Source organism: Nicotiana tabacum, chromosome 22 (genome assembly GCF_000715075.1).
Source record: "Nicotiana tabacum cultivar K326 chromosome 22, ASM71507v2, whole genome shotgun sequence".
Taxonomy (NCBI): Eukaryota; Viridiplantae; Streptophyta; class Magnoliopsida; order Solanales; family Solanaceae; genus Nicotiana; species Nicotiana tabacum.
Genome location: NC_134101.1, coordinates 213,044,741 through 213,112,856, shown reverse-complemented (window position 1 = coordinate 213,112,856; position 68,116 = coordinate 213,044,741). Strand labels below are relative to the sequence as shown.

The 68,116-nt window shown below is 37.4% G+C and overlaps 4 protein-coding genes across 5 annotated transcripts; 2 read left to right on the top strand and 2 right to left on the bottom strand.

Moving 5' to 3' along the window:
- The first annotated feature begins 9,510 nt into the window (after positions 1–9,510).
- On the top strand, positions 9,511–16,669 carry LOC107782217 (mitochondrial dicarboxylate/tricarboxylate transporter DTC-like). The gene is made up of 6 exons (NM_001325334.1): positions 9,511–9,657; positions 10,369–10,452; positions 13,196–13,257; positions 14,470–14,831; positions 16,091–16,305; positions 16,396–16,669. The coding sequence occupies exons 1-6, from the start codon at positions 9,535–9,537 to the stop codon at positions 16,450–16,452; spliced, it is 903 nt and encodes a 300-aa protein (NP_001312263.1). The 5' UTR covers positions 9,511–9,534; the 3' UTR covers positions 16,453–16,669.
- Positions 16,670–18,159: 1,490 nt separating this feature from the next.
- On the top strand, positions 18,160–41,143 carry LOC107802513 (uncharacterized). 2 transcript variants are annotated; one of them, XM_075244537.1, is made up of 8 exons: positions 18,160–18,423; positions 27,055–27,204; positions 28,091–28,267; positions 38,921–39,009; positions 39,102–39,166; positions 39,575–39,677; positions 40,588–40,698; positions 40,776–41,143. In XM_075244537.1, the coding sequence occupies exons 1-8, from the start codon at positions 18,324–18,326 to the stop codon at positions 40,899–40,901; spliced, it is 921 nt and encodes a 306-aa protein (XP_075100638.1). In that variant the 5' UTR covers positions 18,160–18,323; the 3' UTR covers positions 40,902–41,143. The 2 variants fall into 2 exon arrangements, with proteins under 2 accessions (XP_075100638.1, XP_075100639.1); XM_075244538.1 differs by lacking the exon at positions 27,055–27,204 and having other exon boundaries at positions 18,161–18,423; positions 40,776–41,142.
- A 932-nt stretch (positions 41,144–42,075) lies between these two features.
- LOC107802534 (mitochondrial dicarboxylate/tricarboxylate transporter DTC) lies at positions 42,076–46,607 on the bottom strand. Its single transcript, XM_016626053.2, has 5 exons — positions 45,970–46,607; positions 44,983–45,044; positions 42,979–43,337; positions 42,465–42,673; positions 42,076–42,344 (listed from the first exon to the last, which is right to left on the bottom strand). Exons 1-5 carry the CDS (start codon positions 46,225–46,227, stop codon positions 42,288–42,290), a joined length of 945 nt encoding a protein of 314 aa, XP_016481539.1. The 5' UTR covers positions 46,228–46,607; the 3' UTR covers positions 42,076–42,287.
- Positions 46,608–52,041: 5,434 nt separating this feature from the next.
- LOC142176254 (uncharacterized) lies at positions 52,042–52,704 on the bottom strand. Its single transcript, XM_075243383.1, has 3 exons — positions 52,403–52,704; positions 52,187–52,328; positions 52,042–52,101 (listed from the first exon to the last, which is right to left on the bottom strand). The coding sequence occupies exons 1-3, from the start codon at positions 52,702–52,704 to the stop codon at positions 52,042–52,044; spliced, it is 504 nt and encodes a 167-aa protein (XP_075099484.1).
- Between the last annotated feature and the right edge of the window lie 15,412 nt (positions 52,705–68,116).

Below are 68,116 nucleotides of genomic sequence, written 5' to 3'. Positions count from 1 at the left end.
TTATACAAAGTAAATCAAATCTCTATACTAAAGTAGTCTTAATGATATTCTTTCCACTTTTCTGCTGAAGTTACTAAATAATATGGAACCTACAATTGCCTAGCGGACTAAAAAAAAAAATACTGACTCTCTCCTATGCCAACACACAACAAATTATTTAAAACTCCATATGATTAACTACTGCTTTTATCCCAAGAAAATTGACAGAATTCAGATTACATTATATAATCACAGGGCCGGGAGTATTGTTTTCTAAATTATTTCGAGAATAAACTTCCAAAACCAAGCCAAAAGCAAATTTAGAGTACTTACTTAAAACATACAACACACAAAATAAGTATATGCATTCACAACAGTACATTACATCGAACATTAGCATCCAGGCTTTTACTTTCATGTTAATCTTTATTTATTCCCTTATACTTTTTTGGTATTTTTCTTTTCCTCCTCATTATCATAATGTACTGCTATAAAGTCAAAAATACTCTTGGAATATTAGCAAATTGAAAAGTAAAGTACCCAAAAGGAACTTAGACAAAAGAGTACTGTAAGAACATTTCCTAAAAGTCATCTCCACCATAGTCTAAACACTAGTTGAGTACTACTATTTTTTGCATCTAAATGATAATCCAATCTTAGCGCATAAATCTCTACTGTGCGATGTGAATACTGCTCGACTACATGTATTCAAATTAGTAAAATTTTCCAATTCAAACAAAAATATACAATAAGGATCGAGAAGAACTTACAACGATAATTGATTTCCACTGAATTGCTTGAAGAAAAGTGCAGAAAAATTAAAGATGAAGCAGAGTTGAAGATGAAAGGAGACGACGGTCTCCAAAGTGAAGAAAATAGGAGAAATACAATGTTTTAGGATTTCTTTGACTGAGGGTAATTTTGGTATTATAAAAACTTACTGCTCGACGGCAGTCTTATTTAGAGGGTGTTTGGATGGGCTTAAAAGCTGGTCAAACCAGCTTTTAAGCACTTTTTTAATTTTGACCAGCTCTAAAATACTAATTTAGAGGGTGTTTGGATGGGCTTAAAAAAAGCTAAGAGTAACAAGTTGGTTGACCCCAACTTTTTCAATTGGCTTAAAAGCCATTTTGGTTTGACCAAAAAAATTACTCTCTTATCTCTTATAAGTTTTTATAATACCAAAATTACCGTCAGTCAAAGAAACCCTAAAACATTGTATTTCTCCTATTTTCTTCACTTTGAAGACTGTCGTCTCTTTTCATATTCATCTTTGCTTCATCTTTAATTTTTCTGCGCTTTTCTTCAAGCAATTCAGTAGAAATCAATTATCATTGTAAGTTCTTCTCGATCCTTATTGTATATTTTTGTTTGAATTGAAAATTTTCACTGATTTGAATACATGTCGTCGAGCAGTATTCACATTGCACAGTAGAGATTTATGCGCTAAGATTGGATTATCAGTTAGATGCAAAAAATAGTAGTACTCAACTAGTGTTTAGACTATGGTGGAGATGACTTTTATGAAATGTTCTTACATTACTCTTTTGCCTAAGTTCCTTTTGGGTACTTTACTTTTCAATTTTCTAATATTCCAAGAGTATTTTTGACTCTATAGCAGTACATTATGATAATGAGGAGGAAAATAAAAACACCAAAAAAGTATAAGGGCATAAATAAAGATTAACATGAAAGTAAAAGCCTGGATGCTAATGTTCGATGTAATGTACTATTGTGAATGCATATACTTATTTTGTGCTGTATGTTTTAAGTAAATGCTCTAAACTTGCTTTTGGCTTGGTTTTGGAAGTTTATCCTCGAAATAATTTAGAAAACAATACTCCCGGCCCTGTGATTATATAATGTAATCTGAATTCTGTCAATTTTCTTAGGTTAAAAGCAGTAGTTAATCATATGGAGTTTTAAATAATTTGTTATGTGTTGGCATAGGAAAGAGTCTGTATTAAGCATTTCTGATTACCTGTTTTTTATGGGTTCCATATTATTTAGTAACTTCAGCAGAAAAGTGGAAAGAATACCATTAAGACTACTTTAGTACAGAGATTTGATTTACTTTGTATAAACCAATTACAACAAAAACTTAACTTCCAGATGGTACAGAACACATTCTTAGTTACATAAACCAACTTATTCATTGTGCAATATTCCTAATGCTTGATTTGAGTTAACATACAAAATTACTAGTATTACTATTATGCAACTTCAGTCTTAGCTTCTTGGTTACTCTGCTTTCTTCAGATTATTTACATTCATTTATGCCGGACAATGCTAAGTGGGACGATGATATACATATTATATTTATTGAGTTGTGTGAGCAAGAGGTTAGAAAAGGAAATATACCAAATACTTACTTAAATAAAGATGGGTGAAAAAGTCTTGTTGACGAGTTCTGTAAGAAGACGGAAAAAGACTGTGATAAAAAAATCATTGGGATTACATGAAAGGAGAATGGACACTTTTTAAGCAGTTGATGAGAGGGGAGACGGGGTTAGGATGGGATGCCACGAAAAATACGATTATGGCAGATGATGATTGGTGGGAGAAAAAAATTAAGGTACATCTCTCACATTATCATATGTGTAATTTTTATTTTTGTCATTGTTAATTTTATCAGTTTGATTAAAGTAGTTTTTATTTTCTCTTTTTACAGGAGAATGCAAAATATAAGAAATTTAGGAACAAAGATCTTTCGCTCATATAGTTTCGCTACGATGCACTGTTTGCTGATGTTGTTGCCACAGGAGAAAGAGCACATGCAGCAAATCAAGAACAATCATCAGGCATTGGACTTAATCTTAATGAAGAAGGAATAAATGTCATTGATGATTGTGACAAAGAACATTTTACTCATCTTAATGATGAAATGAGCGATGAAAGTGATGATCTACATAATATAAATTCTATTATGTTTCCAAAGCCATCACTAAAAAGGCAAAAATCAACTGATGGTGGTAGCACTAGTAGTCAAGTAAGAAAGAGTAAGAAAAAAACAGTTGCAACATTAATAAAAGAGGATATACACTCTCTCATAGAGTTTATGTCTCGCAACAACACTGCTATATCTCCTGCAGTTGATGAGACATCCATCGAGAAGTGCATTGGCACGTTGGAAAAAATTCCTAATATTCTAGCTAGGAGTGAAGTTTACAATTTTACTATGAATATGTTCCGCAAAAAAAAAATAACCGACAGATATTTTTGAGGATGCCTACTAATGAAGCTCGCAAGAATTGGTTGGAGTTTAACTATAAGTTATACCTCAAGAAAAATGAATAGTGTATCGTTGTGGTTGAGTGTTTTTATTATTCCGTGTTTGAATATTATGATTGTATATGTAGACGTTATTATGATTTTATGTGTAAACTTTATATTGCTTCTTGTTTAGACATTGGGATTTTATCACTAAACTTTTATTAAATTAAAGCTTTTGTTTGTGGTAAACTTTATGTTTGAAAGCCTTGGTTCTATTGTTAAGCTTATATTGTTAAACTTCAATTTGGTTCTGTTTGTGGTAAGCTTATATTGCTTCTATTGTTAAGCTTTGGTAAACTTTATGTTTGAAGGCCTCTTCAGTACATAAAGAAGAACTGAAGAAAGCATATGTTTGAAAGCCTCTTCAGTACTATTTAGAAAGCATATTGCTAAACTTTATGTTTTCATTTTCAGTAAAATGAAGAGTTCGGACTCTAGTGACATAGTAGATCCTTATCCAAGTTATTCATCAGATGATGAAGATGAAGAAGAACTGGATGAGATACAGAGGGAGCAAGATGAGAAGGAATGGACGGCCTTATGTCAAATTGCAGGTAAATTGATTTTGATGTATTACGAAAAATACCTATGCAAGGAACATTATCGTACATCTGGTCGCTCTGGAAATGTATTTATTCAAGAGATATTAAGAGGAAACGAGACTCGTTGTTATGAAAATTTTCGACTGAGAAAGTCGGTATTTGTTGATCTATCGAATGACTTAACTGAAAAGTATGGGCTTAAACCCACACGTGGAATGTCTATACACGAGATGCTAGGCATGTTCTTGATGACTTGTGCACATGGAGCTGGAAATCGATTGATATAGGAAATCTTTCAACATTCAGGAGAAACAATTCATAGACACTTTCATAGTGTCTTAAAGGCCGTTTGTGAGCTTGCAAGAGATATAATTAGACCACATCAAAATTATAATGATGGTATAGGAGCTCACAAGCCATGTAATGGTCGATATCTCCCTTTCTTTAGAGTAAGCAATATTTTTACATAATTATTTTTTTTATTAATCTTATAAGTTAACTTTTATAAGTATTGCTAACTTAAGTTGAATTTATACTTGTAAATGTATGTAGGATTGTATTGGAGCACTTGATGGCACACATATTAAATCAAGATTACCGCAAGGTCAAGAGATACCATATATTGGCCGTAAAGGTTATCCGACTCAAAATATTTTTGCTGTCGTAGATTTTAATATGTGTTTTACATTTGCATTGGCTGGGTGGGAAGGAGCAACGCACGATAGACGTATATTTGGTGAAGCCCTTCGTAGACCGGAACTTAACTTTCCACGTCCAATTGGAAATAAGTATTATCTAGTTGATGCAGGATATCCTCACATTACAGGATATATGCCTCCATACAAAGGAGATAATGTGAGATATCACCTAGCACAATTCCGCCGCGGTGCAATAAGACAATTGCGAGAACCAAGAGGGCAAATTGAAAAATTTAACTATTTACATTCTTCTTGTAGAAATATTGTAGAGCGCACATTTGGGGTTTGGAAAGCAAGATGGTCTATTTTGCGAAACATGCCTTTCTATCACATTGACACTCAAAGAGACATCATACTTGCTACTATGACCATTCATAACTATATTAGAAAGAAATGCAATATGGATGATGCATTCCGAGCAGTTGAGAATGAGAGATATGTTCCATCTGTTGATCCTGATGTTGGTACATCTTTGAGAGCTAATAACAATATAAATGCGAAAAATGTGGAAGAGCAAAATGATCTTGTTTGGTTGGGTCTTCGCGATTTGATTGCTAATGAAATTTGTGAAGCTTGATACTTGTAGTTGTATGAATCTTTTAAAACATTAATATTTATTATTTTACATTCCAATTGAGAAATGTTATTTTGTTTCGTTCTCTTGAAATATGCATATAATGGCCTAACTTTTTATATAATTTGAGAAATCAGTGTATAACTTCAATTTGATTAGCTTGATGTATAAGATGGCTTTTTAAGTTTGTGATTGACTTCTGTCGCAACACTTTCTGAGCCAAGGGAAGAAAAAAAAACAATTGATCAATTAGATTCTCATGCAGATATATACAAAGCAAAACTATTCTTTTTATTTTCTTGGCAAACAAATAAAAAAAATTATCTTAAGTAATTATTTAAATTAAAATATAAATTATTTTTTGTTTGCATTTCTTATGAATCATATATATTGTAGTAATCAGCTTCTATTATAATGTTAACATTTAAAGGATATTTCTGTCTTTTTAACAGAAAAAGTTCTTACCAGCACTTGTTTACCAAACACTTCAACAGCTTTTTTTAAGCTTCAACACTTTTATCCAAATAGGTAACTGCTTATTTATAAAATAAGTTTCAGCACTTAAAAGCTGCTTTTAAGCACATGTGCTTAAAAACTACTTTTTTCCAGCTAATCCAAACGGGAGTTAAGTTGAAGTGCTTAAAACGAAAAATGTGTGAGTTTATTTACGGGGATTGTAAACTAGTGCAAGTTTAACAGCTTGTTTGGATGGTTGTTACTCATTGTATCGTATCGTATTGTTACTTTAAATACAATATTTATTTTGATTGTTACTTGAATTTTATTGTATCGTATCGTTGAATTCGCCGTTACATAACGACTAAATGTGCCACTTTATGTAACGACCGATTTGGTGTGGTCGCGTCGTTACCTTATCTTTTTCTCTCAATCTCACCCTTTATTATTATTAAATTATTTTATTTTATCATTTACCCTTCTTTTTATATAGTAATTTTACCTTGTATCATAATTTTTCTTTATAATATTGCAAATTTGTTCTTCGTATTGCTGGTGCATGATATCATGAAACGATGACAAACGACACAATCTATCCAAATATTGTATTTATCAAACGATACAGTACAATACAATACAATACAATACAATACAGTACGATATGGTACATTATAAAACGATGCGTAGCAACCATCCAAAGAAGTTGTAAGTGGCTCAAAGACCATTTTATCATATTTTTATGTATCAAATATTCTCAAACTTGTGTATATATAGTGTCGGGTTGGGTTTGATTTTAGTTTGATTTATTTTAGTTAAAATCAAATTACACCAGTTACTATCGATTTTTTTTTTATATTTTAATAAATTAAATGTAACAATCCAACCGGTCATTTTGAGTTAACACCTTATTTTCTTATTTAATTTTTTTTTGGTGTGATTTATTATTTTTCTTCGAGCACCCTATAAATGATGATTAATTAATAGCCGCCCTATTTAACTTCATGCGGCAAAGTTTGAGGTACAAAGATCAAAGTATTTTTTTCCAGTATAAATATAATATTTTCAATTTTTAAAAATAATATCTATATATTTAAACGATACATGAAAGTATTATAAGTCATAATAATTAATATTTAAAAATATTTAAAAAAACTATCTTAAACGTTTCAAGACCGAGAGGTTGCTCTGATGGTAAGCAACCTCCACTTCCAACCGAGAGGTTGTGAGTTCGAGTCTCCCCAAGAGCAAGGTGGGAAGTTCTTGGAGGGAAGGATGCCGTGGGTCTATTTGGAAACAGCCTCTCTACCCCAGGGTAGGGGTAAGGTCTGCGTACACACTACCCTCCCCAGACCCCACTAAGTGGGATTATACTGGATTGTTGTTGTTGTTGTTGTTGTTGTTGTTGTTGTTGTTGTTGTTGTTGTTGTTGTTGTTGTTGTTGTTGTTGTTATCTTAAACGTTTCAAGACTGAATTCTCATTAGCACCCTTCGAATTTACCTCCACTACAATATACATAAAAAATAGTTGCTAATCAGTTGGAAGCGGTATCTTACCATGCGCTTTCGGCGGCTCTCGGGCGATGCGTACCAAAAATGCTCCGAAGTGATGGTGGGGTGAAAATCTTAAGAGGCATACACCTAGCAATTCAGGGCGTAAGCCTCGGGCGTTGATGCACGTTTTTGCATTGAGGCATAAGCCCAAGAGACATTTTCAAATTAAAACAAATTTTGCTGAACAAGTCCTTCATATAATACCCAAATTCTCAAAAGTTAACTTATAATTATTCAAAAAATTTAAAAATGAATTGAAATATTAAATTTAAAAGTCAAGACATTTTTGTTGTTGCTAGAAGTCCTAATTTATGGTCTTTCCCAATTCCTTATCTTGTCCGCTAGTTTGTTGCTATCTCCCAAAAGCAACGAATAGCCTTTTTTTATGCAAATAAAGAAAATTCCATTTTTCTCCATAGCTGCAAGTTCGAAGTTCAAATTGCAGGTTAATCATCGTTTTTGTTCTTCCGTACAAAAAACTTTATTCGTTTTTAACTCAAGTTACTTGTACCTATTTTGTGTAAATTTTTTTATTCTTTTAGCTTAATTAACATATATCAAGCCAGTTTTTTTTTGGGTGTGTGTGTAAATTTGGGCCCAAAAAAGATTTTTCAAAAATCTAATGAATTTAAAATTGCAAAATATATATTTTATTTTTAAAAAGACCATATGGACCACGTTGCTCTCACTTCTATTAGCTGAGATTGCTCAGAAATCGAGATTGTCAAATAACCGAGTATAAGAAATAATTTTTTTGGTCTGCACTGAATTAATAAGATATTCTACCAAGAATAAAGCGAAAGATTTCTATTTTATATTCACAAAAGTATACAAGAATAACAGGCGAAATAGCACGGTATAACCAGTTTTCAGACTGGTCATTCAAAAATAGCCAGCGTTTACGAAGTCAATAAAAAATAGCCACTATTTTGCGGCAACAAAGACTGGTCCAACATAATATACTGGAGTTCGGTGCACCTGTGTATGAACTCCAGCATATTATGCTGGATCGATATACTTTGCTGACTCCAGTATAATATACTAGAGACTGAAGCACCGATGCTCCAAACTCCAGTATATTATACTTGACAATTATACTTGCTGGAACTCCAGTCTATTATGCTGGAGTTCTAGTGTACTTATGCCGGAACTCCATCATATTATTCTGGAGTTTCAGCATACTTATCCTGGAACTCCAGTATAATATGCTGGAGTTCAAGCATACTTATGCTGGAACTCCAGTACAATATACTGGCGTATTTTTCGAGTTTTGAACAGTGTTTTCGCTCAAATTTATCTTTACATGAAAAATGGCTAAATTTCGATTACTTTTGAAACTGGGATATTTTTGAACGACCAGTTGTAAATCTGGCTATTTTTAAATTTCTCCATAATAACATAGGTAAAGAGTACCAGTCTGATTTTTAACTTATGCAGGTGAAAAGGCTGTTTCTAAGAGTGCTTATCGGGCGGATAATTATGCTTAACGATTCACCTTATCGGTTATCGAATTATAAATATAGTAATCTGCTAGCCATCCAATAAAACAACAAGCGGATTGATGTCGAATTAACAATTATCGAGCAGTTTATGGGTTAAATCAGATAAAAAAAGATTGAACAATCAATACTAAATGACGAAATGCATAGTTCAAACTGTCTCTGTTAGTTTTTGAACAATCAATATCATTAGTATTTTTATCCACAAAATAATTAGAAAATCCTACTTACAGACAAACTTCAAACTCTAATTGTAAGTGAAGTAATGAAACAAACACCACTTAAGTAAAATGGCGAGAGAGAAATTCAATTCATGCCCGCTCATAATTCATGAGAAGCAAGAGACGACTGCCATTAGTTACATACAGTTCTATCATTCTATACACAACTGCTTATGCAACAATGTAGTAACAAATTTATATACATAGGGGTAAAAGCATAAATATAGAAATTCTTAACGGGTTAACGGTTTATTTGAAAAAAATTGAGTAATCCGCCCCCAAACCATTAGCACGTTAATTATAAAATCTTAATCTGTTCATCATTCATTACCCTGATAATCCGATATCAATAAGCCATTAGTTCGATTTGGTTAACGGTTTCGGTTCGATGTTAAAACATTCCCTAGCGATTTCCGATAGACCCTACTCGAAAGGGAGCTTGCATGTATTAAAAAAAAAAAAGGTGTAATTTTCTAAAAATCAAGGGCCAACTTGGAAGCGACAAATTAAGGTAGTCACACACACACCACCACCTCGTGAGAGGCCAGGAGGAATTTGATTTTTCTTCTCCTTTTGTTTTAAATTTGTGTCAAAAGAGAATTTGGTGGCTGTGTGGACTCTGTCACACAAAGTAACACTCTGCTATTGGCTACTTATAAATACTTCTCACCTACGTTTTGGAAAGCTTCATTCTGTAAAAACCCTCGAGAGCTTCACCACTCAAACAAGATTCGTAGAAAAATGGGAGACAAGGCGAAATCGACGAGCAGCGCAGGTGCTTGGCCCACTGTAAAGCCATTCGCTAATGGAGGTGCTTCTGGTATGCTTGCCACCTGCGTTATTCAGCCCATTGATATGATCAAGGTACTCTTTTAAATTTAACCCCACATTTTTTCTACAATTATACTCCACTTGTTTGTAAAGATTGTTCTTTTGTAACTCCTTGGTTTTGTTTTGAGTAGTTTTGGGGTCGAATTTTTTGGATCAAAATGAATATTGTGGAATTCTCCTTTTATTTTCTTCTCATTTTGATTGTTGTCTACACTTTTGAGTTTGCTATCTTTGGGTCTTTTTGGAGCCTAAGGATGTGTTTGGTACGAAGGAAAATGTTTTTTGCATTTTCTTGTATTTGGTAACTAACCAAAAATATTGTCGCAAGAGCATTTATATATAATTCATGCAAACACTATGGGGAGGGCTTGAGAGGGTTTGGGGACGAGGTGGGTCGGAGGCAGGTTCGGATTTGGGAGTTTGGGGTAGAGTGTTTTTGGAGTGGGGAGGAGACAATTAGCGTGGAGTGCCACTTATGGAACTTGTTTTCCCTACTTCCACAGCCGATGTCATTTTCCTGACATTTACGGATTTTGTTTTCCTATTGAAAGTATTTTCGGAAACATTTTGGATTGAACGGGGTGACTACAAATTTCAAATTTGAGGTGCTTTTGTAGTAAATGCACAAGCTTTAGCCTTGAAAAGATTAAAATTTGACGCTTATTTCCATTGTGAAGTTACTGTTTCAATTCCAGTATGATGGGTTTCATTTATATTTATGGAATTTGTTTCTTATGATGGCAGGTACGAATCCAATTAGGGCAGGGATCAGCTGGAGAAGTCACGAGGACTATGCTTAAGAATGAGGGATTTGGTGCATTTTACAAGGTTTGTTCACTTGGAGTTTTACGTATAGACGATTAACTTTGTCCTTGATGAATAATAGCTGTACTTTGTTAAAGTTGAATCCACTTATCAAAACAAAATAATTCGTAAGATTGAAAAACATACAGATAGGGAGTATTTTATTCATCCATCTTAGGTATAAGTTGGATTTTCCCTCTTTCAGGTAACAAAGACGTGGCTGTGGTATGGATAAAAACATTTTGTTATCCTCAAGAAGTCATTTTATGAGTTTTGAAAATAATTGGATACGGTACAAGCTTACCTATTTTCACCACCAAAAACAAATTTATCTATTTGACTTTATGCTCTTTTGTATTGCTACCACTTCGTATGCTACTGAAAATTCAAACATTCAAAGCAAAGGAAATTTGAAAATATGCATGCAAAAGCTTTTTGCTTTTACTTGTTTTGTGTCCTCTAGTGCGCTATTTATTGCTTTTAGCGCGTAACAGAGATAATCTGATTGCACTCCACATTAACAGGTAATGCAGTGTATTAAATGGATCAGGGGTTAAACATGTGCAGAGTACCACAATTTACTATGTCAGTTGACTCCCATATTTTATTAATCTGTTTAATCTATGTCAAATTTCTTGCTAGATTGATATGAATATATTGTATCAGTTTCTAGTTCAGCAGCCACGATTTTTAGTGATATCTTTTGGAGAAGTTTGTGTAGTGTTGTTGTTAGATAGTTATGTGCAAATAGTTCTAGTCCCATATGTAGTAGGAGTAGAATATGTCCTAGTTCCATATGTAGTATGAGTAGAATATGTCCTAATCCCATATGTAGTAGGAGTAGAATATGTATTATATACAGGGCTCACTATATCATTGTTAATAAAATAGATTTTTCTCTCGTGTATTCTCACATAGTATCGGAGCTTCAGTGAAAAAATTATCGTCGTGCGTCATTCCAGCGACATCCGGGAAGAAAGATCTCATCGTCGTGCAATTTTCCGACAACTTCGTCTTGTTCCCAGGGTTCATCACTGCTGCAGTGTTACCGTGCATATGCCAGTACCACCATCACATCTGAAACCCTTGTGCGACCAAACCTCAAAAATTCCAGTCCCATCGGGATAGAAAAGTCCGTCACCATGCGTTTTTCCGGTTGACGACTCAAGATGCGTTATCTCCTCATCGGTAAGTATTGTGCGAAAACCAACACTACCATCTTGTTCGGAAAAGTCAGGCGACAAAACCCCAATCAATTGCTCCGACAGAAAGTCCCTCACATGCCTCCAGAACTAGGGTTACAACGAGCTACAATAACTTTTCCGGTGTCTGTGAACCATTCTGGCCATTTTTTGACAAAATTTCTTCAGGACAACTTACTCTCCAATGATTAGGAGCCTACCCATATAAATTACATCAAATTCTGACAACTTTTATTTCTTCCGGCATTAACAATGATTTCCCGGCGTGAATAGTGATTTCTAGAAAAAGTTTGTATTCTGGTGGTGTTTTATAACCTATTTTGTAGTGTGGAATTCGGCTTAGTCTCACTATTTTCAAATTTTTCTGACAACTTTTCGGCCAACTTCTGTTTATTAGCAACCACCTGGTTTTGTTGCTCAGGGGGAATCTAGTGGCCTTATATATCGAATGATCAGATTGTAGATATTTTACCAAGTCCCTCACTAGTCCTCGTATTAGTTGCATATGTAACTTGCTCGGTACATATGATTTGTATGCACCGGCTTGAGGAGGCGTGTTAGATAGTTATGGGTAAATAACCCTAGTCCCATATGTAGTAGGAGTAGAATATGTCCTAGTCCCATATGTAGTAGGAGTAGAATATGTCCTAATCCCATATGTAGTAGGAGTAAAATATGTATTATATATAGGGCTCATTATATCATTGTTAATAAAATAGACTTTTCTCCCGTGTATTCTCACAGTTGTATGACATATTCCTCTACAAAAGTCCCATGGGATTGTCTTTACTAATTGACCAATTGATATTTATAACATTAATGCTTGAAAATATATGACTTATCTCAATTGTCATTCTTTTAGTACAGTTGCAACTAGGATGTCAGTATATTGAGAAGTATCATCTGTGCATGACTCCGTTCTGTATTGCGGTGTTCGAAACATGTCGGCTTTGATTTTTCATATATCCATAGATATGCAAGTATGAATGCAAGGATATATACTAGCAAGGTATAAGTAGATTATTTTCACAAAACACTTGGTTGATAGTGTACTTTTGGTCGTATGTTCTAGGAGCTTTCAGAGATTTATATTCTCTAATAAAATATAGAGAACTTCTAGTACATTTTATTTTGTATAACATTGGTACGAGATGAGCTTAAATGGAACAACGTGGTCAATAGGATTCATATATAGTCGACTCCAACTTACTTGGGATTGAGGCTAGTTGTTGTATGGGGATGTAGTTTCAGTTGGAAGTCTTTTGGGAGAGCTTGTGATAATGTTAAACATGGAGAAGCAAAGCTTCAAGATAAATTGAATTTTCAAATGGTAAATTATCTTGTCTCAAGATGGGTGTCAGTACTGTTAATGTGCCTGTAACTGAAGACAGGTGTAAGGTGTTGGTATGAGGGTTATCTAACACGACATCATCATTTTTGGGCCAGGACATCGAAATTTTACCTGCTTATATTCTTTTAATAAGTCATGTTGTTACCTTTATGTGTTGTATACCTCTTTATTTGTCACAGACCTTAATTATGGATTTTTTCATTATTTTGAGCAGGGTTTGTCAGCTGGTCTTCTTAGGCAAGCAACATACACAACAGCACGACTTGGATCGTTCAGGTGAATGCTTGTCCTACATTCCTTTTGCCCCCCTCGTTAGATATATCAAGATCCTTAAAATATTGATTGTGATATGTCAAGGTTATTTAAAACTCTTTGCTGCATTATTATTGCCTCACCAATATGCCCATGGAAGCCTATAGAATGCAGTTGCATAAGCCCAACATATGCTCCGTTCCTCATATGTCTTATATAAGTATATGTAGTGCTAGTAAAAGTCATCGCTTCGCCACTTCTTAGAGAAGTTTGCACTTTAAACTAATGGTGCACATAATGATTCCATTGTGTCTCAACTTTGAGCTGGATTAATATTGGCAGTACTGCATATTGAATGCTGAAATTAGTTATTCTAATTGCAATCTAATTTTTGTTGTACTAAATTCGTTGATGCTTGATATTTTTTAACTTTTCGTAAATCATACTCTTCACTCCAAAGAAACACATGCTTTACTTCTCACTTTTCGCTTCAATCCCCATGGAACTTGTTGCTTTTATGAGTTCTTTGCTTCTAAAGTAACTGTGTATACGGGTGGAGTGTATATTGGAGGTTCCCTTGAATTTTCTAAGTTTGAGGAGCCTTCCTGTCCTGCCTAATAGGTCACCTCCCTCCTTTTGGTGTCTACTCTTTCCATTTGAGATGGTTGAGCTAAAGATACATTCTGAATGAGTCAAATCAAGATGGGTTGAAGTAACCTATATCTACTCTTTTACTTTTTCCTTATCCAAAAAAAGGTTGAAGGTTCTATAGCTACTATTAAATGTTTGAAATGAGATATTTATACTGTCACTAACCTTTAAACCACTCCCTCCTATTTAAAAGGAAAAACACACACAATTGTGCTACTTGATTATTTAGGCCAGTTAATCGTGAGCTTTTATAATGTAGTCTCATCATTCGTCCTGCATATGGATCAAAAATGATCAATGAAATCACGAAATCTGCACTCTTGTTAAAGTTAACTACTAAACATTGTTATTTATAGTACTATGTACTTTCATTTAGTTTCTAAATGTGCAAATTTTTTGTGTCAAAAGAAATAGAAAATCGATGACCGAATTTACCTTGAACCTCGCCATACATTGTTGGACAGAGTGCTTTAATCATTTGGATAGACTGGTGACATATTGGTGTCATATTTTTTGCTTATTTAGTAGTTCTTTTCTATTGAAAAGAAAAAAATGGGACTAACCTTCAAGCTTTTTTGGTGCTAGAGTTTTGACGAACAAGGCTATTGAGGCGAATGATGGAAAGCCCTTACCTCTATACCAAAAGGCTTTGTGTGGTCTGACTGCCGGAGCAATTGGGGCATGTTTTGGTAGTCCAGCAGATTTAGCTCTAATCCGTATGCAAGCTGATGCTACTTTACCTGTAGCCCAAAGACGTAACTACACAAATGCGTTTCATGCACTCTACCGCATTGTGGCTGATGAAGGAGTTTTATCCCTTTGGAAAGGTGCTGGTCCTACAGTAGTGAGGGCAATGGCATTGAACATGGGAATGCTCGCCTCTTATGACCAGAGTGTTGAGTTCTTTAAGGACAATCTCGGCATGGGGGAGGCTGCTACAGTTGTAGGTATGATAACTTTATTAATAGATGCTTCTCAGCATCTTGATGTCAGCCTTTTTTTCTTCAAGCCTGCGCCGTAATTTGGTCGACTGTTGCTTGTTGAGAAGTAACAAATTTTGTAGATTGACTGCAATTAAATATGCGAACTCAATCCAGGGAAAATTATTATATTCATTGGGAAACCGTCCCTTTTTTTTACATGGCCTTGGACATAAAGTGTTCTTGGATCTTAATTTTGTTTTATTGCAATTAGTAGTATGAGGATAAAGATTGCGGTCTTAGCAGAACCTTTAATATCTATTATTCTCTTTGTCCCAATTTATGTGGCACTGTTTGGATTTCGAGAATCAAACTTTTTAATTTTTATCGTGAATTCGGACCTCGAATCTTTAAGTTTTTTGAAATAAAATTTACATATTTGGAAACTAAGTAAAAAGTATTATAAATCACAATAATTAACAATTCAAAATATTTAAAAGGCATATGTAAAAAGCACGATCAAAGAAATACTTGTTTGACTCTCGGAATCCGAACGGTGCCATGTAAATTGGGACGGAGGAAGTACTATTTTGCTAAAGTTTTTTATATGTAAAAATAAGTCAAGGTGCTGACTCAGTATATTGATAGGAATTAGAGGGTCTGGAATGCTGGTTAGCTATGTAGAATGTTAAATGCCGAGCTATGCCTGTGAGTGTTTAAAGTTGCGTGTCTGACAGTAAAGGCGGCTGTATTCATCTGCTTTTGGATGCTGTATTTCTTCTTTAGGAACTTGCGCTTGTGTAGGATTCTGCAAAATAGGAAGAAATTAGGCTTGGGAATAGGAAAAGTGTCTCGGGGAATTTTCTAAGGGGTCATTTGGTTTCGAAGCAAGTTATGCAAGGATTAGTAATGATCAGCTCGTGATGCAGAGATTATAGTAATGTAGGGATTGTGTTACAGGGATTGTAATGTAAGAATTTTCTCTGCTTGTTGCATTTGTTTCTCTTTGTATTCTCCTTTTTGCATTTGACCTTCACTGCTTTAGATGTCAGAATTCTCGGACCTTGACTGCCTTAAATGTCAGAAATTTGACAGGTTCACGTTTAATATTGCATGTTTTAGCATGCCTTATTGATCTCGTGGTGGTTAATAGTATATAGGTATATGGCCTGTAATAAAATAATATAGAGTTAGATGGTGAATAATAATAATATATGCATAGTCGTGCAGTAATTTCAGAGTTAAAGAATTAGAGTTCAATAGTACTTTCCTCTTTCCTAATACAGGAGCCAGCAGTGTTTCGGGATTCTTTGCTGCTGCTTGCAGTTTACCATTTGATTATGTCAAAACCCAGATTCAGAAAATGCAGCCAGATGCTCAAGGGAAATATCCCTACACCGGTTCATTCGATTGTGCCATGAAAACTTTGAAATCAGGAGGCCCCTTCAAATTCTACACTGGATTTCCAGTATATTGTGTTAGGATTGCGCCTCATGTCATGGTATGTTTTCTCTGTGTCCAACTGAGCATTCAACTTTTGATTATGCCTCGAATAAATTTGGGACATTTTCTCTTCGAATTCTCTGTGCAGATGACGTGGATATTCCTTAACCAAATCCAGAAGGTGGAGAAGAAAATAGGATTGTAACTTGCTGAAGACTACACATTCATGCGTCAAGTTGAGATCTATTAGAATAACACGGCCTTGTATTTAGTTCTGCCTTTTCTTTTCTTGTCTAAATTTAGAATTCTTTGCTTTTGTAATTTCTCACCTTAACTGAAAAGGGGTGCCTCAAGATTTTTTCATTGACATGAATTTTACAACAGGGATTTGGAGTTGACAGTACTCCTTCCAATTTCTCTTTAAGAGGATTGCTCATAATTCCCAAAAGTTAGATGATTAACGTGAAGAGGAAATTCTGCTCTTCGATTATGAGTTCATATGCTTCTTGAAAGCATTCTTATTAGAATAATCACTTAATGATTCGAAAAAGGACCTAAATGTTGTGGTCATATCAATAGGTTCCTTCCGTTCTTAATCTCAAGCGTTGCATTCGAGCCCTTGAAATGGATTTTTTTTTGAAAACGAGTGTTTCCTCATTTATGCCACACGAGTATGAATTAGTCCAAGTCAAGTATCAAACACCAGACAATTGGTGGAATCTAGAATTGTACTCACGAATCTAGAATAATATGTCAGAATTGTACGATATGCTAGTTTAGTAAGATTTTACATACTGTAAGTCCAAATCTAAAAAATAGAGTTTTTGGCCAATATTGTCCCTTATCTTTGAGGTAGGTCTATTTTGGTCTTTAAAATATGATCCTGAGCATATTTATAGCCTGTTTGACCAAGCTTATTTTTGGCCAAAAATGTTTTTTTTTTGGCCAAAAGCACTTTTGGCCAAGCTTATTTTTGGCCAAGTGTTTTTTTGGCCAAAAGCACTTTTGACCAAAAATTGAGGTGTTTGATCAAAGCTTTTGTAAGGAAAAAAATGCTTTTGAGGAGAAGCAGAAAAAAGTAGTTTCTCTCCAAAAGCACTTTTTTGAGAAGCACTTTTGAGAAAAATACACTTAGAAGCAGTTTTTTAAAGCTTGGCCAAATACTAATTGCTGCTCAAAATTGCTTTTCAAACTAATTAGCCAAACACAAGCTGCTTCTCATTAAAAGTACTTTTGAGAAAAACACTTTTGAAAAAAAGCACTTATTAAAATAAACTGATTTTTGCAGCTTGGCCAAATGGGCTATTAGTCCCTTAAGTATGCTAAAGTGGAGCACCTTTAATATATATATAGATTTTATCATTTTTTCGGCTATTATTTTTACAACGGTTATACAATATCATTTTCTCATTGAAACTGGCACAAAAGAGGATATTTTCAATGTCAAAATTTTAGAAAACATTATCTTAAAATGAGGAATTAAAGTGATAATTTGGGTAACACCGTTAGTTTTTGAACACATCATGTTAGTGAGACTAAAGATCATCATCCACTTTAGGATACTTAAGGGACTAAATATGCTCGGACTTACATTTGAGGCACCAAAATAGACCTACCCTCAAAGATAAGAAATAACATTGGTCAAACACTCCTAAAAAACAACACCACGGTGTCACAACTTAGTCAATGATTACCAATCTATACAAATAATGGTTTGTAAGTGTTACTTATGAACCTTTAATTCTTATAAAGGTATGTTGAAATACAATTTTAACTTTAACAAACATTATGATATTAACATGAAAATTCTTTTTTCATTTCAACTCTAATATTGTCCAAACCATACTAGTATAGTAATAAAAGAGGTCCATTTCACTTGATTTAGAAGACCCAAAAAAAGATTAAAAAATCTCAAAGGAATGAAGCCAAAGGAGCTGAGAAGGAGCCATATCAGCTGAAAATGGTTTGGCCCACAATAGTGATAGGATAAATGGACCAGAACACGTTGCTAAGGGAGAAAATTCATTTATTAAGTGAAGAGTGAAGAAAGAGAGAGTAGTTGTTTTCTTTGTTGATATGGCAGAAGTAAGAAGTGCACAAGTTAAATCAATATTCATATACCCAGTGAAATCATGCCGTGGTATTTCTGTTTCTGAAGCTGCCCTTTCTTCTACTGGTATGAAATTACTTAGCTCTTGTTTAATTTTGCATCCTTATAGATGTAAAGATTTAGGTTTTAGTAACTTTTTTTTTTTTTTTTTTTTGCAAGTTGGAATTCTTAGATAATTGGGGATACGATCATATGAAGTTGGTAAGAGTGATTGGCCAACTGAAATTGAGAACTGATTCCTAACCAATGTGCAATAGACGACTGCTTTCTGTTACAATAAGCCCTCTCATTTCACCATTTTACAGTTACAACACTAGATTTGCTGATATAGAGCGTAAACACTCATCCAACTTGAACCCTCGATCGGGAAAAGATGACGGCTTAGTAAACTTTAAATATCTCTCGTTCTGTCAATATTAGCCCAAATTTGTATAACCCCTCTAATCGAAGTATGACAGGTTAGTTGTTCGTATTGAAAGTATGACAGATTAGGCGATTGATATTATTATGGAAGTGTCATAACGGAGTAACTGGGCTAAAAGAGTGTAGCTCGACAAGTTAATTGTCAACGGAAGTGGCAGAGTCCTTAAGAATAGCTGATGTTGTGATACAGTTTGCAACAGACTTCCAAGTTGCAACAGTAAGGATTGACAATAGCAAATGATTTACTTCCTAAAGTTGCATACTTAGTGTGGATTTTGGTACAGGAAGCCTGCCTTACACTAGATAAATTTGATGAGAATGGGGTTCACATATGTAGTGGATGCTTTATGTGTGAAAAGAAATTGGAAGATGCAGAACATTTGTTTCTGCATTGTCCTTTAGCAACAGAATTTTGGAGTATATTTTTGGACGTATGTGAAGTCAAATCAGTGATGCCTAAGACCTTGAAGCAATCTTTTTGCAATTGGTAGAGAAGGAGAATCTAGAGAGAGGGATCAATCTATGTTTTGAAGGGTGTAGGAGATCTTTGTAAATAATTTAGACATTTTGCTATTTTTGTTAGTTCCCTACATACATAGCTAATAGAGAATATTTTTGTACCTTCTTTATATTTAACCGGCACTTTCTTGATGCTAAATATGAAGAAGAGGAACCTTACTTTAATAAAGATACAAAAGGTTAAATGGGGCATCTCTCTCTCTTGGCTTTCTTTCTTTTTTGGCTGCAAAATAGCCGTTTCGCTCTTTGGAGATTCAGTTTGCAGAAGCTTCTATGTTTGGCTATTGTCGGTAGAACTAATGGGCTAAGCCTTTGCAGCATGCTGAAAATAGCATATGTCTATGCATTTCAGCCTTTTCTGATCCCATGTGAAATTGCTGAAATTTTAGCTGTCCTACTGTTGCTTGATACTCAGGATATCGATCCCTGCCTAGGTTAATTTGAAGCCCATCAGGAACTGCGCTTTTCAACCTAAATGTATGAACAATATATCTGGCTCCATAGTAGATCTTCTCGTATTGTAGTTCAGTTGTCACCAACTAGACATGGGGTACGTAAATTGTGAAGAGAAAGCCATACTATGATAACCCCTGTCATCTACTAATGTTAAAACGTTCAAAAAAAAAAATTGAAAAAAAAAGAAACAAAGTTATTTAAAAGTCAAATCCATCAACAAATATTTTGATAAATAACGAGCAACTCTAAACTTTGGACAAAAAGGAGCGACTGTGAACTACTTGGGAGGTCTTTAACTGAGGCTTCCTCTATTTTCTATAAACTAGTTTCTGGACGCGTGCGTTGCACGTGTATCCCATGTTGATGAGTATACTTTAAAAAAAAATGTAAATAATATTAAATATGTGTGTGATAAGTTGCACTAAATTGAAAAGGGAAAAAGATAAGATCAACCTTGATTGTTGGATACAAAAATGATTAGATATTGTTCAAACTACGAATTTGAACAGATAAATTTAGTTAGTTGGATATGATATATACATATACACACAAACCAACAGAATTGTTATGTGACACTTAGACTAATCCATCAATATAGGGCATAAGTAGTATAAAAGAAAAAAGAGCCTTGAGAGAGATGTAAACGCAAAGCTTTTGGAGGTATTTCGTCTTTGTATATTTAAGACGTCAATATACAATATCAAAGGAACGTGGAACACCTAATCTAATTTCTCGTGGGGTTCAAATCCAAATAAAATCAATGTTTAAAAAAAATGGATTTTGAAAAAAAAAAATAACACCATTTGTCTCCATTTTAAGTCTGCACCTTCAACAATCATTTTGAAGGCCAGAAAACAAAGAAAAAATAAGGAGTGAATTCTAATAAGAGGAAACTGAAGATCTATTACAGCAGGAAAAACCGATAGGAGAAAATCAAAGATAACATATATTTGACAAAAATATATGTGTTGCTACCTGTAGTTTAGCTAGTTTTATCATCGTTAGTGTTGAAGCTTCTCCTTTTCCAAGAGTAAACACGTAATGTTCAATAAAATAGACAAAAATACTCAGCATCTAGAAAAGAGAAAAAAGTGAACATAGAAAAAGAAAATAACTCACTAAATGAAAGACTCATTGAAAATTAAAAAGGAAAGTTACAGATTGTTTGAGTAAATTACATATAACATAATCAATTAAGAATACACTTACCAACAGCTGTATAAAAAAATGGCTGGAAAGAACGAATAAATGAAAGAAAAAAGGTATGGCATTAGCAAAACACTCCTAAAAGTAACAGAAAAGAAATAGTACCTGATTTTAGAGAGATTGCATGGAAAAAAGTCTAAGGAAATGAAAGACTGTAATAGTACAACTTTATCAAGAAATTAGAAGGGTGCAGCAGTTACAACTTTATGATGATTTACTCAGTTCATTGTACCTATCTTTACGGAATTGTCTTTTCATTTACTTGGTTTATTGTAGACTGTAGTACACATTTATGATTCGTTGAAGGTAATTTACTTTTTGGCACAAAACTATAATAGGAAATTAGGAATAGTGTTTTAGAAAAGGGCAAAACTTGTCACTCAAGTTTTAATGGGTAATTTGGTAATTCAAGTTTGACATTTAAAGTGTTCCTACTTTTAGTATAATATATATATATATATATATATATATATATATATATATATATATATGATATGAGTAGGTCTGTTCATTTTCCACTTAAGTTTGTATCAAGGTTTGAGTTCTCAATTTGCCTAAACTGTCTTAGATTTTGGTGTGCATCAGCAATGCTTAATAATCTTCGAATTGATTGACTATTTAGTTAACCTATTGTCTCAACCTGTACTTACCAATAGAAGAAAAATAAAAGATATTATCATGTAGTGACTGCATTGTTCTGTATCTTTTTTTTTTTTTTTTTTTTTTTTTTGAGAAGGTAACATATTTTGTAAATAAAATAAAGTAACCCTTATCACAAAAATTGTGATTGTGCTAAGAGAGTACAAAAAGTTTCAAGACCCCCCTAAAGAGCAAAAACATAGTCTTGTGGTAGTTACAAGGCAACTGCATTGTTGTGTAGTATAACATTTACCAATATAGAGGCGTATGTGCAAGATCATAGAATCTGTACGCTGGTATGTAATGAGTTACTGCATATGTTTGGTGGCATGTCTTTATAACAGTCATTTAGCACATTTTGCAGAAATTGAATTTTAGAAGAAAATGTTAGTGAGATATTATAACCCAATGCTTTTGTTAGCGGAAACGTAAAAGAAAGAACACAAGATTTAACGTGGTTCGGATCAAAATAATCCTACGTCCACCAGAGAACAATTGCCCTTTTAATATTAACAAAGGAAGGGGAGATTTCCCAATTACACTTAAGAGAATTTCTCTCTTAACTCTCTACTCACTACAATGTATTGTATTATTTTGGGATGATTTCTACAAGTGAAGGAGTGCATCTATTTATAGAGGTAAAGACCTCCTCTTGATGTCATGGGTGACATCAAAGGAGGAAGCTTCCTCCTAGCATCCACACCAACTCTTTCCACCAACTCTTCCAATTGGCATGCCATTGTTGACTAAACATAAACCAACATTTTCAGCATGCCATTGTTAACTAAACATAAACCAACATTTTCAATCTCCACCTTGGTTTGCGTTTCGAGCGTGTGAACAACTCTGGCCAAAACTTCTAAGCTTACTGGGCAACCCCGTTGTAAGAAACAAGAAGAATCAAACCATTGTTGAACATACCATCTCCACCTAGCAACTGTTCTCTTCGGAGTTGCATCAGTTGATGCACACCCCCGCCAAGTTCTTGCAGTGTGCAAACTTAGCGAGCGGGACTATCTTGGTCAACATGTCTGCAGCATTATCGTCTGTGATAACCTTCACGACCTTGATAGTTCCCTCATCAATAACATCTCGAATAAAATGAAATCTGACATCAATGTGTTTAGTGCGCTCATGAAATCTCTGATTTTTCATTAGATGAATAACACTCTGACTATCACATCTAAGAGTTGATTCCAGCTGAACCAAACTCAATTCCGCTACTAAACTTTTCAACCAGATAGCTTCCTTTACCGCCTCCGCTGCTGCCATGTATTCTGCTTCTGTCGTAGACAAAGCGACAATCGACTTCAAAGTCGACTTCCAACTGACGGCACTGCCAACGAGGGTAAAGATGTATCCAGTTGTGGACCTTCTTCTGTCAAGATCTCCTGCATAGTCAGAATCCACATAACCGAGAATTGAAATACCTGTACCACTTTTTCGAAAGGTAAGACCAACACCAGAAGCTCCTTTGAGATATCTCAATATCCACTTGACAGCTTCCCAATGCCTCTTTCCTGGGTTGGACATGTATCTACTTACCACACTTACAGATTGAGCAATATCTGGACGTGTGCATACCATAGCATACATAATACTACCAACTGCACTGGCATAAGGAATCTTTGACATATGCTCCACCTCATCCTCGGACTGAGGCATTTGTGACTCTGAAAGTTTAAAATGAGGAGCTAATGGTGTACTTACAGGGCTTGCACGTTTGCATATTGAATCTCTCGAGAACCCTTTCAATATACCTCTTCTGAGAAAGATGTACAACATCGTCTTCTCTTGAAATCTTCATACCAAGGATTTTCTTTGCAGCTCCTAAATCCTTCATGTCAAATTCCTTACTCAATAGTTTCTTCAAAGCATTTATCTCTGTAATGTTGTTAGCAGCAATAAGCATATCATCAACATACAACAGTAAATAAATCATTGAGTTACCAGACATCTTCTTGTGATACACACAACTATCAAATGCACTCCTTGAGAATTCATGTGTAGTCATGAATGCATCAAACCTCTTGTACCACTGTCTAGGGGATTGCTTCAAACCATACAAAGACTTCTTTAGTTGGCATACGTGATCTTCTTTTCCCTCAGCTAGGAAACCTTCAGGTTGATCCATATAGATTGTCTCTTCTAGATCACCGTGTAAGAAAGCAGTTTTGACATCAAGCTGTTGAAGCTCCAAGTCAAATTGTGCAACCAATGCTAGTAGCACGCGAATTGAGCTATGCTTCACGACCGGAGAGAAAATCTCATTGTAGTCAATTCCCTCCTTTTGGCTGAAACCTTTTGCAACCAATCTCGCCTTGAACCTAGCATCTTCCACTTCAGGAATTCCCTCTTTCTTTCGGTAGACCCACTTGCATCCAACTGTCCTCTTCCCTTTTGTCTTTTCACTAAGACCCATGTCTGATTCTTGTGAAGAGACTCCATCTCTTCAGTCATGGCTAACCGCCATTGTGCGGCATCCTTGCAAGAAGTTGCTTCAATATACGAGGAGGGCTCCAGATCTTTAATCTCTTCTTGTGCAGCTACGAACGCATATGCAATCAAGTTTGCTTGATTTATAAGGCGTTCCGGTTCTCGTGTCTGCCTCTTCTCCCTCCCCTTCGCAATTGTGTATGGTTCATTGACAGCAAGTTCTTCAACGCCTACATCTTCTGACTCATCTTTAACCTGAGTCTCTTGATCCTTTTCCTTGGCAAGCTCCACCGGAAGCTCCACCTGCTCGTTGTTCTTGTTTCCTGAAAACTCCACGGAAACTTTACGGGGATCAAGTATAGAGGATTCATCGAAGGTGACATCTCTACTAACTATAAATTTGAGTAAAGACAAACACCAAAGTTTGTACCCTTTTACTCCATCCACATACCCTACGAATATGGCCTTCTTAGCCCTTGGTTCAAGCTTTCCTTCATTAACGTGATAATAAGCTGGACACCCAAATACTCGTAAGTATGAATAGTTAGAGGGTTCACCTGACCATACCTCATTCGGAGTCTTAAAGTCAGTTGCCGATGCTGGAGATCAATTGACAATATGAGCAGCAGTGTGAACTGCTTCAGCCCAAAATACTTTGGACATTTTGGCTTGTAGGAGCATACAACGAGCCTTTTCAAGAAGAGTTCTGTTCATTCTCTCGGCAACTCCATTCTGCTGTGGGGTATGCCTGACAGTCCTATGTCTTGAGATCCCATGAACCTTGCAGAATTCATTAAACTCTTCATTGCAAAACTCCAAGCCATTTTCTGTGCGAAGATACTTGATTTTCCGCTCCATTTGATTTTCAACCAAAATCTTCCACTCTTTAAATGCTTCAAAAACATCACTTTTTGCCTTCAAAAAATACACCCAAACCTTTTGTGAGAAATCATCAATAAAAATGAGAAGATACCTCTTTCCGCCCTTCGATGGAAGTTTAGAAGGACCCCATAAATCTGAATGGATGTAGTCTAGCACTCCTCTTGTCTTGTGTTTGCCAGTGCTGAAGCTGACCTTCTTCTGCTTCCCTAGAACGCAGTGCTCACAGAAGTCAAGCGTGCTGATCTTCTCACCTTCCAAAAGTTTACGATTGCTCAACATCTCCAGTCCACGTGCGCTCATATGACCCAGTCTCATGTGCCATAGTCTTGCCTTGTCATCATTAGATAACTGCACTGTAGATGCATTTGCAGAGCCAACAATGGTGCTTCCGGCCAATGTGTAAAGGCCGTTCTCCAGCTTGCCTTTCAGCATGACTAAAGAACCTTTAGTCACCTTCATAGTTCCTGCTTCGCTCATGTACCTGTAGCCTTGTTCATCCAGAGTACCCAAGGAGATCAAATTCTTCTTCAGATCAGGAACATGACGGACTTGTGTAATAGTCCTCACGATTCCATCATGGCAGCGAACCCGAACTGAGCCAATGCCAACTATTGCACAAGTTGCATTATTGCCCATTACTACGGTTCCTCCACTTTTCTCGTAGCTGCTAAACCAGTCTTTTCGGAACGTCATATGCAGAGTACAAGCAGAGTCTAACACCCATTTGTTTTCATAACTACTATTATTATTACACGATGTTGTTAGTACATAATCATTATCAAAATTATGTACCTGTTCAACTGTAGATGCACTCGCCTTTTCCTTGGACTTTGACATTGGACAATCTCGTTCAAAGTGCCCCTTCTTGCCACAACCCCAACACTCTGTATTCTTCTTGTTCACACGAGACTTTGATCTGTGCTTTGATTTGGTCTTTCCCTGTTGGCTAGTCCGGCCTCTTACAAAGAGGCCACTTGCCTGGTCATCTCTATCTCCTTCAATGTGCCTCCGCACATCACTAGAGTTAAGTGCCTGCCGCACTTGCTCAAGCTTGATAGGCTCCTTGCTATACATCATTGAATTCTCAATATCACGATATCCTGAAGTCAATGAAAATAGCAAAGCACATGCAAGCGTCTCCTCCTCCCTTTTAATTCCTGCAATCTGTAAGTCCATGACAAGTTTATTAAACGCATCTAAATGATCTTGTAACGAAGTACCTGACCCCATCTTAAATGTGTGAAGACGCCGTTGTAACAACATTCTTGTTGTCACTGATCGGTCTTGGTATAGCCCTTCTAGCTTTTCCCACAACTGTTTGGCCGTCTCTTCGGTACCCGTACTCACTTCACAAAGCACGTTAGGTGCAAGGGATAGTTGGATTGCACTCAATGCATCCCCTTCAATCTTCTCCTTGTCGGGAGCTGATATATCCGTAGGATACTTTCCGTCAATAGCATGGATTGAACCTTCCCTCCGCAGTAACGCCATCATCTGGATCTTCCAGATATTGAAGTTGCGTCCATTGAATCTATCAATTTCAAACTTCATGGAACTCATATTTGCTTGTTCTTTCTCCTTGGATCGTTAAAGAATCCTGTCGCTCTGATACCAATTGTTAGCGGAAACGTAAAAGAAAGAACACAAGATTTAACGTGGTTCGGATCAAAATAATCCTACGTCCACCAGAGAACAATTGCCCTTTTAATATTAACAAAGGAATGGGAGATTTCCCAATTACACTTAAGAGAATTTCTCTCTTAACTCTCTACTCACTACAATGTATTGTATTATTTTCGGATGATTTCTACAAGTGAAGGAGTGCATCTATTTATAGAGGTAAAGACCTCCTCTTGATGTCATGGGTGACATCAAAAGAGGAAGTTTCCTCCTAGCATCCACACCAACTCTTTCCACCAACTCTTTCCACCAACTCTTCCAATTGGCATGCCATTGTTGACTAAACATAAACCAACATTTTCAGCATGCCATTGTTAACTAAACATAAACCAACATTTTCAGCTTTAAATATATAGTACGCAAATAATTCTTATTAATTTCTTAGTTAATTTGATCACTTTCAAATTCAATGGCGCTTGAACTCAACAATCACTTCTTGTGCTTTGTTGTACTCAGGATTTCGATGGGATCGGCAGTGGATAGTTGTAAACTCCAAAGGCAGAGCATGTACTCAAAGAGTAGAGCCATCGCTTGCTCTAGTTGAGGTTGAACTTCCGAAGGAGGCATTATTAGAGGGCTGGGAACCCAATCCAAGCTCATTTTTAGGTTAGCGAGAGAATTAATTTTATGATCCTTGTTTTCTCTTGCCTTTGCTCCATTATCTCTGTGTGTGATTATGAGGAAATTTACTCCCAAATTGGAAAAATTATCAGTAGTTCGTGATAATAGGAAAAAATCCTTTCTTCCTTTCAAATCTCAATGCCGTTAAAAGGAGCAAGCCAAAATGTTGTGAATATGGGGAGAGCAGCGAAAAAGTATGAAAGAAGAATGCAGAAGCAGAAGCAGAGGAGCTCCTGAATTTGTTGTGTTCAGTCAATTATATAGTACCGTTTTTGATCTGGTCATTGAACAGGGAAGAATATTAGTTGAGTATGAGATACATCACATTGTCAACTCTAAGTCTATAACAGTTAGTTCATACTTTCTTGTTCTTTCTCTAGTGTTGATGAAATCGGTTCTAATTGATAATTTTCTTCTTTTCTTTTGAATTTGGAAATTCAGCCATGGAAGACCACTTCTTTACTCGGTCTTTAATGAGGCCAAAAGTTATTTATTTGTACTAAAAGTTGTGGACGCAGGCAACGGAAAGTTATCATGTTATATCCCCTCTAATGAAAATAATATATTCTGAATGCAGAACTGAGAAGACAAGTGAAGTTTCTTATTTTGTTTGCATCTTTTGCATTGTACCCTTTAACTGGTTATTTCAATCGCTTTTCATTTCCTGATACAACAACTACTATGCGTCAATCCCATGCAAGTTGCTTTGCTTTTGGTGATACTTAAATAAAAACAATAATAGAAAGAAGCTTTGCAGTTCTCAATCTTCATCATTTCTTTTGAGGCATTGTCCAAACTCCAAAAGTGAGGCAATTTTACCTGCAAAAATGTGAAACTTCACTAGTATCAGTAGTTCACCTTTTCCTGACAGTGATAAAGGCCCCTGGTATGGATGTGCTTAAAGTCCCACTGGTTGAGCCATCTGAAGTAGCAAATGGTGTCTCAGTGTGGGAATGGTCTGGCTCTGCTTTGGATGAAGGAGATGAAGCATCAAAATGGTTCTCCAACTATCTAGGGAAACCTAGTCGTCTCGTACGTTTCAATGAAGGTATACTTCTGTCTGGCCATATTGATGGTTTTGTTACTTCTGCTTATAAATTTCCCTTAGTAATCCACCAAAATTAGTGTGTAGTTTGTAACTTCATTGTATCACGTTTACCCTTGAACTGCTTTTGAACATTTAACATTAGAAGCTTCAACCCAGACAAATAAAAGATCAATGTAATATTACCAACAGTGTCCATTTCTTTAAACACTGGACGGCAGTATTTGCTTTCTATTTATATATCTTTTATATATCTCTTCTAATGCTTGTATTCAACGCGGCTTCAACTACCTCTAATTCCTTCCTCCCGGGTATAGAAGGGGAAGGGGGTTTAACAGAGGAATCCCAAAAAGAGAATCATACGGTTTAGAGATTGATGTATTGGGAAGCCTGGATGTAATCTAGAATATAACAATCTCGCAAAATACGTATGGTCTCTGAAACTACTTTATTGTCGCTGACTCCATAGTCCAATTATATCTTTTTAAAAGCTTGTTCTTGAATAATCAGTTATATTCTTCCATCTCATTTGACAGTATTTCCTTATTAGTCCGTTCAAAAAAGAATGAGATTTTTGTATATTTGGAAACAATTTAACTTTAAACTTCCTATTTTACCTTCAGTGACATGCTTTTATGGCCATAGAAATCGCATGACATGTTTAAGATCACAAATTACGAAAACCTTTTTTTTTGTAACATATTTGTATATTAGGATAGACTTAACTAAAATTGTGAATTCACCTATAATTACAAAAGGGAGTGCATAAAAAGAAAACACTTATAATCCTTGGTCTTCTCACAAGGATTCTAGAACATCAAAAATGGATTCATGATCCTCTAAAAACTTTTCTTTACACCAAAAATAGAAAAGAGCCAGACATTTCATCTTCCTCTTCTGGATATTTCTTAACTTGTCTTCAAAGCATCTCTAATTTCTCTCTTCCCCGATTGTCCACCATATGCAGGCTGGGACAATTCTCCATCTCTCTTTATGCCTAGAAAGATTACCCTCTTTATTCTAGAAAGCTAGAACTTCAAGTATTCTTCTGGGCATTGCCCATACAATTCTCCTTAAGTTGATGAAAATTCTCCATAATTCTACAGTCAACTTGCAATGCAAAAAGAGATGACTAATTGTCTCTGCCTCCTCTCCACATAAGTAACATCTAGAGCACAAGTGGTAACCTCTCTTGATTAAATTATCTTGTGTTAGAACCGCGTCTTTTGCTAATAACCATGTAAAGCACGCAACTTTGTAGGGAATTTTTACTTTCCATATCATCTTTCATGACCAACATCCAACCTGATTATTAGAAAGGTTGAATTCCTGATAAGCACACTTAATAGAAAACTCCCCATGCCTATTCCCTTGCCATATCATGTGATCTTGAGTAATATTGATTCTACTGAATATCTCCAAAGTATTGTAGAAATCTATTACTCTGCCAATCTCCTAGTCATTTAGTAGTCTTCTGAAGGTTAGATTCCAACCTTGACTTGTCCATGCCTCATCTAATGTTGCTTGTTGTTGTTGATTCAAAATATATATGTCAAGAAAAAGTAGCTTCAAGGGTCCTTGGCCTAGCCAATTCTCTTCCCAGAAGGAAATCTTCATACCATTTCCTACTTTGAATTTTGACTCTATAACGATTTTTGGCCACAAATTCCTTATTGACTTCCACAAACTGTCACCATATGGACTTCTCACAAGTTTGGTTGTCCATTTTCCTTCCATACCATACTTCTCCCTAACTACCTCTCTCCACGGTGATTGTTCATCTGCAGCAAATTTTCATAACCACCTCATCATCAAACTATGATTCTGAACTCTCAGGTTTTTTATTCCCATTCCCCCTGCTTTCTTGCTAGTTGTAAGAGAAGTCCATTTAACCAAATGGATTTTCTTCTTCTCACTATTGCCTTCCCATAAGAAATTCCTTCTTAATGCATCAATTCTCTTCACTACATCTGCGGGAATCGGGAATAGAGACATCATATAAGTAGGCATGGCATCAAGTACAAAGTTGATCAGAATTAGTATACCTCCCATAGATAGATATTGATTCTTCTAATTTGCTAACTTCTTTTCACATTTCTCCAGTACACCATTCCAAATTCCTTTTGACTTACTCTTGGCTCCCAATGGCATCCCCAAATATACAGTAGACAATTCACCTACTTTTCCATCAAGGATATCAACAAGATTTTGTATCTCCATTACCTCATTGACAGGATAGATGAAACTTTTATGCCAGTTTATGTGTAGTCCAGATGTGGCTTCAAAAAAAATGAAAATCACCCTTAATACTTTCAGTTGTTCTCTATCAGCTTCACAAAACACAAGGGTGTCAGCAACCTGAAGGTGGGAAATCATCATATTGCTATTAGCCCTGCAATTCACCTTGAAGCCCCTTATCCACTTGTTTGTATGAGCTCTTTTCAACATATCATTCAATCCCTCCATAGCAATAATAAATAGGAAAGAAGATAGGGGATCCCCCTATTTCAAACCCCCCGAGAAGGAAAACAATAGTTGGTGCCCATTTATGAGGACTGAAAATCTCACAGTAGTGATGCAGAATTTTATCCAGTTAATCCAACTTCCACCAAAGCCCATTTTCCTAAGAGTTTCTAATAGAAAATTTCAGTTCAGATGGTCATATGCTTTCTCTATGTCCAGCTTACATAGTATCCCAGGTTTCTTGCTTATTTTCCTTGTATCACTGCATTTATTGGCAATTAAGATGGCATCCATTATCTGCCTGTCTCTTATGAATACCATCTGTTAAGTATCCACCAATTTGTTCACCACCTTCTTGAGCCTCTCAGTTAATAATTTGGATATAATTTTGTATATGCTGCCTATCAAACTGATAGGCCTGAAATTTCTCAATTCTTTGGGCCCCACCTTCTTAGGAATCAATGCCACAAAAGTTGCATTAAAGCTCTTTTCAAATATTCCCTGGTCATAAAAGTTTTGGATAACAGCTACCACTTCTCGGTAATTAATGAAAAAGGCCATTGAAAATCCATCTGGGTCAGGTGTTTTGTCTTCAGCATATGCTTTTACACTATCCCATATCTCATGTACTCCAAAAGGACTCTGAAGCATTAAGTTGTCTTCTGGTGTAATCATGTGACTGTTTCTGATAGCACCTAGTGACCTCCACCCATCTTCTTCTGTGCAGAGGTTTTGGTAATATTTGATAACCTCTCTCTTGATATCTTCAAGATTCTGCGAAGATTACCCTTCTACTATCAACTGATCAATATTGTTGTATCTCTGTGAGCATTAGCTCTTCTGTGGAAGAATTTAATGTTCCTATCTCCCTCTTTCAACCAAAGGGCCCTAGATCTCTGCCTCTACGCCACCTCTTCTTGTTTTGCAATCTCCTTAAATTCCATAAACAAGGCAGTTTTTGTATATATTTCCTTCTCAGTCAGACTCCTTTGATCATGTATCTCTTCCAGTTCTGCAAGTATGAGAATACTTGCTTTCTGCAATGCTAAATTACCTTGGAGAGTTTTGCTCCATTCTTTAAGCTTTACCTTAAATGCTTTAAGTTTAAAAGCTAGAATGAAATCAGGCCTTCCTTCACAAGCAAAAGAGTTCCACCATTCTTTTATTCCACCTTTGAAGCCTTCAGTCTGTAGCCACCAATTTTCAAACTTAAAGAAGGATTTGACTGGATCCCAATTACCACATTGAAGCATCAGTGGGGAATGATCAGAAGTATCTCTATGAAGCACTGATTGTTTTATATTTCTAAAATCTTCATTCTAGTAAGCAAAAATCAAGAACCTATCCAATCTAGTTGCTATTTCATGCCTGTCACCTTTTCTCCATGTACACCTCCTGATAGTTGGATGTCTACCCGTTCCATGTCTTCAATAAATTTAGAGAACTCATTCATAGCTCTTGTGATTCTGATGCAATTCTTCTTCTCTGATAGGAACCTCACAGTATTGAGGTCCCCACATACCACCCAAGGCCCACTAAAGAGACCTTTAGCGCCTGCCAACTCCCACCAAACTTCTTCCCTTTCTCTCCTGTCATTAGGAGCATACACAACTGAAAGATGCCATGTGTATTCCTGTGTCTTACCAGGAAATTTACAAGTAATTGAATGTGCTCCCAAGCAACAAACTTCCCCCTTCCAGATTCTACCATCCCACATAACTATAATACTCCCTCTAGTCCCACTAGCTTCTAGTTGTGCAAATTTCACCCATCTATTATCCCATAATTCTTTTAGTATCTCCCTGATATCCCCCTTCTATTTTAGATTCTTGGAAACAAAAAATTCCAACTGAATATCATACTTTTAATCAGCCTCCTTTTTCTAACTCTATTGAGTCCCCTAACATGCCATGATACAGTGTTCGCTATCATTGGTCATGACTAATAATGCATCCCCCCTGCTTCTGGTTCCATTACTCTTGAAATTACTCCCAATATCTAAACCTTTCGGCTCTTTGAAACCCCTTTTTTTGGAGTCTATGTCACATGTGTAACTTCTTTCCCTTTATTTACTTGCCTTTTGTTGTCAATTTTCATGAAAGCTCCAATGCTTCTCTCTCACACCCATTAAAATCCACCCCAAACTCTTTGCTCAATCTGAGGATATTCTGATATACCCAAATCGATGCCTCAAATTCTAGATCCTCTTCTACATCTAGGCTTTGGAGATTTAGAGGAATTGCTTCTTCAATTGCCTAGTCCACGAACTGATACGCAACAGATTTTATAAAAATCGAAAAAGAAGGAACACCTAAAGAGCAACGAGAAGAACTACTCTTGAACAGTGATTCCATGAGCTAGATGAAGCCCAAAGAGTTGAGAGAATAGAGAAAAGGAAAGGTTATTGATCTTCACAACAATCGTTGAAAATACAGAGAAGGGATTTGTGAGCTATATAGGAACCCACGTGAAGCAGAGTTAGTTACAACTAACTTCTGGAAATCACATGACTTGCACGTGTTCTCTAACAACCTTCACTAACGATTTTTAACTGCTAACAGCTACTAACTCAACTACTAACTTGATTACTAACTATGATTATCCACTAACTATGGTTGTTACATTCACATACGTATCAATACCCCTCCCTTCAGATGATCCTTGTCCTCAAGGATTAAAAGGTGGAAACTTGAGCTTGAAATCCTGCAGATCCTCCCAAGTACTGTCCTCTGGAGCAGCATTCAGCCATTTGATAAGGACTTGTGCTATTGCCTTGCCGTGCTTCTTGGCCAGCCTCCTATCCAATATTGCCTCAGGTTCCAGTAGTACATGGCCTGAGTCAGAATGTACCACAGGTAGTGTCACAAAAGCAGTGTGAGCTCCTAATTTCTTCTTGAGCAGGGAAACATGGAATGTAGGGTGGATCTTGGAGTGTGGAGGTAGAGCTAAAGTATAGGCCACCTGGCCTACCCTGGCAATGATTTGGAAAGGTTCAAAGAATTTGGCAGATAATTTCTGGTAGGAATGGCTCTTTAGAGAGAGTTGCCTGTACGGCTGTAACTTGATAAAGACCCAATCTCCTACTGCATAGCTCCTATCAGTTCTGTCTTTGTCTGCTTGCATTTTCATTCTATGTAGAGCTTTCTCCAAGTGAGCCTTCAAGGCCCTTAGTGTTGCCTCCCTTGCCTGTAAGCTCTTATCTATCATATCCAACTGGGAATCAAAGGGTTGATAGGGAAGTAGAGGAGGTGGTTTCTGACCATAAACAACTTTATATGGTGTCAGATTGGTGGCTGAGTGAAAGGTGGTGTTGTACCACCATTCTGCAAGAGGTAACCAACGGGGCCATTCCTTTGGTTTGTCAAATGTCATGCACCTCAAGTAGCATTCCAAACATCGATTAACAACTTCAGTTTGACCATCTGTTTGAGGATGGTAGGCAGAAGAAGTCAAGAGTGAGACTTTTTGCAGCGTGAATAATTCTTTCCAAAATCTGCTTGTAAATACCTTGTCCCTATCAGACACAATAGTTCTTGGCATTCCATGATGTTTGAACACTCCCTCCATGAAAGTCTGAGCCGCCTCTAAAGCTGTGTAAGGGTGTTTGAGGGCCATAAAATGAGCAGCCTTACTGAGCCTGTCGACTACTACAAAAATGACCTCTTTACCTGCAGCTTTAGGCAACCCTTCTATGAAATCCATAGAGCTATCTTGCCAAACTCCGGCAGGAATAGGTAAAGGTTGTAATAACCCTGGGTAAGCCACATTCTCTCCCTTGCATCTTTGACAAACATCACATTCCCTTACATATTGATACACATCCTGTTTCATCTTTTTCCAATAGAAGTCCTGCTTTAACCTATTGAGGGTAGCAGTGATACCAGAGTGTCCTCCCAAGGCACTGTCATGATAAAATGACAGTAGTCTTTTCCTCAGCTCATGATCAACACCTACCAGCATTCTCCCTTTTCTGCTAAGTATGCCACCTTGAAACAAGTAGTGAGGTTTAGAACAAGTACCAGATTGCAGTCTTTGGAGCAATTGTTGGAGTGCTGGATCTTGGGTCCAGCTGTGCTTAACTGCTTCCAGAAGTTCAGAAGAGACCCCAGAAAAGCTAAATTGTTCAATTGAATCCTCCTTCCTAGAAAGAGCATCAGCTCCAATATTGTCCTTAGCTTAACTGCTTTCAGAAGTTCAGAAGAGACCCCGGAAAAGCTAAATAGTTCAATTGAATCCTCCTTCCTAGAAAGAGCATCAGCTGCAATATTGTCCTTGCGCTTTTTGTAGGATATGGTGTAATCATAACCCAATAGTTTGACCAACCATTTTTGTTGGCTAGGAGTGGTGATCTTCTGTTCAAGTAGATACTTGAGGCTGTGATGGTCAGTCTTGATTACAAAGGGCCTTCCCAGTAAATAAGGTCTCCATTTTTGGACTGCAGTGACCAATGCTAGCAACTCCCTCTCATAGGCTGATAGTGCTTTGTTTTTCTCTGATAAACCCTTGCTGAAAAAGGCTATAGGACTGTTCTCTTGAGCTAACACAGCTCCAATTTTAGAACCAGAAGCATCAGTTTCCACTACAAACTCCTTGTTGAAATCAGGTAATGCCAAAACAGGGGCTGTAGTAAGTGCCCTTTTCAGCTCTTCAACTGCCTTAGTGGCAACAGAGTTCCAGATAAAATTCCCTTGTTTCAGCAGGTCATGTAATGGCCTTGCAACAGTACCATACCCCCTTATAAACCTTCTGTAATATCCAGTGAGGCCTAAAAACCCTCTCAAACTCTTTAGAGTAGTTGGTTGGGGCCAGTTCACTACTGCTTCTACCTTCTGATGGTCCATGGCAACTCCTTCTTCAGAGATTATATGGCCTAAGTAGTCTATTTGTTTTACTCCAAAGGCACACTTGCTCTTTTTGACATAGAGCACATGGGATCTCAAAACTTGGAAAGCTTCCTCAAGATGAATCAGATGATCTGCCCAGCTAGCACTGTATATAAGGATATCATCAAAGAAAACCAAGATTGATTTTCTAAGGAAGTCATGAAATATCTGATTCATTAGGCTTTGAAATGTTGATGGAGCATTGGTTAGGCCAAATGGCATGACCATGAACTCATAATGGCCATGGTGAGTTCTAAAAGCAGTTTTTGGAATGTCAGGCTCATACATCCTGATCTGAGGTCTAGCTTAGAGAAATACTTAGCTCCATGTAGTTCATCTAATAGTTCTTCAATGATAGGAATGGGGAACCTGTCCTTCACTCTGCAATCATTCAATTCCCTGTAATCCACACACATCCTCCAAGTGCCATCTTTCTTTTTCACCATTACAATTGGTGAAGAATAAGGACTGGTGCTATGTCTGATTACACCAGAAGTTAACATCTCATCCACCATCTTCTCTATTTCTTTCTTCTGAATAGTAGGATACCTATAAGGCCTCTTGTTGATTGGAGAGGTACCTTCCTTCAGAGTGATTCTGTGATCATGCATCCTAGAAGGAGGAAGTGTGCTGGGCTCTTCAAATAGATCACCATATTTCTGTAGTATTAGCTGCAATTCTACAGGTTCACTTTGAGTTTCCATTTGAGATTCCAAGGAGCACAGGCTGACATCTCCTTCTGCTGTTTCTTCTGTTAGGATGCCCAATGATATCATGCATAGCTCTGCAGGTTTAGCTAGCAACTTATCCATCTTACCAGATTGGATTAGTTTAACAGCAGGAGGCTGGATACCCCTCAAGGATATCTTTTGGCCCATGATAGTGAACTCCATCTTGAGCTTCCTGAAGTTCCACAGGATATCTCCAAGAGTGATTAACTACTGAATTCCTAGCACCATGTTACACCCTCCAATAGGCAGCACTAACATGTCTGAATCAAAGGAAACGCCCTGCATTTTCCATATCAATTTCTTGCACACATAGTGACTGTGTACCTTATTGCCATCAGCTACTGAAACTGCAAATGGGTGAGATGGCAGTCAGAGCACACCTCAATCTCTTGGCAGTGTTGAGATCCAAGAAGTTGTGGGTGCTACCAGTATCAATAAGCACATGTACTGCCTTTCCTTTAATAGAGACTGTCACTCTCATGGTCCTAAAGTCATGAATACCATTCATATCATGAACAGATACATGAGGTAGAATGGACCCTTCCTGATCAGTTTCTAAACCCTGTGCTATCATGGTTAGCAATTCTGCAGGATCCAGCATCTCTTCTTCCTCTAACTCTACTGGTTCAATACTCTCATCCACTTCCATCGAAAAGAACTGCCTCCTTTTTTTTACAAATGTGGCCTGGAGTGTACTTCTCATCACAGTTAAAACATAACCCCTTTCTCCTCTCCTCCATTTCAGCATGAGTCAAAAGTTTGGCATTTTTGTAGGGTGGTTTAGGGTTAACAGGGTAAGGATGTTGGTGTTTTGGGAAATTCTGGGCGGTGGTTTTTGTGAGTGATTGGCTTGGTCCAAAGTGAGAAGAAGGTGATTTTAGAGGGAAATTTCTAGGATTTGGCAAAATAGGTGTTGAAAGGAAAATTTGTTTTTGGACTTCTAAGGTTTGTTCTTGTATTCTAGCTAGGCTTATGGCTTTGGCTAAAGATCTAGGGTTCAACATTTTAACGGGCAATCCAATTTCAGGTTTCAATCCTCTTATGAAACAACTAACAACATATTCATCTTGCAATTCTACTCTATTAAGCAATTCATCGAATAGGTCAATGTATTCTTGAACAGTTGTTACCTGTCTTAAGTCCTTGAAATCTCCCATTGGATCATCAAACAATTCTGCCCCAAATCTGGCATAAAAACATCCTACATACTCCCCCATCGAGGCCACTCCCTTGTAACCCTCGACTTCATGAACCCTTGATGCCATTGCAAAGCTCGACCTTCAAGTTTACCGGAAGCCAATTTCACCTTTGAATCTTCAGGAGTCCCATCCACATCAAAGAACTGCTCACACTTATAGAGCCAATCTTTCAATCCAATTCCATCGAACTTAGAGATGGCCACATCCACCTGGTAATTTCTAGGTTGATGTTTAACAGCTCTAGCTTCTCGATCCTCCGAGCTTCTTCACCCCTATCTGCTACTGGTCCATTCTGTGCATCATTATTCCCATTGCCTAACATCATCTTCTTAATTTCTTCTAAAGCCTGGGCAAATTTTGCTTCCACAGAAGTAGTCAACTCTGCCACAGTATGAACTACAGAATCCACAGAACCCTTGAGATTATCAACGTCCTTGCGTAACTCTGCCATTCTTGTATTATGATCGCCCATTGTCGTAGCCAAGGAATCAGAGCTCTGATACCAATGATATGCAACAGATTTTATAAAAATTGAAAAAGAAGGAACACCTAAAGAGCAATGAGAAGAACTACTCTTGAACAGTGATTCCACGAGCTAGATGAAGCCCAAAGAGTTAAGAGAATAGAGAAAAGGAAAGGTTATTGTTCTTCACAACAATCGTTGAAAATACAAAGAAGGGATTTGTGAGCTATATAGGAACCCACGTGAAGCGGAGTTAGTTACAACTAACTTCTGGAAATCACATGACTTGCACGTGTTCTCTAACAACCTTCACTAACGATTTTTAACTGCTAACTCAGCTACTAACTCAACTACTAACTTGATTACTAACTATGGTTATTACATTCAGATACGTATCACGAACATATCAGATTCTTTCGATTGCATGTGCATGTTGTTGTAATCCTCTGATTCATCTCCCTTCCCTTCGTTTCAGCAATAATTGACATAGAATTATCCCCATGAATAGACTCTTGTTGATTTTCCTTCTCTCCATCGTCTTCTTTCTTCTCTTCTTCTTCTTCTGGTTCACTGTTATTTTCGTCTTCAATGGTCTCCTCTGCGTAAGTAGTAATCTGATTTCCCATAAAAGACTCAAAGTTTAGTGCTGTTATCTCTTCTTTAAAAGGATCTGGTCTGGGCTCTGTATTGGGCCCACTTAAATCCTTAGTTTCAGAAATATATTGGGCCAAGAAGTCTGGGCCCAATTCCTTTAAATTATACATCTTGTCTGCATTCTTATTTTTCTTTCTTAAACCCCATATCCACTCAAACTATGCCACATTTTTTTTTAAACGGAGGATGTATATTTAAAGATGTGTGCATCTGAAAGCATGCTCAACCATAGTCATTTCACTCATTTCTTTTTGCTCATGCAGTATCAGAGTCTAGACCTACCGATCCTAATTATGCCCCTGGGTACAAAATTAAATTTAATGATGTGTACCCCTTCCTCCTTATCTCCCAGGTTAGACAAGTTATCATTAACTTATTATTTCTTTCTAAAGATGCTCTCAATTTGTTTTTATTTTCTAATCCTGTTTCCTTTATCTTCGGCAGAAATCACTGGATACATTAAATGAACAACTCAAGGAGCCTGTGTCAATTAACCGCTTTAGACCAAAGTACAGATCTTCTTGCTCTTATTCAACCTTTTAATGGAAGTAATTAAATTCTTTCTTCCGATAAAGTGATTTTATATCAAAGGAGCTTCTATTTGGAAGTACTAAAGAGGTCAATCCAGTAGCTTAATTCTTTCATCTTTATTTGACATTGAAGCCCTAACATATGAGCCTATTTCCTTAGAGTTGTTGAGCCAGCATCATCAAGAACTTAATTAATGCCTCAACATGACTCCTCTACATGGTCTACTTGTTAAGCTAATGATACTGGTTTCTTTGGAATAAAAGCTCCGTAAATGAATCTTTATGTAAATCCCCTAAACAATCATTCATTTCTTTTGTTGTCAACATAAATGGTACTCTGTTTTCCCATCAATTTGTAACCTCTAACTGTTGGAAACATGCATACAGCATCCTCGTTGATGGATCTGAGCCATTTTGTGAAGATTTATGGAAGGATATCAAGATAGGCGAAAATACATTCCGTAGCACGGAGTTATGTTATCGCTGCAAGGTAAATGGTATCCTTTCTCTAAGTCTTGATATATAATTGCCATTACCAGTGGCGGATCTAGGACTTTTAAATCATGGGTGTTCGGCTATTTTTAGTCTAGAATGGTGCTCAGTTAATATATTTGCATGAATTACTAGTTCTTCTATACAAGTAATGATGTTTGGATCCAAAAGTAATGGGTTCTTGAACACCCATACCTCATAACTTAGGTCCACCACTGGTGATTACTTTGGGGAGATTTTCAATTCTAAAAGATTTAATGAATGTCACCTAGCATGTTTGTGTCTGAGTGTTTGAATACGAACACACACTTAATATATGCATGCGAATATGCAAAAACATGCAGAACATTTTCCGGATGATATATCCCTCAGGGGTTGGCCTGGTGGTAATTGACTTGAGCCTTGAGGTTTGCTCCCTTTCAAGGTCTCAAGTTCGAAACCCACTGGGTGCAAACAATTTCTGGGGGCCATCGGACTGGGTAAAACTTGAATTAACTGTGGTGCACTTGCGGGAAACTCCTTGCCGAGGGCCTGTGCACCCCCGGGGTTAGTCGGGGCTCTAAGAGACTCGGACACCCGGCGAGAATCAAAACATTTTCTGGATGATATCCCAATTACAACAAAGAAACACAGTGGAGAAAAAGGGGCTGCAAACTTATAACTGTGTCAAAAGTAATGCTTTGTTGTCTCAAACTTCGAGGTTGAAATTCTCAGTGATGAACTCTAGGCTCTCTGTGTAGGAAGCATGAAATTCCACTTTGTTCGCCCCTTTTGTAGTTTTTTGTGTATGAAACTCTTGGTTCTTATGAAGATCCAATGGTATTAAAATTGCCTTTGGAAAAAATTATCCTAAATCATGTATATAAACGCTCAATCTTCTTTGTTAACTATTCACATGTGGTCTTCAGGTTCCCACAATCAATCAAGAAACTGCAGAAGCAGGTTCCGAGCCAAGTGAAACACTCATGAAATTTCGTTCAGATAAAATCTTAAAAACAAATAAGAAACCGCAAGGACGAGTAAGCAAATTATATAAGTTCTTGTGTTCACCATTCACTTGACGACAATTTAATTGCTAAAATTTCATTGAATGCAGATTTACTTTGGTCAGAATTTAGTGTGCGTAGATTCCCTTTCTCAAGAGAAGAGAAAGACCATTAAAGTGGGAGATCCTGTTTACGTCATCAAGATGGTCTCATCCTATGTTGATGCGTCTGTTTGAGACTACTATATCATTCACGTCATAATTGTAGTTATTGGCTTTGTGGACACTTTGAGAATAGACTAAGCATGATATAATAACAAGCACTTGAACAAGAGAGTAGAAGAGGAGTTGGAACTATACAAGAGGAAGATTTGTGAATTATTTATCTGGATGATTGTTACAAATGTGAGATAAAGAAATGTATGTGAATGTTATAATTACAACAAATAATTGTGTGCTTGCATTTATTGTGATAGATCTTTCCTTTTACTTCTATGTGGTGCATTTTTTGAGTGAGATGTGGAGTCTTGGACTTCTTGTTCACGGTGATGTATTGGGGTGAACTTGAGTCCTTAACTTCTTCGTATCATTAATTTCCCGGCTTCCAACATAATTTTCTAATCTTCCAACTTTCTCTCTCAAGTTGGTGCATATAAATTGTATGTACCAAGCTTGTCACAAATGCATGGACTTTGAGGTCCTCTATGAGCTTGGTAAAATTGGCTGCTAGTTTACTTAGATTATGTTATAATTTCCTCGAAAAGAGCTTCCTTTCCAACAAAATGTCAGTTTATTTCTACGTGCTTAGTGATTTCATGAAAGATCATATTAGAAGATAAGTGCATTGCTCCTTGGTTATCACAATATTACTTCATTTTTTTAATGTCTGTAAACTTGAATTATCAAAGTAATTAATTTGTTTTACATGTGCGAGCTCAGAAGCAACTATTGCCCTTACTCTATGTTCGACTTTTGAACTAGACCGAACAGCAATGTTTTGCTTCTTAGTTTTTCATGATACAAGATTATGACCAACAAAGATGCAATTCCCAGAATTAGATCGTTGATCAATTGGAGAACTAGCTCCATTTGCATTAGAGTATTCTATAATTCGGGTGTTCCTTTGTTTTCATCTAACAATCTCTGATCAGGTGCTTTCTTAGGACTCGCATTTATTTTTGACTCTCCGATATTGACCGAGTAAACTTCATAAGAAAAGCTTTTGAAAATGTCTTTTAGCAGGAGTGAGCGACCTCGATGAATGCGGATGTTTCTTCATTTACGTGATTTTTCATTATGAATAATATAAACACATTGACCAAGTGAGGTGGCCCTTGGGTCAAATCTCGTTCAAGGTTGGTTAAACCAATGGACCAATCAAAATTCTACTTTACCCAATTAGTTATGGATAGAAGGAAACAACGGGGTAATTATAAATCAGGCACAACGCTTAAATTAGCACGAGATAAGTAACTGAACTCCTAATCATCTACACCGTCACCCAATTAGTTAAGTTTCAAATAAATATAAAGCAGTAGATGCCTGAGTTTCCTTTGATTAAAGCAACTTCCTAGGCTAGTTTTTGACCTCTACATTTCACTATTTTAATCTCCAGTTGGTGTGCTACAATCCAATGGACTCCTCCGCGTCACGGATGGCTTCCAACAACACCCACACCATCTGCAGAATAATCATTGCATTAAAAGAAAAATAATGCGCAAACAGGTCACACAAACAGGAGTTCTGTAAGGAAAAAAGAAAAAAAGAATTTCATTTCTTAAGCGATGAAAGAGTATTTACCATAACACCAGGAGCATTACGAACAGATTGCTTTCCGAGGCGCGAATAGAAATTAGAGCCTCCACCTGGCTCAAGAACTTTTAAGGCATAGAATAGAAAACTATGTGGGGATTTAACTCTTTTCGATCGAATAAAGCCAATAATTTCAGCTGCATAACAAACTGATATAGTGCAGGCTCCAGAACACATCCCTGAGAAAATTCCTGCACCTGAAGCACAACAGAAGATACATTTAAGTTTTTTTCACTTAAAAAAAAGGATCAAAGAAAAACATTTGAAAGCACACTTTTGCTGTGACAAATAATATGTAACCACATAACTGACAGATCAATAATAATAAGGACAATAATAACAGAAACCAGACAACAACAACAACAAACCCACTGAAATCCGTGGGGTCTGGGGAAGGTAGTGTGTACGCAGACCTTTACCTCTACTGTATGAAGGTAGAGACACTGTTTCCGAAAGGCCCTCGAAAATAACAGAAACCAGACGGATGCTAAAAAGTAATTACCTAAACGTGCAGCATTTTCCCTTAGGCCATATCTTTCTTTCAAATAAATCCGAGTCCGATCATATGATACTAGCATTCCTGTGCATGATGCTAGTGATACCGGATTAACACGCGAGGCTCCTTTCCATAATGCTAAAGGCCCTTCATTTCTTACCACCTGTGTGATTGTACTGAAAATATGTCCGAAGCGATTATGTTTAAGGGTTACTGCTTGAGCAATGCCAGCAGCAACATGTCCTTCTATCAGAGGATAACAAATATAAGCACGAAATGTTGCAGAGATAAGCCCACAAGCAGCCTCCTGATAGATGGTCAAAGGGCTCCCTTTATTCAAGGCTTCCACTTTTCTTGTAAAAATCCTAGAAGAAAGGGGCAAAATCATTCATCTAAGTACTTTCTAATCATCATCAAATTAGCTTGTCAACAAAAAATATTATATTATGCAAATGACTTTATAAGCTCAACCAGGTTAAATATCAAAAGTATGTCCCAAATCACCTATGTCGTCTCACCCTCCTCCTCGTATAACCAAAATGATAATGAAACAACTTCCTTTCGGGTAATGAGTCAAAAAGTGGAGTAAACATCAATTCTGACGGCCTGAGTAAAGATGCTATGTCTTTGACAAACACAAATATGAATCCTTAAAAGTAAACTCTGTAAAAAAAAATTCTTCTTGATTTAGTAAATCCCCCCCCCCCCAAAAGAGTCTCCTCTGTGATCAGTAGTGTATTTTTCCCACATTTCTCCTTAGTAACTCAAAGTTCTAACCTGTTAGCTGGAAATAGAGTACTCTACTACTTCAAACAGTTTTCTTGCAGAAATTAAGTATAAGATCTCAGAACCTAATAAGGGTTGCATGAGCAGAATTATATGATGTTAGAACAGGTTTTACTTCATACTACTGTGTCTATGGTGATCAATAGGTGACCTGAGACTCACTTCTTCTACTTTTGATTTGACTTCAGTATTAAAGAAAAAAAGAAGAAGAAATATACCAATATAACTTCCCGGGATTGAAGGTTCTGAAAGCATAGGGCAGCCCATAGAACTATGAATTCTCGACTAACTAGATGCGGTTTCACTTTCTTCCCCTTATATTCAATCATCCACCATTAGTGAGAAAGAAATGTTGGTGGTTATTGAACTTTTTCGAGAAACTTTAAGGTGGATGTTGAAATGCCTGTGGGTATTTTTGGTTGCAAATATTTGGAATTTTACCTATTCTTTTAAAGTCAAAAGTTTCCTTGTTCAGTTACCCCATATTATTACCATTTTATCTCAAAATTGCTCGTGTCAGAGATCCAATACGTGCCACATCATTTCACAGGTAATCAAATAGCTCTAAATTGTGGAGAGAAGCATCGTTGATCAATTCAACCATCTGATGATCTTAAGTTACTAACAGAAAATGGTTCACATCTCAACCGGTTTTAGAAACTAGTTGCTTGAATTGGCAGGTTCACACTGACTTGACTGATGGAAAATAAACGGAGAAAGGATAATCTTGAATTTTATGATAGACATTGAACCAGTTGCAGTTTGAATCCTTGCATATGGGAAGATTTTCGAGAAGTTGCAAGAAATGTTTGCTACTTTTGTTAGAAAAGAGAAGAACCCTTGTAGGAAATTTAAGGCGAGTTATGTATTCCTCGATGCTAAATTTGCTCCTGAAGAGAGTGAGCGAATTTGTCTCGAGCATATAATAAAACCAAAAAGCCTGGTTCTGTTATGCATAAACAGAGTCACATTCCTGCGCATTCACTTAGAGAACAAAGTATCTAACTGAGGATCAGAGGTTGGCCAAACTGTTGAACTTAGCCCATTAAGGACATTTTTGAAAATCTCCAACAGCTTTTTGCTGGATTTTCTTATAAGCACAAGCCATATGTGCCCCCTTTCGTTATTTCTTTTTTACTTCTTTATGATAGGAAGCACTTTTTTAATTACCTTCAACAAAATTAAAGTAGCATTCTTCTATTTCAAGTAAATAAGTATACTTACTCATAGGAGCCAAGTAGCGCAGCCATGTTTATCCCTCGTCGAGACAACACAAATGGCATTCTCTGTAAGATAAACAAGTCAATCACATTGCCAGAAGATTCCATTACAGATAGAAATTGTTGAAAGCTTTGTGAAATTAATCACATTAATATTGTTGAAATCGGAAAAAATATAAATGAAATGACTTGTAAACTTGAATAATACCAATTCTCCAGTAAAAAAGATACAACACAAACAAGGGTAGAAGTATGGTCTTTTAAAATCCAATATGTGCTAGCACTAAAGCAAGACCATAACCAACAAAGAAGATGCTGTTTCCTAAGCCCTTAGGTGCTACAGTCAAGTCTCACATGCAAACTACAAACACAATAAACAAATTGAAGTAAGCATCACATAAGGGGCTTTAATCTTTGTCCAAAATTGCATCCAAGAGTGTGGCCTAGCTGTCAAAGTAGGTGAACATAATGTGAAATCAGGGCTCAAATTCCAGGAGAGGCAAAAATCTCTAATAATTAGGTAGCTCCAACCTATACAAGGGGGTCGTTAGACCGACGCTTGCTAAGCACTGGTTCTATCCCGGCAAAGCAACCAAACCCGGGTAAACACATTATGTGATTTTTTTCTATCTGTCATAAGATATTGTTGACATAGTTACCCAATATCTATGCTGGTGAGAACTAGCAGGTACAAATGGAATAACCGAGCAGACACAAACTGGCCCGAAAACCAAAGTTGTAAAAATAAATCTCTCTAAAAAATTGACTTCATAATATAGAAAAGGTAAAACAAAAACAGGAAGCACATAATAAAATTAAATAAAACATAGAACAATGCGAATTCAGCCCAAAAGAGTAATAACCAAAACAAAACAAAGAACAACATATATATGAAGAGGAAAACAGCCGTTTTTGCGCAAAACTAGAAGAAATTAGACATATAATTAAGTAGAGTAAAGTAGAAAGCATTTTTTTTAGGAAGAGAGATAACCTGAGACACATTAAAATGCGTTTGATGGAGCCATTTAGGGTTGATTAATTCTTGACCGGACGACTTGATCTTGGCGTTTAAGATGTGGTAAACGCATGATTGCAAAAAATACACACTACTCAATGGAAGCACTGCAGCAAGCCCTCCATTCACAAATGGCTTCAGTGATGGCCACACACTGTTTCTCAAACTACTCTCAGAAACTTTCACCATTGGCTTTTCTTTTTCGTACATCATATTCAATTCTGAATCTTCCATTTTCTTGAATCCACAAAATATAGGAAGAAAAGGGGCTTTCAGTTTTGTGGCCTACTTCTTGAATTTCTCTTCTCAATATGTTTGGCGTTTCAGTGTGGGTACTGTTGCAGTGTGCAGTGTGTACTGCTACTTTCTTTCCTTTTGCTTGAAAATCACCTTTAGGGTGCGAGAAAGGCAGAAACAGAAGTATACGTTTTGGGGAGAAAGTTTTATTTTGTGTGTTATGCAATTCCATGAATTTTTTTTTTTTATAAATTTGTGCACCTTCATCTTACACTTTTGAGTATACAAAAATATAATATAAAAAAATTGACTCGTACCACTAGTGTCACTTGCATGACACACAAAATATATTTGCCGATTTTGGGAAGTTTGCCATTATTCCGCTGACCAAAAGGAAGCAGCTTCTTACTCACAGGACAATTGCATGATGTAGTGGGTTAATTGGTGCCTCCATGTATGCATGTTCTTCGGTCTACATGTGACAAAATGGTTAAAACAAAGGCCAAATACATAAAAATGCATGTTTTTTTATATATTTTTATTTTGGCACTTTAACTCAGCCTTGTTCCATTTGGCCCTCTAACCCCATTTCTTTTATTTTACTTTGACACAAAACTGATTAGATTCCACATGTGATTTGACTCACCCTTGTAGGCGTGTGAGAGCCATTTCTAAGCCAAATTTCAACGTAGAGGCGAATCTAGAATTTAAATCTTATGGATTCAATTTTAATGTTTTTAACATTGAACCCATTATATTTTTAAAGTTATGGGTTTATATCTATTTTTTACAATTTTAATGAATTTTTACATATAAATATTTACTCCGCATCGAAAGTTATGGGTTTAGTTTAACTCGTAGTTATTACTGAAAATATATATATATAAAAATATTTTTTCCATGGGAGGGGGCAGAAAAAACAAAAAAAAACATAATTTGAAATTAAAAAAAAATTGCGGGGGGGGGGGGGGGGGGGGGGGTAGCAGTTGGGTATTTGTCCGCGCTGCATTTTATCTGGGATAAAAGTTTTTGTGTCAAAGTGGAACAAAAGAACCCATTATATTTTTAAATGTTACGAGTTTATATCTATTTTTTTTATAATTTTAATGAATTTTTACTTACAAATTTTTACTCTGCGTCGAAAGTTATGGGTTCAGTTGAACCCGTAGTTATTACTGAAAATATATATAAAAAAATATTTTTCCCCGGGATGTGGCCAGAAAAAATGAAAAAAAACAATAATTTGAAATTACAAAAAAGAAAAAGAAAAAAAAATTTGCGGGGGTGGGGGGGTGGCAGCTGGGTATTTGCACGCGCTGCATTTTTACCTGGGAGAAAATATTTTGTGTCAAAATGGAACAAAAGAAATGGGGTTGGAGGGCCAAAATGGAACAAGGCTAAGTTAAAGTGCCAAAATGAAAAATTGGGCCAAGTTTAATGGTCTGTATATGTATTTGGCCTAAAACAAAATAGTTATCCACCCATATTATCCACTAAAAATAGATACTTTTTAAAAACGGGTCGAATATGGATAAGAAATGTGTTTAACTAATGTTAACCAATGAATAACTAATGTGTTTAATTTTTACATTTGTAAAGGCTCAAATTGGGGGTTCCTCAAGTTTGGCAGACTAAGAATTCTCCCAAAGGTGATCATATTCAAGAAGCAATGGATGATATGGATATCCATATTATCTGCCGAATAACCCATTTTTATCCGTCTCAAATACGGGTCGGGTTGGATAATTAATCTATTTTCGAATTACCCGTTTTGACCCGCTCATATCCGAATCGATCTGCCCATTTGCCATCCCTATTCTTCACCAATCGAATGGATGAATGGAGCATTTTCCATACTTCTATAAATAATGAGAAAAAGATGATATGACCAAAATGTCTTTTTTTCAAGATTTTATTGCACGTTTTAGGCAAATATACCACTAGGTTGATTGCCTAGTCAGCCTAGTGGTCTTTTTTATTAAGATAATCCAAAATAAATCAACATGTGTCTGGAGGTCTTACAAAATGTAAGTGCGTAAATAATGAAAGTACATGGAACCTAATATCAAAGTCTTGTGGGACACAATTCTTTGATAGTACAAAAAGATCTAATAACCATAAATCTTGAATCAATCTAACTGACTTTAACTTGAAACACCTCTTTGAAAGGACTGTATTCTCTTCGTTTGAATTTGGGTAGTTGCACTTGGTGTCTTTGTCAACTGGGGACTTCATGTGATGTCTATAACTGGTATCTAAACTTGAACATGCCTGCTTGTTCCCCAATTTGCGCGAAATGCATTCTAAGATACCTGTCCAGTTCAAGGCAGTAGGGACTTTGTTGCGACTTTGTTGCCTAGTTGTGTGATCATACCTGGACAATCTAGTACCAAACCTGTTATATGTAGGTTCCTTATGTGTAGTAGATGCACAATGTGCATGAGAGCTCCTCCAATACTCACTGAAATTGCCAGCCAAAAGTGGTACAACCCCATGGCGAAGCTTACCTAATGTGGGCAGTAGTGATGTACTTTCAAGATTTTGCACTTCTCAAGTACAAAGAAGAGAGAAAAACAAAAGCAACCCGCTAGAGTTTTTCACAAAACTAGCGAAAACGTTCTTCAACTCACGTTAGAAGAATGTAAGATGGAAAGAAACCTCACCCCACACGGTCATCAATCCCTCAAGATTGCAAGAACCATTGGAAAAAGAAGAAGAATGAAATAAAAGATCAATCACGTTTTTGAAGCAAAAGCTTAAAAAAACTAATCACCACTCTTTATTTTCAGTATATTAAGCCCTTTAAATAGGTCTTACAATGCATAAAATTGATAAGGTTAAGGAAAACTAATCCTAATTAAACTAAAATAAGAATAAAGCTAAGAAAACCTATCCTAACTAAAATTGGAAAAAGAATTCTAATAAGAATGGGATACCAACTAACAAGCCTAGTTTGACTAGAACTACAAATATAATCCTACTAAAACAAAAATTAAATTACTAGGAAATAAGAAATAACAAATCATAATCTTTAAGGAAAAGAAATCCTAATTTTGAATGGATTCTTCACTTCTTGAATTTCTTGGATTTTTAGCAATCTTGATCTTGCATCAACTAGACAATCCTTGCGCGTAACACTGGCTCTTGAGACTTGATGGACTGTGTGTTTCTTGCCTTTTGTGATTCTCAGGAAGTGGTAGATCCAAAAGGATATGCATTTCATAGTGTAACTCTTCCTGGTTCCTCCATACTAGACTTGGTAATGAATCGTATAGCATAGGCTTGTGCGCAGCCTTCTGTTTGCATTTTTGATAGAATAATCGGGCTGACCTATCTAGTGATTACACCTATAGGGGTTGAGTATCAAAGATACTAATACCACCCTAATAGGTTTGGCCAAAATATAGAGCCAAACCCCCTCCAAGGTACCTGCAAAATTAACAAACATGTTAGAGAAAAAATCCTTCCTTCTTTCCTCCCTAAGGATTTGAGTTGGAAGGGTCATGTTTTCTCTTTCCCCTATAATTTGCCTCATTCCTCCATAATAATTTCTCCTCATCCTCTTCATTATTATGATCTCCCCTTCACTCTCCATATCAATTAGTTCCTCCATCAATTAGCATTTGGCTTGGCAACTCTTACCCTCAAGTAGGGTATTTGAAGTTTGTCATTGTTCAGTATCTTCCTCCATTGTATGTCTAGTTACCAAAATGAGCGTACATGTTGTATATGTTGCTGGTCCAATGTCAAGTTAGCTAGATGATCAACTAACTTGTTGCCTTCCCTCAGTACATGAGCTAGCTGGAATACACCCCTAGACAATAATGATTTGGTTTCATCTACCTGGTTGGCTATGCTCCGAGGTGGTTCCCGAATATCATCCAACACATTCTTAATAAGCAAAGAATCAGTTTCAATTATGCATGGAGAGAATGGAATTTGAATAATGTACCTTAGAGCCTCCAGAATTGCTTGTGCCTCGGTTATATTGTTTGTTGCTTCCTCTACTCATTCTGCCTGGGCATAGATGAGGTCTCCTATTCCATCCCTTATACAAAAATCATATGGAGCTCCTCCATTGTCTCCTCTACAAGCCCCATCCGTATTGCATTTTATCCAACCCACAAGAGGTAGTTGCCACATAACCTTTGTATATATTAGCTTTGGAACATGATGGGCTAACTTCTCATGTAGGTCTGGCCAATTTGCCGTGACATCCTTGATGCCTAGTCTCCTCACTTTCAATAGCATTTGGATGAAGTTTGAAATCTGATAAATCAGCCTATTAATAAATACAGTTTTCTCATACTATGCAGAGTTCATCCTCTTCCACATGTGCCGGACAATCAAGTTTGGCATTGCTTGATATACTGCCTTCAAACTTGTATTTCTTGCTTAGTTCTACCATTCATTTATCAATTGTACCAGCTGCTTTTGTTTTGATCCCAGTAGGTGCACCAAAATAATTCCACATAAACCTAGCAGCTGGAGATTTCAAGAAGACATGAGGTAATGTTTCTTATTTAGGGTGCCTACAACACCAACATCTTGAAGTTCTAATATACCCCAGCCTTTGGAACCAATCATCCAAAGGCAGTTTTGCTTTCCATAACCTCCACATGAAGAAGCTAACTTTGAAAGGCAGTCCCTTCACCCAGAAGAACTTGTATAGCTTGCTCTCATCTCTTATCTTCCTTATGTATTGCCAAGCAGAATTCACTGTAAATTGGCCATTCGTTTCTAGGCTTATCCTTCATTGGGGGATGTGTAGGAGGTGTGATATTCTCTAAGATATGGTCAGCTAACTCCTAGCTCCCTCAACAACACTTCATTCCATGTCCCATTCTCCACCACCTCATCCACGTGTTTTATGGATTCATCACACCAATAATCTGGACATGAATCATGGTAAAGAGCTCCAAGTCCAGTTCAACTATCATACCAGAAGTAAGAGATTCCATTTTTCAGTTGCCACCACACTTGATGTTCCACCTCCTCTCTCATTTGTAGCATTTTCTTCCAAACCCGGGATCCATTTCTCCAAGGAACTAGCACCTCAATAATCTTCTTGCATTATTTGTTCCTCATAAATATAGACCATAGTGTATCTTTTGTTCTGTAGTTCTAACACAGCTTAGCAAACAATGCCTTAGCCACATCATGTAAGGATCTGAAACGAAGACCTCCTTCACTTTTAGGCAGACACAAATTGCCCCATGAAGCCCAATGTCTAGCCTTTCCATTGCCTGAATTGCTCTAGTAGAACCTAGCAAACATCTTGTGTAACTGATTGATCACATATACTGGTAGGTTCACAGTTGACAAGAGATGAATTGGCATGCTCTCAAGCACATGTGCAACCAAAACAGCCCTGCCACCAATTGAGAATAGCTTACCTTTCCATGATGATAGCCTCTCCTGAAATTTGAAGAGGATGCCCTTGTAGAAATCTTTCTTCCTCCTGCTGTAGGATATAGGGCATCCCAAATATGTGAATGGGAAGGGATTTCTTTGAAATTCTGTAATCAAATAGACAGTGTTAGCTTCATTTGCAGGCACTCCTTCATGCATATAAAAAGAGGACTTTTCCTTGTTGATATTCTGACCTGAAGCTGCCTCATATTCCTTTAATACATTCATGGTAAGCTGCACTGCCCCATAGTGAGAAAAACAAAAAATAATTGTGTCATCTGCATAGGATAAATAGTTGATGTTTTGACTCCACTTTGGCATATCAAATCCTATGAAATCAGGATTGTCAAACAAGGCATCCAAGGCTCTTCCAAGTACTTCAACTGCTAGAATGAAGAATTAGGGAGAAAGAGGATCTCCTTGCTTAACTTCCCTTGATGATTTGAAGAAACCATTGGCCTGCCCATTCAAGAGAACAGAGTACCAATTGTTGGACACTAACTTAAAGATCATATCACTGAACACCTCTCCAAACCCCGTTTGCCTTAGCACCTTTGTCAAAAACAACCATGAGACTATCATACGCCTTTGCCATGTCCAATTTGATAACAACATTAGATAACTTCCCTCTCAATCTAATGTCAGTTATGATCTCTTGAGTTAATAAGATATTCTCTACAATGCTCCTTCATTTGACAAAACCAGCCTGATTGGGAGATATTAAGGAAGACAGTAGATCTACTAACCTCTCATGAACTACTCTGGATATGATTTTGTTAGATTGATTGGCCTCATGTCTGAAAATGTAGCTACAGTCTTCTTTTTGGGAAGCAATACAAGGTTTGTGTGAATGATGAATTTTGGAAGCTCAGCACCACAAAAGAAACCCTTGACTATATTGAGCACATCTTCACATATTATTTCCCAGCTAGCCTGATAAAAATGGCCAGTGAATCCTTCTGGACCACTGGTACTATCTCCATTTAAGCCAAATACTACTGCCTTGACTTCTTCCATTGTAGGTTCAGCATACAACCTTTCATTTTGCTCTTCAGTAATCATCTTTGGAACATACTTTATGATGTCAAAGTTTGTTGGATCTTTTTCTTCAGTAAACTATGCTTGAAAGAAATCAACTGCCTCCTTAGCTATTTCTTCCTTTGAATCTATCGAATTACCATTATCATCCAATATCCTATTGACTTGCAACCTTTTCCTTTTACCTCTAACATGATCATAGAAGATTTATGTTTCTATCCCCATCTTTAAATCACTGCATTCCTACTTTTTGCCACTAAAATTCCTCCTCAAACTGATAGTATCTTGTAAGATCAGCTTTAACCTTGTATAATTTAGCTTTATTTTGTGTTGTTGGATTCAACTCAAACTCCACCTCATGAACCTTAATGATATCCTCCAGTGATGCAATTTGCTTAAATATGTCTCCAAAGGTCTCCTTACTCCACACTACCGATGCTGCCTTCACCTTCTTCAACTTATTGTGAAATTGAATAAATGAATTTCCCATGCCACCAGTCACCCAATTCTCCTTTACCACCTTCAGAAACGTTTCATGTGTAGCCTAAAAATTAAGAAATTTGAAAGGTTTCTTAATATGGACTGTGTCAATGTTAAAAGAAAGTAGGAGGGGAGCATGATCAGAACCATACTTAATCAGATACTATACTTAAAGTGTTGGGAAATGGCCAAGGAACTGTTCATTTGTAAAGTATCTATCAAGCCTCTTAAATATGCAGTCTATATCAGATCTCTTATTCCACCAAGTGTACAAACTCCCCTTGAAGCCTAGGTCATATAATGCACATGTATCCACACAATGTGCAAAGTCCTCTATTTCACTTAAATAAACATGCAGTCCTCCATATTTCTCCTCCTCAGATAGAATCACATTGAAATCTCCTCCAACAAGCCAAGGAGATTCCATATCATAGGCTAAATGATACATTGAATCCCATAGTTCAGTCCTTTCTATAGTATCACATTTGGCATAGACTAATGTCACATATAGTTCCTTGTTTAAATTTTTGTTAACAACTTAAGTGTCATTTGCTGTTCCATGTTCATCACAATGTCAACATCTATATCTTACTCAACAAAAGCCCATATCTTACCATTCATATTAGCATAAGCAGAATGAATCACCAGCTTCCTTCTATACTCTCTAGCTTATTGATATCTTGCCACGGTTCCATCTGTCACACCTCCTGTTTCTACCCAAAAGGGTATATAAGGGAGTTTTTCCAATTAAAAAGTGACATTAATTAAAATGGGATTATTTATATTCAAATTCATAGTCGCCACTTGAAATAATTTATGGTGTCCCAAGTCACCGGTTTATTTTAAATCCCAAATTGAGGAGAATTTTGACTTTATTTAAAAGTCTGCGAAACCAGAAATTCTAGGTAAGGAATTCTGTTAACCCGGGAGAAGGTGTTATGCATTCTCGGGTTTCGTGGTTCGAGCACGGTCGTGTAAACTATTAAAAATTGGCCTAATTATTTGATTAATTACATGTTTTAGACCTATTGTGCATTTTTAACTTTATATCCACTTTTAATTATTTTAATGACTTTTTAGGATTTATGGAATTACTTCTTGAACAAGTTACGATTGTCGTACACTTGCCATTTTGGAACACACCGCAAACCACGCTACATGAAATGCACCCGCGATTCGCGATACATTTATTTTATTATTGTTCGAAGTTGTTATGATCGGGTCACATGAAATGCATACCCGAATTTGGAAATTAGGTATCACGATTATGCCACGGGAACCGTACCCATAGTCATGATGATTTATTATAAAACGCGCCTAAAGCAAACTACGAATGTTCAAAGTATTTTTTACGCTAGTTATGAATGTCCAAAGTGTCTTTCACACTAGTTGGTATTAATGCGAGGGCCATGGGTTATAGATTTTATTTGTGTATGACACGCCTCAATTTATTTTTAAAGGAAAGTATCCAACTATTAGTAATTCATTAGTTAAAAAAAACCGACATTTGCCAAGTTCGCGCCTAAAGCAGACTACGAATGTTCACATTTATTCTAAAAGAAACTAAATTGAAATTCAAAGTAAAGCTACTAATTAAAGATATGCATTGGGTATACATGCTGAATTTTAATTGTTTTGGAAAAGGTTGGGCCAAAGGTAGGACCATTACACTATCTAAGGAAAGTTTTGTAAAAAAAAAATATAGTTGGTGCTGGCTGGGCTCGAAACTGGGCCCAAGAAGGAAGATAAGGGAACAAGTAAGTCCCGTTTTATCCTGGCAGTTTTTACTTGGGCTAGTACATGCCCAACTTCTCAAATACAAACCTTCAAAAATTAAAGCCTATCCTTAACAGAAATAACTTAATCAAACAAATGCTGACCTGGGCTCAAAATTAAGCCCATCAGTGAAAGAAATCGAGAGCATGGTCATATTGGGCTTGGCTTTAGCCAGGTTGTCTCATATGGGCCAACACCAGGCCCAATCATTTTTACCCAAGTAGCCTTTAACGTTAAGGCTCTATGAGGCCTGATTCCTTTTTGTACAGATACACCAAAAAACACTACTGGACTACTGAAGGTTCAGAACACTAATCAACCAAATTTAAGTATTAAATCATTAGCAAGCCATTGATGATATTTTTACTATAAGCTTGAACCTTAAACTCCTCAAATACATTAATCTCAAACATGTAATTCACACTATCAATTGCTAGATTCCTAGATAATTAAACTAAATGTACTCAATGTCCCAAATGATGCAGCAACCTCTAACAGTATACTCTAATCAGAAAGGTACTGTGATAATTAAACATCTTAACCTTTGAACAAAACATGGCACATACGAACTAATTTAGACATTCATTTATGAAAACCTTTAACTAAACAGGTCTAAAATACTCAAAAACCAAAGATGGGAACAACATTACAAAGAAGAAAGCTAAATGACTTGAAAGCAACATATGTAAAGAAAAGACTGAAATTCAAAGATTAAACAGTAATTTTCAGGTCACAGAACACAACTTTGAAAGGAAGAATATACTTGCACTCCACTTGCTATTTAAGATTCGAAGAATACCTAGTTACAAGGAACAACAGTGAATATAAAAAATCTTTGAGAACAAAGGAAGCAGTAGAAAAATCAGTCAAAATCAACAACTAACAACAGCAAATCCCAGTTTCAAATTCAATCCATTTTCTTGACTTTTTTAAAACCAGAAATTCCGAGAACTTTTCTAACTATTTTTCTTCTTAAATCAGAAACTGGATTAGCCACCAATGTAACAGTACAGCCGAACTTTTTAGGGTACTTTTGGATCTGAAAAATCTATCTAATGAGTGAAGGAAAGGTACTCTATATAGGCATATAAAATGCTATGTGCTGAAAGAATAAAGGAATTATTCCCTTCAGCCACAAAAGGCATATTTTAACAGAATTGGACAGCTGGCTGTCCCTAATTGGTTTCAGTATCTTTTGTATTGGCCAAATAGGGCCAACTCCCCATATTCTAGAACCTTCTAATCATGGTCTTATCCTATTTCATGTTTGTCCACCCCACACATGACCCCTTAATTTTTCTTTTGTTCATTTGACCCCTAGAAATGTCTATTGATTTACAAATTATGGCAAACACAAATGGAACCGTCAACTAACCTAAATAAGATCAAAGGGATTGCCAATATTCAAAGATAAACATGTTGCTTTATATCAACATAGGCAAGAAGATTAAATAAAATACTAAAAATCCTAAGACATGCAAACTGAATAAAAAGAATCGTGAAGAAGAGACAAAGAGGACTAACAGAAGGAATGACAGAAAAATTCCACAAATAATTCAAAACAATCAAAATAGCTAGCATCTGTGACTATGAACTAAGCTAATCAATAGTTAAACCAAATTAAAAAAAATCTAACAACAACACATGATTGAACATGACTAACTAAAACCTAAAAAAAGGCACTGACTCAAAAAGAAAAAGAAGGGAGAGGACAGTGGTAAGGCTTTACCAAAACAAAGTTGAAAAGAAACTTGGACCAAAGGGCTCGTACAAGACTGGCTAAACTCTTGGTCATGCTTTGAAGTGGGTCCAAAAAATACAGTAAGCAATCATTCTTGCTGAGAACGATTAGTTAATATAAATTTTAGACTCAAGTCGTGTCTTGAAGCTTCGAAGGATTAGAAGAAAAAATCAACTAGGGCTCCGGTTTTCCAGATCTGAAATTGGTGGGATTTGGGTGGGATTTAGTGAAAACTAATGATGGATTTGGAAAGAAGGGGGGGATGAGGATTGCATGGTGTAATTTTGGGGTGGTTTGGAGACCGGCCACTGTCATGAAATGATTTCCGGCAGGCGGCGACTAGGGTTTAAGCAGTGTGGAATTGGGAGTGTTTGAGGGCGGCTAGGTTTAGGTTAGAGATAGGGGGGGGGGTCTTTAGGACATTTTTATAAGGGAGGGGGTAATTAGTTCCGAGCCATTGGATCAAATGAATCCAATGGTTGTGATAAAAGGGCGTGAAACGGGGTCGTTTTGTAGGGTAGGGATTGGACCGTGTATTTGAAAGGAATTGGGCTGGATTTTCGACGGATTTGGGCATAAAAATTGGCCCAATTTCAAATTAATCCCTTTTTTCAATTTCTTTTCTTATTCTCTTTTTGTTTGTTTTTCTTTTTTCCCTTAATTAAAATCCTAAATTAATCTAATTTGCAAAAATTAAGCTAATTATCTAATTATAACACTTACAAAAATTAGTTGATCCTAAATTAAAAAGTAAAAATTACTAATCTAAAATTAAAAGCTAAAATATAAAAAGGAGCAATATTTTTTGATTTTTTATTTCGATAAAGCAGTTATCTAACTAATCAATTCTAAAATATGAACACAAAGTCTACTATGCAATGGATGATGTTTTTTTGATTTTTGGGGCATTTTCATGATTTTTATAAAAATTAAACGTACACAAAAATACAAACAATTAATAAAATCCTACAAAAAATCCTATAAAATGGCAAATAATTGGGAAAAATCTATTTCTTTAATTTTATAGGAGTATTTTGAATAGGACAAAAATCACGTGCTCACAGCTACTCTCTTTGCTCGGAAACACGGAGAATTTTCGGGCAAAGATAGAATGAGCAACTACGAGCGATATTTGCCCGTTTGAAACTCTATAAGAAGCACTTTTTGGAAAAAGTCCGACCGAACCTTGCTTCGGAGGTTGCGTACATATCCTCGGCTATAAGGAATCAGGTCAATGTAGTTCTGGAAGTTTTGGTAGCTGGGACTACCGAGAAACTATGATTTCACTGTTGTTACTGTTGTTTCTGCTTACTGAGCTCCTTATTACACCGAGATAAAAGTTAAAAAGCTAAACTAGCTAAACCTATCAACTATGAGTTACAAGATTCTATCTATAAACCTTCTAAATCTTGATCTTGAGTTTTGGCTGGTTCTTCCTGCTAACTCTGATTTGAATCTTGATGCTCGTTAGCTGCAACCACTAGTTCATTCTTCTTCAACTTTTTGGATCAAGGCGGGACATGTAAATCTTGTAACTTCAATCATATCTTGAGCAGTCCGCATCTTTTCTCCGCTTCTGCACTTAGAGTTCACTTCTTTCCTTGTTTTTCTTTTCTTTTATTTGGATTGAGACTTCTTCTTCTGGTCATTTACTTATGGTAAAAACCAGTTCAGGCACCAAAATAAACAAACGAACAAAATTTTTCTGCCCCCAGTTTTCACTAGGAATATTTCGTGAGTTATTGCAACAAAATTTAAACTTTTTTTTATTGAAAGCAATAAAATCAGGATTTTGTATCCTTGAGAAAAAGAGATTAGGGAGTGGAGACCCTATATCTAAAATGGAATCAAATGGGGATCGAAGGCCCTAAGTTGGGAAGATTACCACGTTATGCTGGAAAAATCACCGGGTTATGCCGGAAAAGTCCTCTGGTTATGTCGGGGAAGGTCATTGAGTTATACCGAAAAGGGCCTCGAGCTATGCCGAGGAAGTCATCGGGTTATGCCGGAAAAGTCCTTGGGTTATGCCGGGGAAGTCATCGGGATATACCGGAAATGTCCTCGGGTTATGCCGGAAAAGGTCCACGGGTTATGCCGGAAAATTCATCGGGTTATGCCGAAAAGGTCCATCGGTTATGCCGCGAAAGTCATTGGGTTATGTTGGAAAGGTCCACGGGTTACGCCGGGAAAGTCATCGGGTTATGCCGGAAAGGTCCTCAGGTTATGCAGGGAAAGTCATCGGGTTATGCCGGAAAGGTCCTCAGGTTATGCCGGGGAAGTCATCGGGTTATGCTAGAAAGGTCCTCAAGTTATGCTGGGGAAGTCATCGGGTTATGCCAGAAAAGGTCCACAGGTTATGCCGGGAAAGTCATCGTGTTATGCCGGAAATATCCTTGGGTTATGCCGGGATCAACTAGGGAGTGAGACCTTATGTTGGAAAAACGTAGCTAGAGATTGGAGACCCTATGCTACCATGGTTTTGAATTTTTCTTCTTCTTTTTTATTTTTTATTTTATTTCCCTTTTCATTTTATTTAGGAGAATGAATGAAGAGTTTAAAAAGGGACTTCCCTTTTTGGGTTAACTTTTGCTGTAGAACCGTTTTGGTCTCTGTGCACCTTGATTTTATTGCACCTGCTTCTTGCGAGGTTGTTTTGGATTGTACCTATTTTCTTGTTTTCAAATCAAAGAACAATTGTCAGTTGAAACGGTGGTTGGTTTTGTGGCCTTGATTGTTTCAATCACTTGATCTTGGCCCAGTTTCTTTCAGTAAAATCTCCATTGCTTGCTAGCTCTCCAGAAATTGGCTTCATTTCTAAAACCGGGGATCTGGACTTTCTCAAATTCCATATGATGATTGGCCCATGTGAGGCTCGGTATTTTCCATCTTATTTTGCCTTTATGGGCACTTGACTTTGATTTCTTTTCTTTTCAAGTGTTCTCGACCCTGACGCATCAGCCATCATGGCCAGTTGAGGCCGACTTGATGCACCTGCTAAGGCTGGGTGCTTTTCTTGAATTTTGGCTTTCTGTCAGACAAAACCCTATAAAACCAATCTAGCCATCTTTTCTTTGTATTAGTTTCGGAGGATAATTAGATAGAAAGGGATTCAAAGAAAAGCAAACAACAAACATGATAATGAATAAAAAAAAAAGAAGTGTCCCTTTCGGGGAAAGGAAAGAAGGACTTATCTGGAGTGCATGCAGACCTTAATAGACATGACATGCTTCTTGGACTGGATACCCGATCTGCGCAAACCATCCAGACTCTCATAAACCCATCATAACCCATACCTCAAAACCTCAAAATCTTGCCAGGACTCTATCAGTGTCGATAGTTGTAAGCGATCCCTTTTTCGATCAGTGGCACCCTTTGCGGATTTTTACCAACCGACCTCTCTTATTTCTCTTCTCACTGTCGCCTTATAGTGCTCTTTGTGAGTTTTTACTAACAAGACTTTCTCATTTTCAATTTCTTTACTCACCATCGCCTTACAGTGCCCATGTGGGTTTTCACCAATAAGACTCTCTCATTTTATTTCTCTCATTTGATTGTATCAAATCCAAGTAACCGAATCTTTCAATCTTGAACATTTTTACCGATTGATCGAAAGGACTTGAACATGATTTGGGGTAAAAGAGTTTGGATTGAATTACAACTTTGGAACCTTTCGGGCAAACCATCACCGAACCATTATAACATCTGCTCCAGTTTCATTTTTGAGGAAACGTGAATTTTTGTTTTGGTGTGACTGAACCCCAGAGAGAGCTGCGTACGTATCCTTTCGGAATCAAGTTGAACGTAGTTTAGGGAACTTTGTTTTTGATTTTTTTTTGACAAACATTTTTGGGTTCCAAAGAGGGTATTCAAAGAAAGGTAACCGGCTCAAAGGGTTTGCAAAGGGTTAACGGTGTTTTGGTAGCGAGAATGAAAGCCTTCGTCATCCCAATCGGATAATATCATAATATCTGTACCGCCGAAGGGTTAAACGTAATACCTTTTGACCGCATCCACGTTGACAGTTGTTTCAAGGTCACTCCCTTCAATGTTTCCCAAGTACAATGGCCCTTTTGGTAACAATTTTCTTATAGTGTACAGACCCTTCCAATTTGGAGCAAACTTTCCTTTTGCTTCCTTGTGATGTGGGAGAATACGTCTCAAAACGAGTTTCCCCACTTCAAAGTTCCTAGGCCACACTTTCTTATTGTAGGTGTGAATCATTCTTTGTTGATACAACTGCCCATGGCAAATTGCGGCCATCCACTTTTCATCAATCAAGGTTAATTGTTCTAGACGGGTCTTGACCCATTCATTGTCCTCAATCTCAGCTTCGACGATGATTCAAAGAGATGAAATTTCAACTTCTGCGGGTATTACGGCTTCAGTGCCATAAACCAATAGATAGGGTGTTGCCCCAACTGATGTGCGCACGGTTGTGTGATATCCCAACAATGCAAAAGGCAACTTTTCATGCCATTGTCTAGAACTTTGAATCATTTTCCTAAGAATTTTCTTGATGTTTTTGTTCACTACTTCAACAACACTATTAGCTTTGGGCCGATAAGGGGTAGAATTCCGATGCGTGATCTTAAATTGTTCGCACACCTCCCTCATCAAATGACTGTTCATTTTTGCGGAATTGTCCGTAATGATGGTTTTAGGAATGCCAAAACGACAAATAATATTGGAATGCACAAAATCCACCAGTGCTTTCTTGGTGACGACTTTGAGAGTGACTGCCTCAACCCACTTTGTGAAATAGTCAATGGCAACTAAAATGAATCTGTGCCCATTTGAAGCTTTCGGCTCGATTGTCCCAATGACATCCATACCCCAAGCAACGAGCGGCCAGGTGCTAACATAGGATGCAGTTTTGAAGGCGGTGCATGAATCAGATCACCGTGTACCTGACACTGATGACACTTTCGGACAAAACTGAAACAATCCTTTTCCATGGTCATCCATTAATAACTTGCTCGAAGGATTTTCTTTTCAAGGACGTATCCGTTCATATGGGGTTTGCATACTCCTGCGTGCACTTCATTCATGATTCTTCCGGCCTCTTGGGCATCTACACATCTTAGAAAGTTCAGATCTGGAGTCCTTTTGTATAAGACTTCTCTGCTCAAGAAGAAACCACTGGCGAGCCTTCTAATGGTTCTTTTTTGGTCTCCACTAGCTTGGTCGGGATATTCCTTTGTTTTCAAAAACTTTTTGATATCATGATACCATGGCTGAACATCTGGTTCCATCTCAACTATGTTGCAATAACTGTGTCTTTCTCGGATTCGAATTTCCAATGGGTCAATATGGACATTTCCTGGATACGGCAACATCGAGGCCAAAATAGTTAGTGCATCGACTAACTTATTGTGAAATCGAAGAATGTACCTGAACTCGACGGATTTGAACCGCTTGCTAAGATCTTCCACATGTTGCCTATGTAGAATAAGCTTGATATCTCGAGTTTCCAATTCACCTTGAGCTTGTCGAATAATCAAGTCGGAATCTCCCATGATTAATAATTCTTCCACATCCTGATCGATTGCCATATTCATGCCCATAATGCAGGCCTCATACTCAGTAGTGTTGTTCGTATAGAAGAACCGAAGCCGGGTTGTGGCGGGATAGTGCTGACCAGTGGGCAAAATCAAGATTGCCCCAATCCTGACACCTTTTGCATTCACCGCTCCATCGAATAATATTTTCCAAGAATTAGTGTCTTCTGGAATTACCTCAACTGAATTTACTTCCTCGTCCGGAAAGTAAGTACTCAAGGGCTGATATTCATCATCAACAAGATTTTTAGCTAGGTGATCCGCAAAGAAATGAGCTTTTATTGCCGTGCGGGTGACATAGACTATGTCAAACTCGGTGAGCAAGATTTTCCATTTTGCTAACCTTCCTGTGGGCATCGGCTTTTGGAATATGTACTTCAAAGGATCTAATTTGGTAATGAGATAGGTGGTGTAGGCCAACAAGTAACGCCTAAGCTTCTGAGCGACCCAAGTTAGGGCACATTAAGTTCTTTCCAACAAAGTGTATTTGGCTTGATAAATAGTGAACTTCTTGCTCAAATAGTATATGGCTTGTTCTTTCTTCCCAGTCACATCATGTTGCCCAAGAACACATCCAAAATAATTCTCAAATACTGTCAAGTATAAAACAAAGGCCTTCCCGGCTCGGGTTGAACCAACACTAGCGGATTCGACAGATATTCGTTGATTTTGTCGAAAGCTTCCTGACATTCATCTGTCCATATAATCGCCACATCTTTCTTCAACAACTTAAAGATAGGCTCACATGTGGAAGTCAACTGAGCAATGAATCTACTGATGTAATTTAACCTACCTAGCAGACTCATAACCTCTTTCTTGGTTCTCGGAGGAGAAAAATCCCGAATAGACTTTATCTTTGTTGGATCTAGTTTGATGCCCCTCCGACTGACTAAAGACCTCAGAAGTTTCCCAGATGGTACTCCAAATGGACACTTAGCTGGATTTAGCTTCAAGTCATACTTACGCAGACGCTCAAAGAACTTTCTCAGATCCCGCACATGGTCGTCCTGCGTTCTTGATTTAATGATCACATCATCCATATACACCTCAATTTCCTGGTGCATCTTGTCGTGAAAGATGACAGTCATAACTCTCATGTAAGTTGCTCTGGTGTTCTTTAAACCAAACGACATGAACCTGCAACAGTAAGTACCCCAAGGTGTAGTGAAAGCCGTCTTTTCTGCATCTTCTTCATCCATCAAGACCTGATGATACCCAGTGTAACAATTCATGAAAGACTGTATCTCATGTTTGGCACAATTGTCAAGAAGGATATGGATGTTTGGTAATGGGAAGTTATCCTTGGGACTTGCTTTGTTCAGATCCCTATAGTCAACACACACTCAGGTTTTCCCATCTTTCTTTGGTACTAGGACCACGTTAGCCAACCACGTAGTGCATCGGACCACTCGAATCACATCAGCTTTCAACTGTTTGGTGACTTCCTCTTTATTCTTGTCACCAATGTTTGTTTTAAACTTTCTCTGTTTTTGCTGCACAAGGGGATAACCAGGGTAAGTTGGCAATTTGAGCACCACTAAATCAACACTCAGTCCTGGCATATCATCATAGGACCAGGAAAACACGTCTTTGAATTCGAACAAAAGTTGAATCAATGCATCCCTAGTTCTTTCATCAGTGTGAATGCTTATCATGGTTTCCTGGACCTCTTCCGAACTACCCAAATTAACTGGCTCAGTTTCATTTAAGTTTGGCTTAGGCTTATTCTCAAATTGTTCCAGTTCTCGATTTATTTTCCTAAAAGCCTCATCTTCATCATATTCTCGTTCTTGATTCATTATTTCACAGTTAGACAACGTATTAGGATCTAGGCATGAAGTCCGCAAGCATGTCATATTATTTAAGTCCGCATTATTAGAACTGAAAAGAGAGATAAGAAAAATAACAAAATCAGAAAGAATAAAGAGAGATTCATAGACGATGAAATATTGATTTCATTCAATTGAATTTGAAGATAGAAGGGTTTACATTGGAATTTTAAAGACAACAAAGCTAAAATCATTCGAGTTACACCCTGAAATAACTCAGAATGCAGAAAAGATGGCAAGACTGAACTACCGGGATTCCCACCTGACTGGGAACAGAGTAGCCTTCCAATTTTGAAGCTTGGCATTGGGCCCCATATATTGCACCTCAGCAGTGCTTGAGCCTTCACCTGGCTGGACCATATGAGCCTCATATATCATTTGCCTCATTTCCCCACAGATGTCCTCCATTTCTTCGGCCGTGAAGGCCTCATCTTCTTCCTCTATGTATCTTGGCTTGACAAACGTTTTAGAGAGATGTGGGACCGGCTGAAGCAGGACCCACCCATTGTTCTTACGTTCATTAGCCCATGTTACGTCAGCTTCTGTGGCTTGGAAACCCACACCGAAGAATTTCTCACTGGCATTCAAAGTGATAGGCTTTGTAATGCCTTGCAAAGATGCCCCGAGCCCTTTCCCAAGCTTGTAGCCATGTTTGATCATTTCACCGGTGACCATGATTTATGCATTTGACAAGAAGGGTTGAGGACACGGGGTTCCTTCCTCACATTGGTCTGCGACCACGATCTTAAAAGCTTGGTAGACTATGTGCTCACTACCTTTCCTGGCCTCCAAACATAGGACGGAAGGGTCCTTGTAGATTGATTTCTCATCTTCTCTGTGGACCACGATTTCCTAGTTTTCATGTTCAAACTTAACCATTTGGTGGAGAGTAAAGGGTACGACCCCTGCAGCATAGATCCAAGACCTTCCTAAGAGAAAGTTGTAGGAGGTGTCCATGTCCAAAACCTAAAATATTACTTCAAAATCCACAGGGCCGATGGTTAGGATCAAGTCAATCTGCCCGATCGTATCTCTCTTGATGCCGTCAAATTCACGCATGCAAACATTGTTGGGCCTAATTGTTTCAGTCCCAATTTCCATTCTCTGTAGGGTCGAGAGAGGACTGATGTCAACCCCAGATCCGCCATCCAACGTAACTCTTTTCATGCAGTATCCTTCACACTTGACAGTCAAATGAAGAGCTTTGTTGTGGGCATCAAGTCATTTCGGCTGAATGAGATCCATTTTACTTCAAAAAATCGTTCCGCCATTCTTTCTAATTACTCAACAGGGGTTTTGACTGGAACATATGCCTCATTAAGGGTTTTATCAGCACTTTCTGGTGCTCATTCGAGTTTATCAGTAGAGACAAAAGTGAGACCTGGGAGGGAGACTTCCGGAGTTGGTCAATTACATCGTAGTCCATGGATTCATCTTTTAGAAGAATTCTTCTGCCTCTTCAGCACTGATTGACTTTTTAAGCAGAAAATGCTTTTGTTTGGTCTTGTTCAATTCTTCCAGATTGAGGTACTTCCCATACGGGGTTTGTTTCATTCACTTCCCCCATGATTTCTTTTCTCTTGTACGCACTACTACTTTGTTGTAGTTCCAGGGGACGACAGTGGGGTCCTTCATGGGCTTCTGTGGTGCGCGGATGATAACCACGGGCTCATCCAGCCTTGGTAAAATTATTAGCCCCCGTGCCACATAAGTCCCCTTTGTTATGTACATCTTTGGTACCGTAAGCGTGACATTTTTTTTCTCAAACCTTTTGGGAGGACTCAACACCAACTGTTCTTTTCTGGGGGCCCTAGGAACATATAGAATGACATCTTTGGGAGGTACCGCCCCGTTTTTGGTTTCCACAACCTTTTCTACGCTTTTAGGAATGGAATTGTTTTTCTTCTCATCCTTAGCTTGCTTTGCTGCCATTTTGGGTTTCGTTTCAACATCGGAAATATCAATGATAGCTTTCAAAGCCGGGTCAAACTCTTTGTCTTCACAAATCATCCCAATAACTAGCCCGTTGTTGTGAGCTGGTAATGGGTTATTGGTTACATTGGGGACCTCCTCATCCCTCAACACTACCCGCTTTTGTTCTATCAAGTTCTCAACAGCTCTCTTAAGGGTCCAACAATCTTCAGTGTCGTGCCCTTCTGACCTTGAATGATAAGCACATCGGGTACTGGGCCTGTAGGAAGGTGACTTTGGGTTTTGCCTGTTTAGAGGTACGGGCTACAACAAAACCATTTGGACCAACTTTGGAAAGAGGCTGGAATATGATTCACCGATGGGTGTGAAGTTGGTCTTTCTGGGTGGCTCACAGGCATGGGCGTTATATTTAAAATTATTTTGTGGGGGACGGGGATGTTGTGGAGCTTGGTGAGGAGGGTTATTTTTTGGGGGTGGAGCTCAGTTCTGGTTATACTGTTGTTGGGGTCGAGTGTATGGATGAGCATTCATCACTGCATAAAGCTGAGGAGTCATGGCATATGCCGCATCTTGGTGAGGGTAATAGTGTTGCGGGGTGCTCGAAGAGGAATCGAAGTAACCTCGGGGTTGACGGGGGTTTCTCAAACTCGAGGCCATCATTGCCACTTCTTCTTTCTTTTTCCGGTTTGCTGCACCCCCCGACCCACTCTGGATTGCTTGAGAGGTGGCTCTTATAGACGATTGGCTCAGGATGCGGCCCGTTTTCAAACCATTCTCTACCATTTCCCCAATATTTATGGCTTCTGCAAATGGCTTACCCATAGCGAACATTATATTCTGGAAGTAATCAGCCTCTTGGGCTTGCAAGAAGACACTGACCATCTCGGTCTCATCCATTGGGGGTTTCACCCTAGCAGCTTGTTCACACCACTTGATAACGTACTCTCGGAAACTCTCTGAAGGCTTATTTTTGAGATTGGATAAAAAGTTTTGATTTGGAGCTATGTCCACATTGTACTGGAACTGTCTGACAAAATCTCAGGCCAAGTCATCCCATATGTGCCAGCGGGAGATGTCTTGATCCATATACCATTCGGATGTGATTCCAGCTAAACTCTACCCGAAGTAAGCCATCAAGAGTTATTCTTTCCTGCCCGCTCCTCTTAAATAATTGCAATACCTTTTTAGGTGGGCTATGGGGTCCCCATGTCCGTCATACTTTTCAAACTTGGGAGTCTTGAACCCGATGGGCAAATGAACATGCGGGAACATGCATAAGTCAGCATAGGAGACACTTTCTGGTCACTCAGGCCTTGTATGTTCTTGAAACTTTGTTTTATGCTCTTCATTTTCCGAGTGATCTCCTCTTGCTCGGGATTCTTTATAGTTCTCTCTTGTCCCGTGGTAAACTCATCCCGAGGTTGTTGACGGTAAGAGTTTATGGTGAAATGAGTCATGTCCGATGGAAATGGTGGTATTTGGAAAGTAAAGGATGACGACTCAAAGCTTGTCCTGGGTAATGTTGGTTGTGCCGTGGCTGAGGTTGGTGGTGTGGTGAATATGTTAGAGGCTACTCCCGAAATCAGTGCCTGGAGGTGAACCTCAAAAGGCGTTCCGGCGAAATGGGCTAACATAGTGGGGTATCCGAGTGGGGTCTTTGGGTAATTTATAGGGATGTTAGAGGTTCCATTTGTTCTAGGAATCAACTTGGGGAAAACAGGTATTGCACTAGGCAGCTCTCTACCATTAGACCAAGCGTCCCATATTTCCAACATGTGGAGGCGCAGTGCCCTGTTCTCTTCAGCAGTTGCTGACTTTGACGTCGGGATAACTAACAACGGGCTATCCTCTGAGGAGGGAATTATTGGTAGATGACTCTCTAATGTCATTTTGACACTTCCTTTGGATCTTGTAAAGTAGGGGTACGAAGCCAGGTTACCACAAAACCAACCACCTTAAAAACAGAACCTGGTCTCAAATCATACGCAACAAACCGATTAGTTTGGGACAATTAACACATAGGGAATCACATGTTGGGGAATGAAATTCACCTAAATAGTTAAATATTTTTCTACATGTTTTGCAACAGTTGTGTGTCTCATCCCGACTTTTGTTTATCT

What these genes read in the sequence shown, in the direction of transcription:
- LOC107782217 (NM_001325334.1), top strand. Translation starts at nt 9,535, where the DNA reads ATGGGAGACAAGGCGAAATCGACGAGCAGCGCAGGTGCTTGGCCCACT. An exon ending in GCACGACTTGGATCGTTCAG is followed by an intron (nt 13,258 to 14,469) that starts GTGAATGCTTGT and finishes TTTTGGTGCTAG; the next exon opens with AGTTTTGACGAACAAGGCTA. An exon ending in GGATTGCGCCTCATGTCATG is followed by an intron (nt 16,306 to 16,395) that starts GTATGTTTTCTC and finishes TTCTCTGTGCAG; the next exon opens with ATGACGTGGATATTCCTTAA.
- LOC107802513 (XM_075244537.1), top strand. Translation starts at nt 18,324, where the DNA reads ATGGCAGAAGTAAGAAGTGCACAAGTTAAATCAATATTCATATACCCA. An exon ending in TCTCGTACGTTTCAATGAAG is followed by an intron (nt 28,268 to 38,920) that starts GTATACTTCTGT and finishes TTGCTCATGCAG; the next exon opens with TATCAGAGTCTAGACCTACC. An exon ending in AGTTATGTTATCGCTGCAAG is followed by an intron (nt 39,678 to 40,587) that starts GTAAATGGTATC and finishes TGTGGTCTTCAG; the next exon opens with GTTCCCACAATCAATCAAGA.
- LOC107802534 (XM_016626053.2), bottom strand. Translation starts at nt 46,227, where the DNA reads ATGGAAGATTCAGAATTGAATATGATGTACGAAAAAGAAAAGCCAATG. An exon ending in CGCATTTTAATGTGTCTCAG is followed by an intron (nt 45,045 to 45,969) that starts GTTATCTCTCTT and finishes TTTATCTTACAG; the next exon opens with AGAATGCCATTTGTGTTGTC. An exon ending in GTAATGCTCCTGGTGTTATG is followed by an intron (nt 42,345 to 42,464) that starts GTAAATACTCTT and finishes ATTATTCTGCAG; the next exon opens with ATGGTGTGGGTGTTGTTGGA.
- LOC142176254 (XM_075243383.1), bottom strand. Translation starts at nt 52,704, where the DNA reads ATGATTACTGAAGAGCAAAATGAAAGGTTGTATGCTGAACCTACAATG. An exon ending in CTAACAAAATCATATCCAGA is followed by an intron (nt 52,329 to 52,402) that starts GTAGTTCATGAG and finishes TGTCAAATGAAG; the next exon opens with GAGCATTGTAGAGAATATCT. An exon ending in TTTTTGACAAAGGTGCTAAG is followed by an intron (nt 52,102 to 52,186) that starts GCAAACGGGGTT and finishes TTGAATGGGCAG; the next exon opens with GCCAATGGTTTCTTCAAATC.